At 42.8% G+C, this 60,948-nt stretch overlaps 1 protein-coding gene across 4 annotated transcripts; it reads right to left on the reverse strand.

The window, feature by feature from the left end:
• Positions 1-5,721: 5,721 nt before the first annotated feature.
• Positions 5,722-59,231, reverse strand: RPN2 (ribophorin II). Of its 4 annotated transcripts, none has more exons than XM_074318125.1 (18): positions 58,763-59,231; positions 55,153-55,346; positions 44,258-44,353; positions 43,535-43,710; positions 38,931-39,006; positions 37,777-37,911; positions 35,554-35,730; positions 34,038-34,156; positions 32,935-33,040; positions 22,334-22,425; positions 20,591-20,705; positions 17,839-18,033; positions 16,116-16,202; positions 14,021-14,116; positions 12,570-12,645; positions 10,369-10,498; positions 8,565-8,612; positions 5,722-6,037 (listed from the first exon to the last, which is right to left on the reverse strand). In XM_074318125.1, the coding sequence occupies exons 1-18, from the start codon at positions 59,214-59,216 to the stop codon at positions 6,025-6,027; spliced, it is 2,385 nt and encodes a 794-aa protein (XP_074174226.1). In that variant the 5' UTR covers positions 59,217-59,231; the 3' UTR covers positions 5,722-6,024. The 4 variants fall into 4 exon arrangements, with proteins under 4 accessions (XP_074174226.1, XP_019605772.2, XP_074174227.1 ...); XM_019750213.2 differs by having other exon boundaries at positions 58,815-59,081; XM_074318126.1 differs by lacking the exon at positions 8,565-8,612.
• Positions 59,232-60,948: the final 1,717 nt, after the last annotated feature.

A 60,948-nucleotide genomic window follows, 5' to 3' on the forward strand; every position in this document is an offset into this window, starting at 1 on the left:
CCAAAAGTGGATGTCCAGGGGGCACCTGTATTTACAAGTCTGGAGTCAAGAGAGGTCTGGGCAGCCAGTTTCGTTTGGCAACTGTCATCATTTAGATGGTTTTTTTAAATCAGGAAAGTGGGTTAGATCACCAAGGAAGAAGTACAGAAAGAGTAGAGACGAGGTCTAAGGACTGACCCGGAAGCACTCCTGCATTTAAAGTCTGGAGGAAAGGTGAAGAGCCAGCAAAGGAGACTGAGAAGGAGCAGGCAGTGAGCTAGTAGGAAAACCAGAAGAGAGAAATTCCAGAAGCCGACTAGAAAAGGTCTTTCAAGAAGAACGGAGTGATCTACTGTACCAAATGCTGCTGATGGGCCCAGTCGGTTGACAGCTGACCATGGAAGTGCCCGTAAAAGCCACTGATGACCTTGGCAAGAACAAATGGGGTGGAGTGATGGAAGCAAAAGCCTGACTCGAGTGGGTTCAAGAGCAAATGGTAGGAGACGAATCAGAGCTGGTGATTACAGACCTAGCTGTCTAATATGGTGGCCACCTGCCACAAGTGGCTACTAAACACTTGAAATGTGGCTAATACAAACTGAGATGTGCCGTAAGTGTAAAATAGACACTGAATTTCAATGACAATATGAAAAAACCATACAAAATAGCTCAAAAATTTTAATATTGATTATATGTGAAAGTAATAATTTGGACATATTGGGTTAAATAACATATTAACATTAATTTCACCTGTTTCTTTTTCACCTTTTTTATTGAAGTTACTAGAAAATTTAAAATCATCTACTGTGTTTCCCTGAAAATAAGACTGAGCCGGACAATCAGCTCTAATGCATGTTTTGAAGCAAAAATTAATATAAGACCCGGTCTTATTTTACTATAAGACCGGGTATAATATAATTAATATAATATAATATACCAGGTCTTATATTAATTTTTGCTCCAAAAGACACATTAGAGCTGATTGTCCGGCTAGATCTTATTTTTGGGGAAACAGGGTACGTGGCTTGCATTATATTTCTATTGGCCAGCGCTGGTAAAGATCATTCTTTTGAGAAGTTTTGCTGTAAAGGCCAAGAACTGAAGCCACTGACCAGAAGTCTCTATGTCAGTGATTACTCAATGTTTTCTATTCATGAACCATTTCACCTCGGCCAGATATTTCCCCAGATCACCAACCCTACGCATGACTCTTATTAGAATCTGGGGACTTTCTGGGTGGATCCAAATGTTCTATATTTTGATTTAGGAAATGGTTACGCTAGTGTAGTTAGATGTAAAAACTCATTGATCTCATAAGATCTGTACATTTTACTGTAAGTAAAGTAAGTAAATTAAGTCTAAAAAAAAGTGAAAAGTCTGGATGATGGCGAAGTCTGTTCTGATTAAAAATACAAGAAGAATCGTAGCCCTTTAGGGATGATGGGGACTCAAGACATAAGCAATGCCACCCCCATCATTTTCCAGCTGGGGACACGCAGTGCCTCCTCCCGGCACCAGAACAGAACCGCACAGCCAACTCGGTTCTTCACGGGTTTAGACCACCTGCTCTCCCTGGGAGCCCCCAGTTTATCCTCCAAGAAAGAATGTAAAGCGTGGGAAAGTCTCAGCAGGGGGCCGCTGGCGGCTCTGCTGAGGAGACAATACCAACAATGGGGAAACAAAAGCCCCCTCCAGAGGAGAAGGCTGGCTATTGAGGGCCGGCAGTCCACTTCAACCAAGAAAGGCGGGCAGCCGAGGACCTGCCAAGGAAGGAGAACAAAGGAGGAGACGGCTGAATGGGGCCAGCCCGGAGCCCCTCTTGCCCCCAGACCCACCTGCTCATCTCTTTCCTCCGCCTGTCCTGACAAAAGCAAACACTGAGGGCTCTCTCAACTTCCAATTAGTTTTTCAAATGAACTAATGGCCACCGGGACCCGTAGCTACTTGTGGTTCTCGAGGTGAATGCAATTATAAAGGCAGAAACCATGATGGCAACTATTCCGGTGCTTTATCTCCATTAACGATGACGCTAATGGCGTCTTAAAAGACTTAACCCCTCTCAGCAGAGGTTCTGGGAGCTTCCCATTCCCGTGGGGTTCCTACTTAAGACCAACTGCTATTTTTTTCCCCCTAAAGAAATGCTCTAATCAATGGGGCACTCATCGCTTTTAATGATAACAGCTGATGTTTGTATTAACTTAAAGTTCACAAAGAGGTTTCCCACGCATTACTTCCTTTGCTCCCTACCGCAGCCCTCTGGAGAAAGGGAGAGCAGGGCGCTGGCCTCACAGACAGGTGAGAGGTCAGGTGACTCAGCCAGGAGGGGGCAAAGCTGGGGACTGATTCCTGATTCCAGGGCATCCTCTTGTGTGGTTTCAAGACTCCAGGCCCCTCAGGAAATGCGAGCTGGGGAAATCAAGTGAATTTAAGAGGACAAATAGGGGCAGCAGGTTAGCTCAGTTGGTCAGAGCACGGTGCTCTCAACAAGGTTGCCAAATTCGATCCCTGCATGGGCCACTGTGAGCTATGCCCTCCACAACTAGATTGAAACAACTACTTGACTTGGAGCTGATGGGTCCTGGAAAAACACACTTAAAATACATAAAAGTTAAAAAAAAAAAAGAGAGAGAGAGAACAAACAGACACATGTGGACCTGGTACAAACTGTTTACTGGGCTCCTGCTAACAACACACAGAAAATAAGGACGATAATATCTACACTAATCAGAGCAACCAGTCAACGATAAGTGCCAGGCACTGTGGTTTGGGTGTGACCTCATTTAATCCTTATAATGGATTCAGGATACCTCAGAGGTATCATCCCTATTTTTACTGACGGGAAACTGAGGCCCAGAGAGGTAAAGAAAGGTGCCTAAGGACACACAGTGAAGCAGGGTATTCAGAGCAGGTCAATTGGACTTTAAACTGCTGTGCTTACCACTCCTTCAAGAAGGTCCTGCACTACTGTGGTGTCAAAGAAAAACCAGAGATACGCAACAGTTAAAGTGGTTAAAACCAATTTTATTCTGGACTATGGCAACAGAGGAAAAGAGACCTCAGTATAGAACTGGGCTTGATTCCAAAATACAGCATAGGCAAGCGGGAACTTATAGCCAAGAAGCAGGGTGGAAATCAGTGAATGGAAAATTACTATAATAAGGAACATCAGGAGTAAGGGGGATTCTGGCTAAACCGACCTAACAGGATTCTTGCTGAAAACAGGCCAGGGTGATCAGACATCACCTGAGGAATGGTAGAGGGTGAGGAACCGTATCAGATATCATGGTGATCAGATACCAAGGGTGGGGGTTCTGGTTAAACTGACTTTGCAGGGTTCTTGCTTTACAAGGAAGTGCACAGATGGGCCTAGAGGCTTCGTGCAGGAGCCTGACTCAAGTTTGATCAAGCAAAGAATCTTTGTCAGTAGTGAATAATTTGAGCAACGAATCCAGGGGATTTCGTAAGTTATGAGTCAGGCTTGCTGTTGGCTCCAGCCTTCCCAGACCCACTATTAGGCTCCACGCAAGCAAATTCTCCCCTGCAGACTTGCTCCGGAGCTAAGAGCTGAGAGCCCTTCAAGAAGCTCTACCCGGTGGGAGGGCCAGAGAGCACGTGAGGTGTTTCTACCTCTGCTATGTCCCAGCATAAAATTCAAGTTCCCTAAAATTTGTCATTGGTCCTAAAATAAAATCTATTCCCTTTGCCACAGCCCTATTTGTTCAGGTTTCCGAGGATACTCTCCTCCTTGCTAACTATAGCCTATTGCACTGGCCTACTTCCAGCTCAAATATGCCAAGCCTTGCCTCAGAGCCTTTGCCTATGTTGATACTCTGCGTGGAATGCTCTTCCCCAGCTCTGCGAAGGCTCGTTTTTGTCCTTCACGTGTCAGCTTAGCCTTCCCAACACCTGAGATAAAAATTGCTTCCTCTGAAGCCCTTCTCACATTTGTAATCTCTCTGCTCCCTTTCCCCTGTCCCCTCCAGGTTGTAAGTGGACCCAGGGCAGGAAATGTATCTGTCTTGGTCACTGTTGTAGCTCTAGACACAGCACAGAGCCTGGCACGTAGCAAATGTCTTGCCGTTGCTTTATTCTCCAGTTCCCTCTGGGTCTGCAGGCCAGCCCTGAACCAGCCTTGGTGGTCCCTAGCCTTGCCAGCCCTTTCTCCAGGAAGCTATTTCCTGGCCTCCTTTCCTCCAGGCACTGTACTTGTATCCTCAGGCACTAGTTCCCCGGCTCTACACCACTGCTCATCAGGCCTCATCCGGTCTGCCTTCCACAAGTGTACAGGTCTGGTTACAGGTGTGAAAGTCCCAGCAGGGTGGGCTCCCCATGCTCTCATCCCTTCCCCCCCCCTCTGAGCTGCTGAGGTCCCAGCATACCTAAGGGGAGACAAGAAGCCACCCAACAGCAATGGGGGACCAATATCACCCTTTCCTCTCAGGGTGGGATAAGCTAACAGTTGAAAAAACGCAAGGCTCCCGTCCTAGCTGTCCACAGGAGCCAGGCAGGTATCAACCGAGCGAAGTCGGCAGGTGAACAGCACGTGTGATACGTAGAACTGACACCTGTGAGGGGTGGGACTGTGGCACACGCGTGCAGGCCCCATCCAAAGGGAGCACCTGTAGTTCAGCTCCAGCTGATTGTTCCCATGCAGGAAGCAGGCCCCACGCTGCCAACTCTGATTTTTTCAAGAGAATCCAAAACCCCAAACCTAGAGTTTTGTATGAGCTTTCTCAAGTTGTAAATGTTAGCAACCAATTCAACTTAAAAAAACAACGACACTATAAATCAAATAAAATGTATCCATGGGCCACCAGTTTGCAACCTCTGGGAAAGGTGAGGCCCCTTTCCCATTTTAGAGGCACCTCTGCACCTGCCCACGTCCGCCCTCTTGCCTGCAGAATCCCACTCAGAAGTAGTAGAGTTCCAGAATCTCCTTTCCCTTTTCCTCCAAATCCCAATTTTCACTGCAGTGAAATCCAGCTAAATGGGAAAGGCATCTGAACCAAATTTCTATTACCCCAAATTCAATACTGTTAAGATTACCCGCATTTTAGGTTATCTAAATGTATGTTAGGTTTCGATTAATAGAATGACGGGCAACGAGCCAAAGAACATGAGTCTGGGCCAGTTAGGAAAGACGCCAAGCACTGAGAGAAGCCTTTGGATGCGTGAAACTCCTTCAGTCAGATGAGGTGGGTACTGTTATTATCTCTCTTTTACAGAAGAAAAAAAGGAGGCTCACAGGAGTGAAGCCACTCGCCCACAATCCCTCACCCTAGTAAGTGAGAACCACAGGTTGGCCTGCCACTGACGTCTGTGCACGGACCCACACTATTCGATATTACTCCTCTGAGGGATTAGATAACCTCCCTGTGACGGTGGTCCTGGGCACAACTACAAAAGGCGCATTCTTGAGATGTGTGTGATCCTGAGAGCCTGAGACGACCCACGTGGTCAGCCTTCTTTTAAGACAATCCCTTCCCTTACCTACCGCATACAGAGACCAAACTTTCCAGGCAAAAGCACAGGCTTCAGATACTAACTGGGCTCCTATGCAGACAGCTGGGGAAGAAGAGACACTGGCTTTTCTAGGCAATGCTCACGTCTGGTAAGAATGAGGTGGGAGGGACCAATGAGAAACACCTGGGCCATTGTGTCAACAGTACTTCCCAGCTAAGTCCGCATGTGTGCAGGGGTCCCATCAGTCCAAAAGTACTAGAATAAACTCTCAGTCAAGCCTTTGATCGCGTTATCCTCTTTATTCCCAAACAGATTCATTACAGACTTCAACTTGTCAAAGGCAACATCTGGGTAAGTTACGAATATTCCCAGCATCCTGCTAGGACACCATGCCAAAGAAACAGAGTATCTGGGTTCGCAGGTGTCGGCTCTGCGTTGGGGCGACAGAAAAACAAGCGAAAGTATAACCACAATTTCAACTTTCTTTTTAAATAAAGGGTTTTTTTTTCATTCCTCTCTTCAAACTGTGAATTGTTCTTGACATTCATTTCAGGTTTCAGAATTTCCTTCCTTTCTCTGGAACTAATGTGCTGTTCTGAAAGAAAATGGGGACAAATACAAAATTACTGAAGGTTTAAAATTCACTGTTACAGTTCCTAACTGGTGACAACAGAGAGACCAAGGTCCCATTAGTAAGGGAATAATTGTTTTTCTATTCTATTTATTTATGCCCCGTCTCATTTCAGAAAAGAAGCTGAGACAGCTAGTTCAAACTAAAGCTGACGACAACTTAAAGAAAAACAATGAAACAAACCTGACGATAACTAAGCAAGTAGTGTGTGAAAATCTGAGATCAGGTAATTCCAGGCACACCTCTCACAGTGCAAGGCCAAAAAGACAGTATAAATTTCGACTGGATGAACACAGGATGCTCATCTTCAATTTCCCAGACTCCAGGTCCGCCCACCTTACATAACTTGGAAGATAACATTGTGAGCGCTCAGTACAGAAACCTGCACCATATTCCTGCCATGAGGTTGTGTTCTCGCCAAAGGTCAGAATCAGTGTCTAAACCTAAGAATGATTCTCAAAAATGGGACCCAGCTCACAGAGAAATTTGAAGAGGGGATAAAAACACTCACTCTGTTTATTCCTTCTTTCCCCAAGGCTGCCTTTCCCTAGACTCCAAGAAGTAACGGGGAAACACGACAACGGAAATGACAGTCTAGACAGACACTATGCCACCAGGAGGGGGCCAGCAGCAGGTATATGATTCGGGTGGCTCTGGCAAGCAGAGGCAGGGTGGTGACACACACGCTGTCCTTCGTAGGCAGCTATATCCAGTGATGAGGGCTGATGTCATGACGCCATCTTCCAGAATGGCAGGCTCTAAACCAATTAATCAACAGTTCCAAGAAGCACGCACAGGCACAGAACTCATCCTGAGGGCCATAGTGAGTACCCCTAATTCCCTGCCAACATTCCCAGGTTCCCAGGTACTTTAACGTGTGTGGGTTCCAAAATGTTCACGCGGACAGGGCAGCACGAGTATGAAAGAACAGCTGGAAGGACAGTGGCCCACAAGCCTCTATCTTGGCTAACTTATGCCGGATCAAATTAACGCCTGTCCTCAGATCCAAAGCATCCAAATGATCAGGTGACCTTCCTCTCTTTCAAGTGGTATGATTTGGGGGTAGCAGGGTGGGGGTGGACTATCCAAAAATCAAGAAAACAAAATCAATCCAGAGTTACTTTCAAGAATTAAAGAGCTCAACATTTAGCAGAAAGGACTAGTTCCGAAAGCAAATCTCAGACAGGGCAAGCATAACTTAGGACAAAACTAAATGGAACCACCATGGTGGGGAGAAAGGGCACACGGGGGCACTTTGTGGACTATGGAAACAGTCTGTATCTTGACTCAGATGCTGCTGTCATGACTGTGTAAGTCTGTCAAAATTCACAGAACTGTACTAAAAAAGGGGGAATTTTACTGTATACAGGTTAAACCTGAAGAAAAACAGAACCAAAACAAACGTAGTTTCTTTCTGTGTTGAGGACTAGATGTTCCAGCCTCTGCTCACACATTAGTGAAAAGGCTCTACATTCTGTGCTGTTGTTGATTTCTCCTGTTTTCAGAGCATTTAAAATTAGACGGTACTGTTGTTCTGGCAGGGAAAGCCATCTCCACAGCAAGGGACAAGAGGGGACATGACTAGAAAATTCAAATGCCTCCCTCCTCTTTGTTGGTTTAGCACAGGGGTCAGCACCAAATCCAGCCCACCACCTGTGTTTGTAAATAAAGTTTTATTGGAACACAGCCATGCTCATGTGTTCCCATAGTCACATTAGCGTGGCAGAGTTGAGTAGCTGGAACAGAGACAATATGGCCGGCGAAGCCTAAAATACTATGTGGCTTTTTCCAGAGAATGTTTGCTGATCCCTGTTTAGAGGGGCCGCTCACTGACGCTGACTGGACACTCTCTCCTGCCCTCCCTTCACCTTGCTTCCGTCTCCGTCCTGGCACTAGGATTAATACCTGAATGGAGAATGGGTGACATTTCACATGATACTTTAGTCACACAGGGAGCAGCCCTGAACCCATACCCTGAGCTCCAGGACCTGGGTTCTGATGCTGGCTTTGCTCTGTGGCCAGAAGTCTCACCAAACCACACTGTTTGGCCCAATCAGAGCTTAGTGTTACAAATGTCCCAGAAACAGTGACAAGGTGTGCCAGGATTTGCCATGGGACCGTAATGTAATGAATGTGGATGCCCTTTTAAGTCCAAGGTTGGGTCTGACTTGTCCTCAACTCCGTTCTCCTATAAACAGAAAGGAGCTGCTGTCTAGAAAGTACCCATGGGACAGAGGGAGGATGGAGTCACCCATTCAAAGCCAGGCCAAGGTTGCTCTGCTGCAGTTACCCATCAGCTGGGCTAACTCAGGGGGCTTTGGCTTTTGCCCTGGTGCAGTCACATCTGGTCCAGGAAGTGGGAAAATGGCCTCACAATACAGCTTTGGCTTAGGGAGGGGTGGGGAGGAACTAGATAAAAACTGACATGCAGGAGGGGGGCAAGATGGAAAAGGCGCCCTGCTTCCGGGACCAGTCCGCCCTTCATCTTTACCGTAATGTCCTATATTTTGCCAATCTACTGCTCTGCTCTGCAGCGATCCTGCCAAAGGAAAGAGGGGTTGAGAATCAAGAAAAGACAGTGAGAAGAGAAATAAGCTGAGGAAAGAAATGGCAAACACACAACCAGAGCTTCCGTTAGGGTCACTGATTTTTCCCAGTGGCAGAGTTCGTTCTAGGACTCACGTTAGACATTCTAGGCGGCAATACTGCGCGGGCTTTAACTTTCTGTATGGGATGTGTGGGGGCGGGAAGAGGAGGTGGGAATCATGGTCTTTCCCCAGAAAATGTACACAATTTTCAGATTCCAGATTAGGAAGTCCTGCGAAGCAGATCTACTGTGTTTCCCCAAAAATAAGACCTAGCTGGACCATCAGCTCTAATGCATCTTTTGGAGCAAAGATTAATAGAAGACCCAGTCTTATTTTAATATAATATAAGACTGGGTCTAATATAATGTAATGTAATGTAATATAATACCAGGTTTTATATTAATGTTTGCTCCAAAAGACGCATCAGAGCTGATGGTCCATCCGGCTAGGTCTTATTTTAGGGGAAACACGATAAATCAGGTGGTTTCCACACCCGTTTTCCCTTGATTTTGTCTGTCTTGTGTGGGCAACTTCCAGAAAAAGAACTTAGCAGAGCACAGCCTTTTGGCTCCCTGGGGCCTAGACTGGCTGCTCTGAGGGAACAGGGTTCTGCTTAGAAAAAGCAGCTGAGTCCCTGGTGCTTTCTCAGATGCAATGCAGTTGCCAAGTTAAGGCTGCTGGAGGGGCAGGAAAAGGAACCAACTGCCACTGCCAGTGCTAAGAGAAGCTCTGGTGGCATCTGGATTACTACAGGGACATCCAGGAGCACGGTGGGGCCAGGTCTCCATGGTGAGGAAGACAGAAAGCTCACGATGGACACTTGAGCAGGGCTGAGACGTGTGGCTCTCCCACCCGCTAATGAATGGTCTCTGAGAAAGCCTCTCTCTGATCTGACCCACTTAATTGGCAGCCACGTTGGAGGCTACACTACTGAGTTACATTCTTCCAGCAAAAGTCCTGGAGCGGAGACAGCAGGGCACGTCTGAAAATGCTAACTTCCAAAGGTGAAAGCAGTTCTGACCTTTTCTTATTGACCTTTCTGTGACTGAAATCACCCAAGTTCTAATAAAGTCAAATCAATGAGAAACACCTATGTGACATTATATTTGCCTTTAATCCAGGCTCAAAAGTCAAGTCGCCATCACGTTGAGATGTGACCAATGTGTAAACCTGAGATTGTCTGGTTCTTGGCGACGTGGTGTGGGCTACTAAGCAGTACTCCCTGCTGGGGACCCCTATAAAACCTGTGGCAGTTTCTGGGGGGAAGAGCATGGACCTCACGCTCAGGAGGATAACTCTGGGTGCCAGTGGGGGTTACAGAGGAGTCACTGTCTGCGGCAGGGGAGGAGGGCAGAGGAGGATTCTCTGTGGCAGCAGAGCACATTTTTATACAGGCAGCACATTCACAACTATCATCTGCCACGTATTCTGGTTAATCCATTTTAATCTCCACAAAGCAATTATTTCCTCCTCTTGTTCTAATGCGTCGGGGCATAAAGGGCTGTGATTTTAATACATTTAAATTGGACCACCAAGGCCCTTTTCTGATTTAAAAGGCTTCTGTATTGGGCTGGATTACTGTGTCACATTTGCCCATGGTGGTATGAAACCATCTTGCCACATACCGTTGTTCAGAGAGTTGGGGGAGCAGAGCTGACAAAGTATTTCTATTCCCACTCTGGGACCATGGCCCACCCCCAGCCTTACCTTTTGATTGCCTGCTGGGCCAGCATCCGATTGCCAGCCAGAAACGTCACACTGCCCAAGATGGCCAGGTACTTTAGGGTCTGGAACATGTTGAGTTGAGTCCAGTAGATATACATGAGCCCCAGCATAGCTGCAAAAACAGGCATTATGACAGCCAATTAAATGAAACAGTGACAACGCACAGAGGCAGAGCACAGCTTGGAGCGGGAACTGCTAGATCCTAAAAAGGTCTGTGTGTCTAGACTAGCTTGTTTTTTTTTTTTTTTATATTGGGGAATATTGGGGAACAGTGTGTTTCTCCAGGGCCCACCAGCCCCAAGTCGTTGTCCTTCAGTCTAGTTGTGGAGGGCGCAGCTCAGCTCTAAGTCCAGTCGCTGTTTTCAATCTTAGTTGTCGGGGCGCAGCCCACCATCCTATGCAGGAATTGAACTGGCAACCTTGTGGAGAGCTCACGCTCTAACCAACTGAGCCATACAGACGCCCTTCCTGAAGCTCAGCGGTAGCTCGGTGTCTTCAATCTAGTTGTGGAGGGCGCAGCTCACTGGCCCATGAGGGAATCAAATTGGCAACCCTGTTGTTCAGAGCTCACGCTCTAACCAACTGAGCCATCTGGACGCCCTAGACTAACTTGTTTCATTCCTTTTGTCGGATACTAGAAAAGAGATAACTCAATATACTTGCCTCTTAGCCTTGGCTACCAAGAAATCCAGAGGTAAAAAACAGACCTCAGCTATTCCATTTTTCACGTTCTGGGCCCACAACTGTTTTCTTTAATGTAGTCGGGCTTTTTTTTTTTTTTTTTTTTAAGGAGGGCACAGCTCACAGTGGCCCATGCGGGAATTGAACCAGCCACGTTAGCGCTACCAGCACCACGCTCTAACCTATTGACCTAACCGGCCATCCCAGTAGTTTTGTTTTTAAACATTACTGTCATATATTTGGGACTCATTTTATTTTTCAAATTCTGAATGAAAGCACCTAGGATTAAATAAATAATTTCTTTTTTATTAAAAAAATGTTAAGAATAATTTGCCACTGTGACTCGGAAGGAAGCAAGGAGGACCGAGGAAGAAAGCTTAATGAAAAGGGCTCAGGCGTGGGTATTGAGAGCCTGGGGTTCTGGCCTTCGTCAGGGAGAGGCTTTCTGGAAAGGCTCTGCCCTTCCAGCCACTTACTTTCTCTGAGCCTAAATTCTCTCACCTGTCAAACATGGATCGTAATTCCTGCCCTGATCACCACCCCCATCAGGTTTGCGATGAGAATCAAATGAGAGAATGTGCACGAAAAGCACTCTGCCAAGAAAAGTCATGGCTCTAAACAAATTTATATTCAGGTTTTGTTCTCAGCCTGACCCAGGAGAGCTATCACTCAAATCCAGGAACTGGGCAGGAGAGAAAGGTCATCCCGTCAATTTTGCCCAGAAGGATGACGGATGAACTATAGCGGGGGTTCTTAACCATTTTTGAGGTCATGGACCACTGTGGGAATCGGATCCAAGTTACGGACTCTCTCTTTGCCCAGGAAAATACAGATACACACTTGCCTAGAATTTCAACGGATTCATCTGTGGGCCCCTCCAGGAGCCACACACTCTAGACACAAGAGGGTGACTTCTGAAAGAGTCAAAGAAATTAGAAAAGAATTTTGGAGTCTTAGTGAAATGTAAGGCACCACACGGACTGATCCAATAGTGTCGGAAGTCTCTGGAATGCTGACTTGTGAATGTACTGTCTTGTTACGTTTAGGTCCTAAACATAACAGGACAGCATGTCTGACTGTGGAATGGACGGTTCTCTATTACCGTCCAGACACAGCCGCCAGCGTATGTGAAGATCGATACAGTGGGGAAAGATAACCTTTGGAAGCTGCATTAATGCTCTTCATCCAGGAAGATGGTGCAATGTAAAGATACGATAAGTGAGTAATCTCTGGAAATGAACAGAGCTATTAAATGAGGGTAAATGGCCTGCCAACAGCAGCCTAGTACAATGAAACACAATATAATGACAGCTGTTCTAAGCTGATGGCCCAAACAGGTTTATCATCATATTAACTGTCCTACAAGGCCAGGAGGAAGAGGGAAATGTTATACTATTAAGTCATTACAGTTAATAGGTTGTGGGTCTACTTAACAGGGCTTTGGCGTGGGCAGGCTAAATGTCAGAGGAGGTTAAGTGGAATTAGCAGCCTGGGGCGCTTACCCGCATGTCCCAGGTGAAAGATAATCGTGCTAGGAGCAAAAGTGAAGTTGGAGACATTGGCACCAATCCGAATCCACTAAACGATGGGGAGAAATAAATTAAAAAGACATTAGAACTTGAAAGGGAGGCAACACATGGCATGTCAATGCTAATCCAACGAAGAGCCTTAAGGGCTTAGAAGTTCACACATACTTGAAGGACAGGGAATTTTTCCAAGTGACAACTACCCTATTTAAAGTCCTCGGGAAAAACTGTTCTCTTTTTTTCTTTAGAAAGGCATTCCTTCCAACATCGGCTCTCCAATGTGCTTGGGTAACTCAAACTTGAACATCATTTTTAATGACAACACACTTTTCTATTTTGAAACAGGTGAACCCATGAAGCTGAAAGGTCAGAAACTGCATTTATGATGAAGTAATGGGCACCCTTGCAAGTTTCTCTAAGTATTGGTAAAATAAACCTCCCGGCAGCTGGTTGGATAAATGCTCTTGCTGTGGGTTCCACGCCTTTGGAAATTCTGGTCACTCAGATATGATAACAGATGCCCATACCCTAGGGTCTGGTTTCTGAAAGCTCGTGGCATGCTTTTCAGATTTAGATTCACCCATAATTCCTTTATTAAAATGAATGAATGAATTAGGAACACAGGCAACTTTCCAAAAGTAAGATCTAATGAATTTCCATCCAGTTCTCAAAATCCTCTCGAGTTTGAGGATATGCATCTGTTTATAATTTTTGAAAAGAGACAAAGAAAAAAATGAGTTGGTAAAAAAGTATTTCAAATTGTACTTCAAAGTATAAAAGGTAAAAATTTCCTTCCTCTGTACTCCATAAAAAGTCCTCCTCCGAGGTGACCGACACTAGAGGAGGACGCCTTTTTAAGGTTTTTACACAAAGGTGATCATACTAAACATACTATCCTTCCCCTGACCTTCTTCACTCAATAAGACACCGTGGTAATCTTGTCATTTCAGCACATAAATCTATCCATTCCTTTAATAAGCTGCATATTATTCCATAGCATGGATGTACCATAACTTATGTACCACTTGCTTTAGAGGACTTGAGGTGGTTCACGGTTTTGTGCTCCGAACAGGGCTGAAGTGCAGGGCCTCCGTACCCATGTCGCTGGCAGCAGCAGGTCTTGTGTTTTTCACACTTGACCTCCTCTGAACACCCCCGCAGAGCGTCCCAGTACATACACTTGCATCATTTTTAATGGCTATTAGGTACTTTCTCATGCCCCTTGTTAACGGAGCGGTGATTCAGCTGCTCCCTCTTAGTGGGGAATTCTAGTTGTCCCACAAGTTTGTGACCACTGGTTCAGGTCACAGCTGCTGGACCCCTTTGGAGCTGTGCTGAGGCCAGAGCACAAAGCCTCCTTTGGAATGGCTACATCTGCTGAGTCTGGCGCCAGCCACACGCTGCCCATGCTAATTACAGCTACTCACCAGAGCAAAGAGCAGGAGCAGGGGCGAGAGGATCAGGGCGGTGAATGTATTGGACACCACGGTGGGGGGCCTCTTCTCAGGCTCCCGGAACAGGTGCTGCCAAAAGAAGTCACCAAGAATATTTAAGAACGTGCCCTTCCCAGCGGGGACTGCCATGTATACCCGGGACCAAAATGCCAATGACAGTCAAGACGAAATGACTCCCAGAGGCTAAAACCCCCTGGCAATGAATGGCCCTGTGGCCTTTTGCCTCTTCTCATGCTGGTTTCTGATCCCCAAGGTCTCCTTCCAAAGACACTACACCAGTCCCAGCTCACCACCTGGCCAGCCCTCTTTGTCCTGGAGAATGCAACCCATCAAGTGGCATTTGCCTAGTATCAAAGAGGGTGCCCAGGTATACGGATGGCTTGGGTGACACATCCAAGGTAGGTCTCTGGATTTCATAATGCCTCTGGGTTTCCAGGGTGGCACTATTGCAGGTTGCTACCCGCACTTAAGTTAGCTAACTGGTGCTAACCTCACCCTCTTTTAAAATTTAACAGTCTCACAGTATGGACAGTTCTACCCATAACTCACTGCACCCCACCTCCCACCGCCTCCAGGACAGAAGGAAGCCCTAAGTAAACTTTCTCCCTTACTTGCTCTGCCTGATTTCCAGAACTGAACCAGAAAGCTGGGCAAGCATTTTGTTGCTATTTCTTTGTTTTTTTTCTGCTGAACAATTCTACATGATGATATTTGGGAAGCTCATCTAGATGGTGTCACCTAGCAGAGCAGTGATGGACTGAGAGTCCAGAGACCTCTATTTGGGCCCAAACTGATATATATTGGCTGTGCGTCCAGGGGCAAGTTGCTTTAGCAACTCTGCCTCAGTTTCTTGCTGGAAAACTGGGGGTGGGACGGAGATGACAGCCCTAATAGGCTTGTGAGGATATTTTAAGGACCAAATGAAACACGGTACTTGACTACACTTTGTAAGCTGTAACACATGCAAATTTAACATTTTTCACTTTCCTCCAATGTATAAACTTGTGGCTGTCTCTCCTGCTCGCAATGTCCAGCCAACCCAGCTCCATGACGAGGCAGCCCCACGTGTGACTTCTTTTCCTCAAATTTTCACCTCAGCTCCTCTTTGCTGTCACTGCCATTAAATGATTTCTAACATCGTGGCAACTGCTGCCACTGATACCACCCTACGAATCAGCCAACACCCTTCAGCATCATGGTTTATCGCCTCTCCTATATAACCATTTTACATTCTTAATGTTCTATCAACGTTAGGAGGAGTTACAAGACACAATCCTACTGCTCCACCCTCTGGGCCCTCGTCCTTTTTTCAGTGGTGAAATTGGAGTAAGGAGTCTGCTTGGAACACTTCACCACATTAATGCATCCGTAGGGGTCCACGTGATGACAGTGTGATCATCTCTCTCGATCGCACAATAGTCCACTGAGTGGATCCTCCTGTTTGCTTAACCAGGGCTCAAACTGTTTGACAATGATTGTGCTTATTTTGTAAAGTGCTTTAGAAACTTTTCAAAGCCTTTCTTTCCTTATCCATGATCTATTTTAAGCCTCACCACAGTCCTGTGGGCTTGGATAGACAGGGATGGCTAATATTTGTGTGCAGGGAAGGTGAATCCTAGGAGAGAGAAAGGACTTGCCTCGGGGAGGAAAGCCCAGGTCTCCCACTTGAGTTTTCCACCTGTCGGCCCCATCAGCCCTGACTTATGCAGGAGCAGAGAGGAAGAATGCCCAACCCAGCTTTGCTGTAGCTGTCAAGCAGTGATCTCAGCGCTGAATCCCCTGGATGTTTAGGAAAAACAGACTCAGGCTCTGATACAATCTCCAATTATCTGCTTTCTGGGAGCTGGCCACTGGGCTCTTTGGGGCTGTTTTTTCAGCTGTAGGTAGGATAGGACTGATATTTGCTTTGCCTAATTCACAGGGTGGTAAGGACCAAACTCTACAACATCATTTAAACAAGTTACAGCAGGAACCAGAGCCACCGGCCAGGGGTCTGCTGCCCTCTCTCACTGCTGCCCCATTTCACAGTTCTGCTCTGGGTTTAGTGGAGAAACCCTTTGAAATATACCTGAATTTCCTGTTTGGGGGTGAAAAGGTTCTTGGACAGGACAGTTGATGGAACATCTTCTTCAGGAAACTTGATGACCACATCAGCCTGAAAAAATAAGGACAGTTTTTTCTTTTTGTTTTTTTAAGGAGGGCGCAGCTCACAGTGGCCCATGTGGGGATCAAACCTGCAACGATGGTGTTATTAGCATCACACTCTAACCAACTACCCACATAGGGACAGTTTTTAAAGGCACAGGGGCAGAGAAGGGGGTGAGACTCATCAGCAGGATAGCACTCCCTAACTCACATCCAGGACTATCACTGAAAAAAGCTCCAAGCAGTCCAATCACTTCTGATCCATTAGTTGACAAATTCAGGCAGTAAAAATTTCAAGAACAAAATAAGTATTTGTTGAAAATGATTTTTAGAGCAAGAGTTCCAATTCTCTACTGGTCTGGTAAGCCCCACAGAGCTGCTTAATACAAAAACCTCAGCGGGAACTCAGGCTGTTACAGCCGCAATCAGAAAATGCTCGGTGTCCCTGGGAAGTGTGATTTAGTCAACAGAAAAAAGGAACTGAAAATGTGCTCTCATACAAAAAGCAGCCCTAAGTTCAGGAGAAGAAAAGGAGCTTTGAATACAACACAAGAAATGCAGCTGCTCCTTTGTCTCGCAAAGGGGGCCAACCACCATTCAAGGCCTGCAATTTGGCCTCTGCTACCTTTCCAACCTCATCGCCTACTGCTCCTGACCAGCTTCAGGTGCTCCAGCAAAATGGATCCACTCACATCGCACGGAAAGCACCTCGAGCTTTTCTGTAGGCTGTTCCCCAAGTGATCATCCCACAGCTCCACACACTATTCTGAAAAACCCTTGCAATTCTTCAGCCCCTAGCTCAAATGCCATGTCTTTTACGAAGTTTTCTCTCATCACACCAATCAAAAGTGAGCTACATACTGTTTCCCTGATAATAAGACCTAGCTGGGCAATCAGCTCTAATGCGTCTTTTTGAGCAGAAATTAATGTAAAACCCAGTCGTATAGTATAGCATAGTATATAAGACCTGGTATTATATCAATTATATTATATTAATTATATTATATTATTATTATATAAGACCCGGTCTTATATTAGATTATAAGACCGGGTCTTATATTAATTTTTGCTCCAAAAGACGCAATAGAGCTGATTGTACGGCTCTTATTTTCGGGGAAACACGGTAGGAGAAAAGTACTATGGAAACTAACATGCTATGAAATTGCTGGTTATTAGTTTATTAACATTTTGCATATTCTACAACTCACTGTCCCACACCATCCAGAAATGTTACTGGAATTCAAATCTTACCCTCACCCCAGTCCCACACCATATCTCAAAGACCAGGGCTTTTATCTCTCACACCTACGTACCCCCCCCGCCCCCATAGTGCTTTGGTGTAACATCATAACCTCCTTCCACTGTACCGTTACACAAATTTGCTAGAACACACGAGGGCAAATGTATACTTCATTCATTTACTTGATCACTATTTATTCAGCACCTAGTATGTGCCAAGCCATGTGCATGCCCCTGAGACCACTAATGCGACAGCACACAGGCCCTCGCCTCCGTGCGTACTTACTGCCCTGTGGGTGGCACAGGCAAGGCTAGGCTAAAGAGCCCCAGCCCCTGCAAAGGAGCTGACTGTGTCTGACTGTGGCACAGCCACACTGGCCTGGGTCAAGGAACATTTAGGCACATACCACATTCCAAAGAATCGGGTTCTTCAAAGTGGCATCTCCAATGATCAAGTAAAGAGTGTAGGTGCCGGACGCAGAGTCAAATTCGATCTTTCTCTCGGAAGTATCCAGTTCAAACTTGTACACATTCTTGCTGTCTGGCTCAGCAACAAACACCACTTCTTGGCCAGTCTTCTGGTTATGGAGTCGGACAAATGTCTGGAGGGACCAATAACACAACCTTTCAGCTGATAATTTCAAAACTCCCTCTGGGCCCAATATTGAATCAATGAGGCAGCAGACTATTGGCTCTTCTGGCACAGTGGGAGATCTGGGATGTGCCCGACCTGCCCGAGAGAGCAGGAGTGGCCATTCCACTCTGGTTGCTAGCTCAGAAAACAGAGAGAATCTTTTGCTACCATAAGAAATTTAACATAGGGATCCAGCCAATTCTCAACTACTTGGAGGCTGAATGCCCAGTTTGTGGATGATTTAAGCCCTTGCTGTTGCTGCAATTTCTTCTTCCTGCCAGCCTTTTGGCCACTTCGCTGCCCAATTAACTTCTTCACTAGAGGGTGAAAAGAAGGGAAATGAGGTGGAACTGTAAAAGGTCCATTTTCAATTTCCTAGTGCCTCCAGCTAAAGATTTAGTAGAGGAGGCTTGGGATTGATAGCAGAGCAGCGTTCTAATCGAGCAGAGAAGCCTGGTGTCACTGAGAGAGCCCAGGCTCTGGAGACAGTTTTGGTTTCACTACTTATTAGCTGAGCAGAGCAGGTTATTTAACCTCCTTGTGCTTTGATTTCTTGATCTTTAAGATAAAAAGATTAACGTCTACATATGGTGCCTCTGTGTGAAGATTCCCGATAATGTATGCAAAGCATTTAGTGCAGGACCGGGAATATGTTAGCTAGTCAACAAACAGTAGCTGATATTATTATTAATATGAAACCAATCTAATTATCTTATCCGCTCAATGGTATAAGCAACTAAGGTTTCTGAAATTGGTAGTTACTAAACAGTCATAGGGATGTAAAGTACAGCATGCGGAATATAGTCAATAATATTGTAATAACTATGTATGGTGTCAGGTGGGTCTAGATTTATCAGGGCGATCATTTCGTAAGTTATATAAATGTCTAATCACTATGTTATACACGTGAAGCTAATATAATATTGTATGCCAACTGTAATTGAAAAATAAAAAATAATTTTAAAAAATCCTAAGGTTTCTGTGCACATTAGAACCACAGCAAAACATAATATCCACTCAGAGCTTCTCTTTCAAAATAAAGAATTCACCAAGGCAGGTAGACTGGTTCCATTTTACAGATCAGAAGGCATGTGGATTAAATGAGTCACATGGTCACACAGCTAGTACTGAATCCACAGAAAAAATACAAATCTCATTTGTTACTCTACACCTGGGCAACCAAGAACCACGATCCAAGTATTTAGGGACAAGGGCCCAGAGATGAGAAGCGTCCCGACCACAGCAGGCAAGGCCACGAATCAGATTTGGAGCCTGGGTGCGTGATCTTCGTTTGGTCACAGCCAAGCATAGGCAGCAGCCTGTCTCATCTGCAAAATGCCATCTCTACCTGGGAGGTCTCTAAGCCATGGATTCCAAAATAGAATCCTGGAGAACACAAGTAGCCACTGAAAGTGACATTTCCTCTCTAACTCTCCCTGCCCTAACCCTAATCTCACCAGTTTAGTCTCATAATTTCTTTTCTTTGTAGTCTTTCTTCCTTTGGGCTGTTTGGTTGGCGAATGGCCTTCTAAGTATGAGCTGGGACACGCTAAGAGGCTGAGGGGCTTTAGTGTGGTTAGCCTTGGACCTGACCAAGTGCACTGACCCAGCTCCCTGGAACTTGGGGGTGGAGGAGAAACAGCAATGGAGAAGTGGTGGGAAGGTGGCCCTGGGGCAGCTGCTCTGGGGCCTGGGCACAAGTGCAGCACCTGAAGCAACAAGAAGCAGGAAGCAAAAGGTTTCCAAGCAAATCACTCACCTTAGTGGTCTGCTCTGAAGCTGCCCCTTGCCATGGTCACAAGTCTGTTAGTTCTTTCTAAAGCATCACTACAAAACACTTAAACCGAGGCCAAGAGGGCCTACATTCTTTCCTGCCTTTAAGCATTCACAGTATTCATCTGAATTTCCCTTTACAGTATAACCGGGCTGGGGCAGGGCGGAGAGCAGTTTTTCTCCATCAAGGGGGATGACAGAGGTGGAGGAGGTGCCTGAGATGACAAGGGACCACACCAGGTTCGGGTGTGAAAATCTTTTAAATAATAATTATCAATACTTTATATATGGGAGGGGGGAATGAAGCCTACTGATACCATAATACGAAGTAGGCACAAGGTAAAAAGGGTTATTTTTCAGATTCCCACATACAGAAAATCTGCTTTGGCCAGAAGGAAAACATGCTTTGGGGCCCGCTGCCTAGGTTTTCCTTTTTTCGAAATTATTGTAATATACATATATATCATTTTTCACAAGGAAAAAAGGCCTCAATTAAGTGCTAATCTCCCTTAAATATATCTTCTCAATACCAGCTAATCTTTAAAAAAAACAAAACCATGTATTCCAGATTTAGGGTTATAACCACTGTGAGAGAGAGCAGAGTGTCCTGTGTGAGGGGGAAAATCAGGGTTCAGAGTGAAGATCTGAAAGCAAGAATTCACAATGTTCTGTAGTCAGTGTTAGACACACATAACAACTCTCGTGTACATTAATGTTTCACGCCAAGAGAACTGTCTGGGCTTTGTGCTGACCTGGTGAGGGGTGAGTTCGGCACCAGTGTTCACATCTACCAGCTGGAAGAACAAAGCAAAGTTCTGGTGGCTGTCTGCGATGAATGTGCCCTTGGCCTTGGCTGGGTAGGTCACCCTGAAAGAGACATTTATACAGTGAATCTGCAGAGAGGATCTGCAAATATCTAAGCATGGAGTGAAGAATACAAACTTCATCTCACTGCCTAATCCTCCCTCTCCCGTAGTAACACTTTCTGTTCTGGACAGACGTGGAGAATTAATTGTCTGTGGCCTGAGAGCAAACTGGACTGATGAAGCCAGGACTGAGAAAAACACAGAATACATTTTTATCAGGGTCTGGGGAAAATCTTAGTACAGATACTCCAGGCTCTCACTTCAAGGACTTAAGGATATCAACTCGACCAAGCCAGGCACCAGTGGGGTTCACGTGTCCCACTGCAGACACAGGGGGATGGGAGAGCTGGGCTGGCAAAACCACAAGGAGAAATAACCAAAGGATTGATGTCCGCAGCATATGTGAGCAAGGTTGGGAGACAAGAGGGTAGGAGATGCAAAGGAAACAAGGGGACTTACAGTGTTTTTTTTTTTCTTTTTTAATACTGTATTTTTTTCCTGGACTCTTTCAATGTATTTTTCTGCCTGAAATTGGGTTTTAAAAAGTCATTTTCTCAAAAGGCAGACTTGATGAGAGAACTGTTCTTTTCACAGCTATTTCCTGGGATTTTAGGTTAAGATGGCCCAGGGGTAAACAAACTAAATGGTTCTAGAGCTCATACTTGGATATATTTTATACTTAGGCTTTATATTTACTTATGAGTAACACCAACACTTCATCTATACAGAACAGTAAACTTCGCAAAGCACTCTCACAGACATTATTTCAGTGGATTCCCAACAGTGCGCTCATCTCCAGTCACTATGAAAATATCCAAGCCAGAGGCAGAAGGGCCAGCCTTTTCACAGGACTTAAAAGGAGTGAATGTTTCACTTCTAGGCTCTGGATAACATCCCCTGTCTTCAAATAGACCAAAGAGGGTTCATTTACTTTCTCTGGTATCTACAGCAACCCCAGTTGAGTAAAGTTGGGGTATGACGATATCCAGAAGTATAGGTAGGCCCCCCAAAATAAGAATTTGGGAGCCGGCTGACAAGTGGGCTTCATACAGTGTTCTGGCACAACTCTTATCAGTTGCTAATGGCTACTTAGAAGGTCGTGTTAAAAAAAAAAATCTGAGTTCAGCAGGAAAACTGCTATGACTGATCAGGGATGCCTTCCACGGACTTGAGAAAGGGACACGTGGCCTAATGCTAGGCCTGCCATCTCCGTTCTAAGGACCTATGAGGCGTCCAACTCTTTTCAGACCCACTGTGGGCCAAAGAGAATTGCCATGAGGCCGCTCAAAGCAAATTCCGGGCTGTGAAGACAGAGAGATTACACCAGAATATAAATTACTACACTGCTTCCTCATTGAGAAAGTTTTGATAAGGTGCTTGGTGACACAGCTGACTGACCTGCAGGCAGTATTTATCTCACCTGGTAACACAGTTTGCTCAAGGACTGACCACTGGTATAGACAACCCCCGAATCTGCCTGGATGCCAAGCAGCACCCCCGCTGCCATGCCAGGGGAACTACAGCCTCTTTAATTCCGAGTGCAAGCTGGATCACTGCTGACACAGAAATGACATCGGTAGGGGCTCAGCTCAAGGCTGGCGCCCCCGGCGCAGGAAGCATCCCACCTACCGGGTGGTTTTGGGCGCAATGCTCTGATCCTTGTCCACAGTGGAGAGATCGACATTTGTGATGCCAACTTCAGTGGAGATCTTAACTCTGAGCTACAAACACACAAGAAAACTGTCAAGTCAAGTGGTGGGTATGCCGGGAATACACACATCCAAATTTTTCTCTTAAAGGTTGATGAAAACATCCTAGGCCAGGAAGGAGTCTTCAATGATTTTAGTAAAACTGACCCAGCCCGGTCAGTTTTGTCATCTCTCCCCTCCTGAAAACTAAAAGCAACACTGTATTTCTTATTCCTTCTTCAGCTTTGGTTGGATAGTACATACTTAAAAAGAAAAAAGAAAAAAAAAAGTGGATCTTTTCATGTGTCCTTTAAAATAAATAAGGGGAAAAACATCCATACGCAGTAACCTTCAAATAATTTAAATCCACAAGTACTAAATTCTAATGACAGCTAATGTTTTTTTTATTGAGTGTTTACTATGTGAAAGACAGACTTTATAAAGACTATCTCATTTAATTCCCACAAGAACTCTGTAAGGCAGTGCTATTTAGGATGAGGAAATGAAAGATTACAGAGAGGAAGCCAGTGGCTCAAGTTTAGATCGTTAGTAAGTGCCGGAGCCAGGACTCAAGCTCAGACATTCTGACTCAGAGTCCACGTCTTTAGGCAGCTTGCTCTCCAGCTGCCCAGCAGCACCTACTCTGTGCCAAGCTGACTAAGTCTGCTCACGAAGACCTAAGAAGCTATGGCAGTCATCTGTACTGTTCACCAAGTACTTCTGGTTCTCCGTCTGAGTATGTGCTAGAACTGTACTTCCCTGCCCACCTGGAGTCAGGTGTGGCCAATGAAATGAGAGCAGACATGAAGGGTATCACTTCCAAGTGGAAGGAAGCTTTTAAGAGTCAGAGTGTGATTCTTTTTCCTTGGACACGGACACAGTCAATGGGCAGAGTGAGAGGCATGGATCCTGAGTAAGGACAGACAACCTGAAACACAGCTTCCAGGTGACACACTTAAGATACCCAGTGAGGGCAGAAAAGAAACTCGTTTTAAGCCACTGAGATTTGGAGTTTTTATAAGTATAAACCAGTCCAAACTTGACTTACAGTGTTTGAATTCCATACATTCCTTATAAACATTTTCACAAAGAGAAGCTAGTCACTGCCAGTAAGTACATTTTAAAAAAATTAGACTAAAATAAGTGTAAAATCCCAAAAGAGCAGAAAACATGCTAAAAGTCTATTAAATGGGAAATTTTTTTACTTAAAATCTAAATTTGAATGTGCAGATTATGCAAACCCAAGGCACTTTTAATGTGCAAACATCTGTGAGACTTCCAAATATTTGATAAGCTTGAAGGTAATACTTAAGGAAATCCTTGCTAAATCCACTGGTTTATAGTCTAAGTCAGGATCGAGGAATAGAGATAGAGGGCTGGGCAAATAACTGAAGGACAGCTTTGGCATTTTTCTAAAATGTACTATCAAGGTATGACAGCCTCAAATCAAGGGCAAAGAAGAAAAATTAAAAAGGGGTAAAGATAGCTATCAAGTAATTTCTTTTCACAGCCTTCTCCTCTGTCTCCAAAATAATTATTTTGTGACAACAGCCTCAATTATCAGGTTGAATAGGGGTGTTCTGCTTTGCTTAAAAACAAAACAACTTGAATGTACAAGATTTATAATCAGAAGCTGTAAGGATACGATTCTCTCTTATTTTTGAATACACAGCCACCTATTGGCAAAATTATATTTAGTATCATTGCTTGTCATTGAGTTTAGGCAACTGGCTGAATTATGGTGGTGGGGGAGGGGGAAAGTCAGCCTTCAAGTTGAATAAACTCCCAAGGACAGAGCTGAGAGCCTCTCCATTGGCTCTTTGGGCTCCCTGCTGAGCAAACAGCTTCACAGCTCATACAGGGCTTAGAACCAGAGCAAGCTTTGCTACATATAAAGCTCAACCCAGAGAGGCACTGACACCACTTCAATTTGAAGAAAAACTCGAATAGCAGGTTCAAGCAAAGAAATAGCTAAAGAGCTTTGGTCAGGCTACTGACTTTTGGCAAGACACCCCACTGAGACCACTTTCCCTACACCCACTGGGGCACCTACGTACAGGGAATATACAGAGATGGCAAGATGTACTTCCTGTCCTAAAGGGAAGCACATAAGCAAAGTTAAATGATAAGAAACCAGGCTGCTGCTTTAAAGGAGGGATGTACAATGTGCTACAGAAGCACAGGAGGGCTGTGACCCAACTTGACCTGCGGGGATCCCTTGGTTGGGGAGTGGGACATGTGTAGCCGGAAGGCGTAGGCAGTCCTCCCGTTTGGGGAGGGGTAGCAGGTTAGCAATATTCCATGCTATAAAAAACATTTGTCTTCACAGTTCGTTCATTCTTCTGCAATCTTCATCAACATTAACCAGATAATTTTAATTTCCCTCTTTACTTCTGTAACTCATTCTCTTAAGGATTCATTTAATTTGTAAATGTGATCTGGAAATCATGGCCCCATCTAAATATCCATAAACAGGAGGCTAGTTAAATAAATAATGGTACATGTGCACCATGAATTACTATGGAGCAATTAAAAAGAACAAAGTAGGTGTCTGCAGACAGATATGAAGATATTCCCTCCTACTTTTGAATACACAGCCATGAATATTTAACATCACTGCTTGTCAAGTGTGTGTGTGTGTGTGTGTGTGTCTGTGTGTGTGTCCTCAAGAAGTCCACCAAGTTGAATAGACCCCCAAGGGGAAATCTAGAAGCCTCTTCTTTGTGACAAAAGCAAAGGAAGCAAAGAATACAATTGCTATAGACAGATCCCCTTTGTCTAAATAAGGCTATGCATACATTCATTGATATTATGCATCCTTCTTTTTTCTTAAAGTGCACACAGTTAATTGTTAGTGATGGATTCCCTCTGAGGAAAGGAACTGAATTGAAGGATGCAGAGAGAAGGCTCTTATATTTCATTACATATCTTTTTGTATCTTGCATTTCTTTTTTAACTATAATTTTACTCCTATTTTTTTTTCAAAATAGGGATTATCTGAGCAATGAGATTGTGTGCCATATACTTCCTTCTTTATAAATACTTTTGTATTAAAAAGTACCACTCAATAAATGATTTTAAAAATAATTGCTTTCCCTCTCAGCAGATGGATATATACAAACAGACGTTTAAAGACTTGTGTAAGGCTCCTCATTGTATCCTGATTATAGCGATAAGGAAGCCATCAACTTTCAGGTTTTTACTTAGAATCTTGACTATAAACTTGCAACAATAACGTGGTCACAATAATAAGGCCTGCTAATCAAGATTCAATTGTGCATTTGTTCTAAAAACACCATAAGCATTCCCAGACAATACAGACACATGGAAGGACAAAAGAGCAAACTGCAGTGAACTCACGCCCCTTTGGGTTTGCTCTCAGCCCTAATTTTAAAGGGCCCCCTAAGCTGGGAAACACTATAGGGCTGTTCTTAAATAGGGAACAGTTTAAAACAAGTCCTTCTGCTCCTAAAATTTTACTACGAATGAGCCTCTCTAAACATTTAAAAGAAAAGCATTTTTATGCTACTCTTTTAAAGCAAATTGAGAAATATAAAAATCATTGTAATTTTTTTCAAAACCCTGCTGTAAAGAGTTCGAAATAGGATCCCGTTGGTTAGCGGCATCTTCCTTTAAAAAAACACTGCAAGATTAGTTTTTATAGTAGAGAAGGGACTTGTTTAGCCACTTTAAATGCAGCTAAGCCTGTTTTACAGTGAAGCGTGCTATTCCTTTTTTGGCCTGTGCTGCATGCCACGTACACCTCAAAAAATGTTTTAACACCAGGAAATGCAGTCTTTTGGCTGAGTAATAACCCCCCTGTTTAGCTCATTACTGCCAAAAATGATGGTACATTAAGGGCAATTAATGCTAAAGACAGCTTCTAAAACCCATGCTTCCCCTGACAGTAAGTCCAATGTCAATGAGGGCTATTACAGGCCTTCCACAGCAGACCACTGTGAATGCACGCTGACCAAGGTCAAACATCTCTCAGGAGAGTAAACAGGGCCTGCTGACCCGCTCTGAAGTGCTAAGTGTGACTAGGACTGAAATTACAAAGTGAAGTTGCATATGTGACAGAGGTCAGGGGACGCATGCACTGTGTAAGGCTCCTCAATGTATCCCGATTCTACCATTTGTGTAAACACACACACATAAAGCTCTAACGTAATGGAGAGAGGAGATTTTATAATGTTTACTCCATCACTGGGAAGAAAAAGGACGGCAATGGCCTCAATGGGGGCTTATTATCATTGCACGAATAACAACTATTAAGTACAAAATAGCAGAAACGGCTGATTTTTCCAACAACCACAGAAACACTTGGACAAACACCAGGTTTGATGTTTGCACAGAAAGCCAAGTTGTTACAGTAATCAAGACAGGGTATAAGGATAAAAACACAGACAAATGAAACAGAATTGCAAGTCTAGAAATTAACCCTTACATTTATGGGCAACTGATTTTTGGCAAGGACGCCAAGACAATCCAACAGGGAAAGAACAGTCTTTTCAACAACTGGTGCTGGGACAACCAGTTGTCCACATGCAAAAGAAGGATGTCAGACCCCTACCTCACACTGTATACAAAAACTCAAAATGGGTCAGAAACCTAAGTCTAAGAGCTAAAACTATAAATTCCTTACAAGAAAACATAGGAGGAAATCTTCATACCCTTGGATTATGTAGTGGTTACTTAGATATAACAAAGCATAAGCAATGAAAGAAAAATAAAGAAACTGAACTTCATCAAAATTAAAACCCTTCGTGCTTCAAAAGAAAACAAGGGACAAAAAGAACCTACAGACTAGGAGAAAATATTTGCAAATCATGTATCTCATATGGAACTTGTACCCAGATTATATAAAGAATTCTTATAACTCAAGAACATAAAAAAACAAAACATGTAATTAGAAAAATTGGGAAAAAATAAAAAGACCAAAAAAAATTTAATGGGAAAAAGATCTAAATAGACATTCCCTCAAAGAAGATATACAAATGACCAGTTAGCACGTGAAAAGATGCTCAGTGTCATTAGCCATCAGGGGAATGCAAACAAAAATCACAGTGAGATACCACTTCATACTCAGGATGGCCAGAATGAAAAAGAAAGATAATAATGAGTGCTGGTAAGGATGTAGAGAAATTGGAACCTTCACACATTGCTAGAGGGCATATAAAATGATGCACCTTCTTTGAAAAACAGTTTGTCAGTTCTTCAAAAAGTTAAACATAGAGTTATCATATGACCCAGCAATTCCATACCTGAAAAAATTGAAAACAGATGTTTAAACAAAAACGTGTACATGAATGTTCACAGCAGTATTATTTATAATAGCCAAATAGTAGAAATGCCCCAATGCCCATCAACTGATGAATGAATAAAATGTGATGTATCCATACAATGGAATATTATTCAGCCATAAAAAGGAACAAAGTACTGACACATGCTATAACCTAAACCTTAAAAATAAATAAAAAAGGCCAGACACAAAAGGCTACATGTTGTATGATTCCATTTATATGAAATGTTCCAAACATTTCATATGGGCAAATGAAATGATCCCAGGCAAATCATGGAGACAAAAAGTAGATTAGCAGTTGCCAGAAATGGGAGAAGAACATATCCATATAGAATTAGGAGTATCTATTAGTAGACCCGAGGTTGCTTTTTGGGGTGATAAACGTGCTCTGGAATAAAATAATAGTGATGGCTGCACAACTCTGTAAATATACTAAAACTGTTTATTTTTAATGGGTAAATATTATGGTATGTGAATTATATACTCAATAAAGCTATTTTTAAAAAGTCAATCTACTTTGTATAAGGTAAAAGGCTCAACTGTGGATGATGAATTACCACAGTTATAAGGGAATGTGAGAAAACATCTTTAGCCCCTTCCATCCTTTTTTTCTTCTTAGTGGTCTGAGATGGAAACTAAGCACTGAAAAATAAATTTGGTCTCCACCTACAGAGAGTTCCCAACCAAATGAAAGAGCAATATATAAGCAAACAATGGTAATATAATGCAATAAAAACAATTATAGACAGGTGTAAAATACTATGGCAAAAAAATAAACTTTAAGTAGACTGAAGCCCGAAATATAAGGCAAAAAAAACCCTTAAAAACTGTTTGAAGAAGATATTGGAGACTATCTCTTTGACCCTGGAGCAGCATAGGATGTTTAAAAGAAGACACAAAAAGCACAAATAATCTAGGAAAAAAGACTTGGAAATTAGGCCTCATTGAAATTAACTTTTATGCATCAAAAGATACCATGAGGCAACATTGGGGGAAGACACTTGATGCTTATAACTAAGGATTAGTACCCAGAATATGTATAGGTCCTAAAATATCAATAATAAAAAGACCAATAAAAGAAAAACACAAAAGATATATGACAATTCACAGAAGAGGAAATTTAAATGGCCAATAAACACAAGAAAAGATGCTCAATCTCACTAGTAACCACGGGAAAACATTAAAACAAGATACCATTTCATATCCATCAGATTATTAAAAACTAATAATACCAAATATTGGTGAAATTATGAAGAAAAGAGCAATTTGGCAATACCTAATAGAGCTGGAAGATGAGCACACCCTAGGATCCCACACCTTCACTCTAGATAAACAAAACATGCATAAGGAAATGTACTAAAATGTTCACAGCAGCATTGTTTATAATCGTGAAAATCAACAATAGGAAAATAAATTAATAAAAATGGATTTATTCGTAAAAGATAATTGCCTTTATAATTATCCATATGTATGCATATAGCTCTAGTTCTACATGTATAAATATGGCTAATTGCCAAAAAATTAATTTGAATGAAAACAAGCAAATTGCAAAAGGATACATACAGTATGATGTAATATATACATAAAAATCCATACTATATGTGTAGCAGAAATATAAAAACTGGCATTGGAACAATAAACCCCAAATCTGGAGAAAGAAAGAAAAAGTGTTCAAGAAATACAGAAAGCTTAAATTCAATCCATATTTCTTACCCCTCAAAAAGCAAATACAGCAAAACATTAGGGTTTGAAGGAGATGAGTGACCAGTAGGTTTATGAGGCTTCATTATATTATTCTCTGTTCTTTTCTGTATATTTGAAATAGTCCATACTAAAAAAATACAGTTCTATGGAAGCACAGATGTAGGGGCAACACTTGAACTGACCTTATGGATGAGTACTTCGACATATGAGCAACGGAGAGGAAGAGCATTTGGTGGAGGAAACAAGAGGAGAAGTCTAAAGGCATGCACATGTAAAGAATATTTGGGGGCTGGGGACTGGCCTGGTGGCTCAGGTGGTTGGAACACTGTGCTCTTTAACACCGAAGTCGCCAGTTCAATTCCTACATGGGCCAGTGAGCTGCGCCCCCTACAGCTAAGATTGTGAACAACAGCTTTCCCAGGACCTGGGCTACCGTGTGCTGCCATGAGTGGCCAGCAGTCATTATGACCAGCAGCCATCATGAGCAGCTAGCAGCCAGCTGCCGTGAGCTGCTGTGAGGAGCCAACTGGCGACCGACTGCCTCAGCCGGTGGGAGCGCAAGGCTCATACCAGCATGGGCCAGGGAGCTGTGTCCTACACACTAGACTGAGAAACAATGGCTTGAACCTGAGTGGGGAGCAGGGGTGGAGGCGGAAGAAAGGGGGGGGAATAAAAAAAGCGTATTTAAGGACCAGCATTCAGTCAAGAGCAGTTAGAGCTGAGGAGATGGGGATGCACCCACAATGAAGCATGTGATTGTGCCTTGGGGAGGACCTTAGGGAACCAAAGAAATGTTTAAGCAGAGCAATAATGTGATTTTACCCTTCTAGTGGCACTTATAGAAAATGAAAATGAAAGGGGCAGAGATTGAAGACAGTGAAACTAGCTAGAAGCTACCTTATTAATCTAAAGAACATAGGGCCCTACCTGAGCAGGGACACTGAGACTGAAGAACGAAGGGCTCATGCGAAAGACATTCAAAGGACTTGGGGACTGACCAGAAGTCAGACGTGGAAAGGAAGAGGTTAAGAATGACTGTGACACATGGTTACGGCACTTAAACTGGGGATGTTGTTACCAAGATTGTAAACGTAGAAGGAAGAAGAGGTTTCTGGCGGAAAAAAAAAGTTTGCCTTTTAAATGCGTTCAGTTGCAAATAAGGATCCCTCAGGAAGGAAACTAAAATCAAAAGAATCTAGATTTTAAAGGTACACACAATAGTTCCTACCCACATTTTGTGTTAGGGAATGTACTAGGATCAGATGTCTCAGGCCCAAAAAGGTCAGCCATAAGGTAGAGAAAAGGCAGAAACTAGAGTGGCAGAATATTACCTTCCTTTCTGCCCAACTTTAAATATACGTGTGTAATCTACCTATGTTAAGTAATGTCCCACTTTTGAAAAGGTCAAACTTTCCAGCTGCCTTGTCCTTTCATTAAAAACAGTGAGTGTCCCAGAAGCCAACTTGAGGAGCTCTCCAAAGGCTAAATCTGGGATAAGATGAGCAACAAAGTAAATGATAGTAATGCATCATAACCTACAGAATAAAATGAATACCTGTGAGTCTAAAGTGTTATAAATAATTGAATAAATGGAGGGGGGAGAAAGGGACAGCTTTTTCTTACAGTAGAATTCCAATTAATGAATGTAGAAGGAATGAAAGAAAGAGAAAATCATCTTTTGACAGATACCATATTAATAACTGTTGCAAGCAAGAGCATCAGGATACTTGCAGAGTCTCAAAAGTATTCCTCCACCAGATACTTAATTACAAAGCAGAGAAACAGCAACTTGCCAGTGGAGAAACCCAGCAGACACCGCCTTAACCAAGTGATCAAGGTTAACATCACCAGCACTGAGACATATCAACACCATATACTTCCCAACAGGATGCACTGACAAGGGCCGAGCGTCACTTTTGGAGCATTTTTGCAAAAAATGCATGACATGAGGAAACTTCAGACAAACCCAAAGTTGAGGGGGAACATGCTACAAAGGACTGGCCAATATCCTTCAAAAGTGTTGAGGTCACGAAAGAGAAACTATCCTCAACTGGAGGAGGCTAAAGGGACATGCCAGCTAAAGGACTATGGGATCCTAGGTTGAATCCTGGACCAGAAAACGGACATTAGTAGGATAACTAGTGGAATTTGAATTAAAGTCTAGTATGGGCTAGTTAGTAATACTGTATCAGTGTTAATTTCCTGGTATTGATAAATAGATTTATTATAGAAGATGTTAACAATAGGGGAAGCTAGGTAAAATGTATATGGGATTTCTTCAGACTATTGTTGCAACTTAATATAGAAATTATTTCAAAATGAAAACATTTGATTAAAAAAAAAGAAGTGAGTAGAAAATGACATTTGATAGTGAAGAAAAGAGTTCTCAAAAACAGCACATATTTAATTATTCAGGAAAGGTACAGCACTACTCCAAGTTCTCCTGACCCAACAGAGTGCATGACGACGTTGTCAAGTAGACAGATGGAGCAAAGACACAGGGGCAGAAACACTGAGAAACGACAGCTGAAAGGAGAAAGTAATGCTGTAAAAAGCCCGGCTACTGGAGCTGCACATGGCTCTGCAGCGTTTAGGCTACTAGCTCTCTGTTCACCAGGGAACACTAAACGTATAGTGCAGGGATCCACCCAAGCACAGGCTGGATGACCTTGGACAAGTGACTCTACCCATCTGAGCCTCATCTATGCGATGAAGTGACTCCACCCATCTCTTGGGGTTGCTGTAAGAACAAAATAATGTACGCAGAAGCACACAGACCTGTGCTTCCATGTCATAGGCATTCGCGAAAAGGTTCACACTCATCATCCTAATTCAGAATAAGAAAAGGCTGAACTATACCCCATAGTTTAAGAAAGTAGGAAAAGGTGTAATTCACCTTAAACGTCTATCCAAAAAGGTTAAAATGAAAGCCACAGTGCCTGAAAGGGTAAACTTCAATTAGCTGAGAAAACCACGCATGTGAAATACCTCATTCCCACAAAGTATCAGATAAAGGAGGCATAGCCTTCCATGCTTAAAACCACTTGCATCTTCAACACCACTAGAGTCAGTTAAACATCTGAAACACAGTTCATGACGAAAGATTACCAATTTTCTTTTGTTCTTTACCCAGAGAGCCTAACTACAGCACTGTCATTTGATGCTTTTCCTTGCCTACTTAGCATCAAGCACCTTTCTAAACCTATCAAGGCCCACCAGAGAAAACATTTTAAGAATATGTATGCCTCAGTGGAATTGTGGGTGATTTTTATCTTTTCTACTTCTTAAATTTTATGTAGAATAGTAATGCTAACTTACAATGGAAAATGAGTAATTTATAAAATAAAACTCGCTATGATCAAGTTCTTGGCTAAGTCTGTGAAACAGCATTTTGAACCTATCCCTCTTCCAACATATTCACATTAACTCGGTTATAAAGTGAAGTCAAAACACCAGACAATTAATGCCATGTGCCTATGTGGTCATTGCCTTGGCTAGAGTAACATGGCAACAGGAATGACAAGAAAAGCACTTACCTCTACGTTATTTGCAATGTAACGGTTGTCACCCTCAACTTTGACAGAGAAGTCGTAATAACCACTGGAAAACTTTGCATTCATGAAGTTTAGTTCAAAAATATCCCTGTGAATAATGAGCAGGGTTAGCAAGCACTCATATGGGAAAGTCATGTCTATAACAAACGGGCTGCAACGGGAGACACTCCTTAAAACAGGCCAGGCCGACACCTCTTCACTTTTGATTATAATGTGGGAAAAACTTCAAAATCATCTAAAATGACTTCTTTCAAGACTACAAAGTCTTCTTTTCCCTTTGTTTCCCCTCTCAGCCCCCAAAATCCCACCTCCTTGGGGTAGCCGCCCACAATTAAATGTGAATCAGGTGAGTCTATAGTATGATCTCGATTACGTTAAGAAAAAGAAGAAGTGAATTCTTAACTCGAACTACATCATAAAATCCCCAATGTCTTTTACCATTCCACTGATCATTCCTAAAAATGATTTTGCTTTCTAATTTCACATATTGCCTATATCTTTGACTGTCTAAGAAATACATTTTCTAAAACTCGAAGTTCCTGATCTTGTTAACTTACTAATTTAACATTTAACAATGTTTCACATAAAATTGACCTCTAATTTTTAAAGAATTTACAAAACAATAATTTACAGCCATTAAAAATAAGACTGTAGAAGAATACTTAATCCTATGGGGAAAATGTTCACGACACATTGTTATAACTAAAGCATAATTTTAATTCAACTTAAAAAATATAGCAAAACGTTAACAGCAGTTATCTCTTTGAGTGGTAGAATTACAGGTGCTTTGTATTTTCTTTTTTGTGCTTTTCAGTATTTTTCCTACAATAAACACGTATTATTCATACATCAGAAAAAAACCCCAATAAATATTAAATTTAAAACTGGCTACTTATATAACAATGACAAGACAGCAACAGCAATAAGATTTTGATACCAGTAAGTCAAGTTTACCTAACCACAGTGTAGGTAAATTTGGTTCTGTGATCTTGGTAATACCCACATTAAGCTGGGTTATACTGGCTGCAAGCTAACTTTCCAAAAGAAGTATAATACATTGGCGCCTGATCAGAATTAGGACTTACCCTACAAGGGTGAAAGGGGTCTTCTGGAGAACCGTGGCTCTGGAAGCAACAGATTTCGCATGTTCTAGTTTGACAGTGGCCTGAGTCAGAGGCTGGGACAGAACATTAGTGACCTGCAACTGGAAATAGATTTAAAAATTATCTGTAGCCACAAAGGCTGCGGGAGTACAGAATTTTGTTCTGGGGTGCTTTATCCATAGGGAGTGAGCTCTGCAGGAGAAGCAACACCTCATTTTAGGACATCTTCACTAACCTTTGGCTTATTGCCTATCAGAGATCAAAAATAGGAAAACAGTTAGACTGGGAATGGGATCGATGATAGAATGTTCCAGGTGGAGAGGATCTTCCAGATGATCTTGTCCAATGACCCTACTTTTCAGACAAGGAAACAAGAGCCCAGGGGAAGAGAATGACTGGCCCCAGACCACAGTTATGTTCCCTTCTTTCTAATCCCTGTGCTATCCATTCTACTGAAGTATCTTAAAAAAAGAAAAATGTTAGCAAGAGAAATACTTCAAGAAGATATGGGTAATGGGAAAGCTGAAGAAATGTGGATAACATTAATAACTGTCATTTGTTGAAAGTCAACTATTTACCAGATACCAGGCTAGGCCCTTTACATATATCTTCCCATCAATCGTCTGAGATAGACACTCCAGCCTACCTAGCTTCAAAGCCAACAATTTTTTCTACTTTGCTCTCTCAGCACCCCGATTCAAGGTGAATTATGTTAATTAGGTTTTTGCTCACCCCAGTCTTTGCTGAGGAGATGTAGGTTGTAAGCAGGGGGAAGAGAGGCAATTTTGAAGTACAGGGCACCTCCTCAGGAGAATATCTGCAAGGGCCACCAAAGTAGAACTGATGGGACAGACGGAACTGTTCTAAGTGGAACCCCTAAGGTTTAGACATAAAATGTTTAATTTCTTATGAAGGTCTTAATTTATCAGTGGTTTCCAAATAACAGCATCAAAAGCCTCATTTGAGATGAAATCTCTCAAATTGCGCGTTTGCTCTGTTCAAAAAGTTAACACAAAAGACAAGTCTATGCTTACTGCTGAGTGAGAGGGAGAGCTATGCTATGAAGAGGCAGAAAGATTCCGACCTGGTATTTATTTTAACAACCATAAGCACCAAAATCACTTGGGAATTTAAAAAGCTGTCTTAATACATATTTAGAAAGTTTTGGTACTGAAACATGCATTTTAGAAGCAAGATTTCTCTATACATCTGGAGTTACGAACCCAGAAATGCAATTTTCTTGCACTTCATTTGTTGAAAGCCTATTTAAAATTCTCTGGGGGAAAAAAAAGAGCTGTTTTTGAGATTGTGAAGGGTTCTGTGACTAGTTCACCCAGTGGTCATGTCCCCATTTCTAGGCTACAGGAAATGAGCCTTGTTCTATACTCATGGGCATGTCCTCATGGGTGACAAATGGCTGTAGAGCAGTCTGTGATTTCTGAAAGCCCTACACTGAAAACGACAACCTGGGTGGCACATTGGGGCACAGAGGTCATACCCGCAGGATGGCTTGTTCATGAGTGTCGGAAGGTGAGCCCTCGGACACAACCACAACTGGCACGTGGTAGCGATTCTGGGAGAGCGCAGCGGCAGCAGAGGCCACGCTGAAGGCTTCTGAGAGCGAGTCCAAGTTCTTCTTGCTGAAGATTGCATTCGTGAGCTGGATGACCTGGTCCTGAAAGACAGGCAAACACAGCTGGAGATCGTCCCCGCCTACCTGGCTCAAGTCATTCCTTCTGTTTCTAGGTGCTCAAACGGAAGGTCTTATAGCCATTAATCCAAGTTAATAGAGGAGGAAAAAAGGAAACATTTTGCATTTAAGCTTAAAACTCGGATTTGGTTGTTTTTTCTTCCATCTTCCAGTACACACTGAAATGCATGCATTTATTTGTCAACCATTTATTTATTGAATGCTAACTATACAAACGCAAGGTACTTCTAGATAACTGAGATATGAAAGTATATTATAAAATACATATACCAGGAACCATTTGTTCAATATACATGCCAGGCACTGATACGTAGGCGCTTTACGTGTATTAATACAAATCTTGATAAAAACCCTGAGAAGACTGGTATTATCCATGTTTTTCAAATGAAGAAACTAAGGCTAAAGAACATGAAGTAACTTCTACTAGTTATAATGGCGGGGAGGAGGGGAGACAAGACCAAAATTCACACATAAGTCTGTCTCCAAAGTCCTTCCACAATAAAATGGGCTCTTTCCAGATTCCCTTCCCCCTCCCAGTTAAGCTACCTTCCCTCCAGCCCACGTCTAAGCAAGTCTGTATTTACAGGACAAAACCTTAGAGCCAAAATGTACATTAGAAAGAAACTAAAGTAACTCTCCATTAAGAACTAATGGGTTGCTTAAAGGAAAAAACAGAAAGCAATTTTTAAAAAAAAGTAGAACCGAAAAGGCACTATTAAAATTCTGGAGGTTGTTTGCTTAGGAGGAAACATTTTCCACTCCAATCAGCTTTGTTTTTTAAAATCTACCATCTAACAAAAAAGCTCCCTTGTTCCCGACAGTGTTATTCACAGTCGACATGAAATAATTTTCTTTAATTGTACCAATTACATTTTTCCATCACTAGGCTGTTGACACCAGAATGGTTATGTCAAAAGCAGTGACAGCAAAATTACTCCTGCCAAATACCTGTTTAGTACAAGTTTGGGAATAAAGTAAGAAAAAGTTTAAGTTGTATATGAAGAATATGGCCAATTTATCCACTGTACTGTGTATGAAAGAGTCCCTAAATGACTTGTATCCTGAGACCCACATTCCTGCACTTTAATCCAAAACGGAAGTTAAAAGAGTGTCTCTGTAGACCTCCTACACTTAGGCTGAAGGAAAAGACTAAATTAGCATGCCAATACGTGAAAAAATTATTAGATCATATCCTCTGTAGAAAATATGAAATTCATTCAAATTATCCAAGACAGATAATTATTTACTGTTTACTTGAAGAAACTCGGCACAGAACTCAATGCAGAAAAGAAATGAAAGTTCTAATTGGAACCCAAGTCTCTCCTCTTAAAATCAAAACAATAGGGGTTTGTACTTTAAGTCCTTTAGATTAAGGGTTGGTAACCTTCTCACAAACAAGGGGTATAAAGAGGGTCCTACTCAAGACTTCCCACACACATTCCAACTAAAGGTTCTTTCAGGTTAACAAGCTCCTCTTGAAAAAGAAAAAGAAAAACAAATTAACTCTTGGTGGATGGCTGGTAGACACACACGCCTCTCGGTGAACTATGTCAATCAGTAAAGATGAGCTAAGATTTAGCCATTGCTGAGTTTGAGTGGGGAGGGAAGAGGACAGGCAAGTTTGTAGGAGAGGGCACTTCTCGAGAGAGAGAGACGATAGGCATGGGCCACCAACGTGGGACGCATTCATGAGACGAGCAGTGAGGAGTATCAGAAAAGGGAGGAGACATAAGGGTACTGCACTTGGCCTTCTTGCCACTACCTCGTGACATGTTCGTACCCCGTTTAAAGCAAGTGTAACAATTTGTTTACATGTCTATCCCCCTGGCAACCAGTCCCTTGAGGACAAGCATTCCATTTTTCTATCTCTCATTCTCAACGCCTAACCCGAAGCACTGAGTGACTATACCCAAGACTAACTGAGTAGCCTTCTCTGATAAAAGCTGTCCTCAGCAGATAAAGCCAAACAACCCCTTTGGGATTCACGCCTGAGAATTATAAGACAGGCACCTCCTTAATGGATGGCTCAGTCCCCACGTGGTCCATGAGCTTGTAGGTGGCAGCCACAAATAACGCTGTTGTTTCCAGTCCTTCTTCAAACTGGAGGTATACACCTCCCAGTTCATCCAGGCGAGCAACAAGGTCCTGTTACAAACAAAATGGAAGCATGTTGGAGGTCAGGTGAGAACAGAAAGGAGATGCACAAACCACTGTCACCCAAGTGCAGATGGTTTTGAGAAATCTCACTCTCAATCTGGAGAGCACCTCACTTAGCATTTCTCAAAAAAAGGTTCTTAGGCAGAGAGTAGAGTGTATCGTACAGGCATTTGAAGAGAACAGTACCTTCTGCAGCGCTGCAAGCGCTCCTTCCCTGACCCCCTGTACTCAAGCCCAAGCCCAGGAGTCATGGCACTGAAGGCAGCAGCTGCTCTGGGCAGAAGGCCAGTGGGCCAGGCTGCAGAGCGCCCAGGAGGCGGCGTGGCACAGATGGATTCCACAGCCATCCATATGGATACAACCTAGAGCAGAGCATTTCTCTTTCTTACCCAATGACCTAAGGATGGAGAGAGTCATCCTGCTCTCCTGGGCAACAGGGTGAGGCAGCTAATGTGTCCGTGGGGCACCCAGTGATGGCACTGTTAGGACTTCCTGTCATCACTGGCTATGCCGTTCATGAGAGGAGACTCTGATGGGCAGGAGGTCCAGGGCAAAGGAGAGAATGGAGTAATAATAAACCCCAGTGACCACCTGCTGAGCACCTATTATGTACTAGGCAGTTAGAACCTCACTTGTTCCTACAATCACCATGAAAGGAAATTTGAGTCTTAGAAGTTAAATCATTTGCCTGAGATTATTAAGTAGTAAGTGGCAGAAAAAAATGTTTAAATTTCAAGTTTTTTGGGCTCTGAAATCTGTAGACTATGAGACTGTACCTACCAAAGCCTGGAAAAATAGTTTGTTGCCTGACTGATGGTGTAACTACACTGGCCTAAGACGTACTCCTAACAGGACACACTGCTATGATACAAACAACCTAAGTGTGCCATGGATATGAAAAGAAATGGAATTGGCTTTAACAAATGATGCCTGTCTGGGGGCAAGGCTCTTCTAAAGGGTTTCAAAGACAGGAGCTGGGAAATTCCTTTGGCAAAATAAATTCCCACCTCAATCTCCTCCACAATGCTCCTCAGGTCAGCATGCTGGGACAGGTGGGATGCTGTCTGCAGAGCCTGGATCGTGCTGGAAGGTAAAAAGTAGACCCTAATGAATGACAAGCCTCCTTTCATCTACTCGCCCCCGCCTGTATTGGGACACCTTCACAAATATCCCACTCTTTTTCCAAGTATAAAACAGTCTCAACCTTTAAGGAGCTTATTTACAACCTCGTCGGGAAAGATGCGACAAAGACCATTACATTACGCAGGTCATCACGGTTAGAGAGATGGCAACCTGGGCAACAGGACTCTTAGGAAGTTCTGTGGGCACAGAATAGGGAGGGAGCACAGGTTCACCCACCTCAGAAAATGGGTTTTGTTCCTAAAGGCATCACATATAGAATACTGAGACTAAATTAGGTTTGAAAGAGATAAAACTCATAGGGAGAACAGGATTTCATTTGACTAACGTCTATTTGAAGTTGACTTGACTGCCTATTCATTTTCTTACTCCAAGACCAAAGAAATATTGTAGAATCTACATAAGTAGATTGCTGGGTAGACTTTGAAGCAACTTTCTGAAATCAGATTAATGCAATAGGTCAGTAATCACGAGTTAAATGGCCAAGGCTGGTGCTACCATCACCCTGCTGGGAGAACTGAGTCATCTTCCTTCAGACATTAAATAAGATGAAAGGAATAAAAGATTTGGTTCCCAAACCAGAGCCTAGTCTCTCTTTTTCTTTTCCTACTATTTATTTCTGATTATAAAAGTACATATTTGGGGCCGGACTGGTGCTCCATGCTCCTAACTCCGAAGGCTGCCCGTTCGATTCCCACATGGGCCAGTAGGCTCTCAACCACAAGGTTGCCAGTTCAATTCCTCGAGTCCCCGCAAGGGATGGTGGGCAGCGCCCCCTGCAACTAAAATTGAACACAGCACCTTGAGCTGAGCTGCCGCTGAGCTCCCGAATGGCTCAGTTGGTTGGAGCACGTCCTCTCAACCACAACGTTGCAGGTTCGACTCCCACAAGGGATGGTGGGCAGCGCCCCCTGCAACTAGCAATGGCAACTGGACCTGGAGCTGAGCTGCGCCCTCCACAACTAAGACTGAAAGGACAACAACTTGAAGCTGAACGGCACCCTCCACAACTAAGATCGAAAGGACAACAACTTGACTTGGAAAAAAGGCCTGGAAGTATACACTGTTCCCCAATAAAGAACTGTTCCCCTTCCCCAATAAAACCTTAAAAAAAAAAAAAAAGTACATATTTGTCAAAAATTCAAACATTCTAAACAAGCAAGTTAAAATTCCTATAACACCTATCCCTAAAAGACAACTATTCTCCAATTTATTTTTAACTTAATCATATATTGTATACATCTTTCCATTCTTATTAACAATGACATAGTACCGCACTGCTTAGATGTACCAGAATTTACTCAGTCTTCAACTGATAGACATTAAATGTTTACTAGGTCCTACAACGCTGTAACTGATTTTATATATATATATATATATATATATATATATATATATACTTTTTACAGATATGTATTTTTTAATTTATTGAAATTAAATCCCCAGAACAAATTAGCTATTTGAAAGTGAACAATTCAGTGGCCTTTAGTATATTTCACAATGTGCAATTATTTCTATCTAATTCCAAAATATTCCCATCAGTCCAAAATAAAACCCTATACCCATTAAAGCAGTTTCTTCCCAATTCTCCCTTCCCCCAGTCCCTGGCAAGCACCAAGCTACATTCTGTGTCTACAGATTTACCTGTTCTGGGTATTTCATATAAATGGACTCATACAATATGTGACTGTTTGTGTCTAGCTTCTTTCACTTAGCATGGTTTCAAGGCTCATCCAGATTGAAGCAGTTATTAGTACTTCATTATTTTTCGTGGCTAATTCATATATTTTTACCCACTTATAAGTGTATTTCTGTAAGATAAACTATTTAAGGTAGAATGTGGTAGGTATGTGCATGTAAGATTTTTTATTAGATTCTACTCTCTTAATGCAAGTAACTTGGAAAATGTAAACAATGCTTTTCTGGGTGGAATGGAGAAAGCTGAGGACCCCTGGTGGTAGAACCAGCGGCTACTCAACCCCAGAACAGTTTCCTAATTCCCAAGAGAATTAGTGCCTTTATGTCAAACCACCATTTAGTAAGTCAGTGTTGGGGAATGTAGAGTGAGGATCTGTCTGCTTTTATTGAGATCATAACAATTTGGATTCCCTCCATGGAAAACTAATTCCATTAAGATGACAAGTTGGAAAACAGAGGCGTCACAATCCACGGACAGAGAAGCCCCAGAGTATTCAATGACTCCTATGGGATGCTTGTTGTTATAATGCACTTGAGAAAATGAAACCTGCATTTCCAAACAAGATAAAATCCCACATCTGTCCATGATAAATGCTGAGCCCAGATAAGGCTGCTAGGATACCCTAGAAAGAACTTTTCAATTAAGATATCGTTTTTCTCTTTTTTTAGAACAAGTATGTGTCATGTTGGTAACAACCTCAGAAGTTTATAGAATGAAATTAATCCCCTTAGCGTTTGAAAAGTTTTGCCACCGGCTTTAATTCCTTATTCCCCAGCCAGCAATTTATTTCCCTCTGGAGTACTATATTCAAACACTGAGAAAGCAGATCCTTTCTTGCTAAAATACAGCAGATGATTCAAAGAAATTGGATTATGAAGAGACTACAATGGCACTTTTTCAGATGCTTCATTCAAACCTACAAATAATTTTTTCCCGTTCTAGACAAGTTTATGAACATTCATTTCCTAGAATCTGCCCACTTAAATGTACAAGGTCCACTTAGAAGAGTCCTAATTTGTATCACATTTCCTTACAGTAGTCCTGTGAGACAGATATCATTCTCTGTTTTACATATGAAAACACTGAAGGTGAGGGAGGTTAAACAGCCTGCTCATGGTCAAAGGTATTAAGTAGAAGAGTCTGGATTTGAACACAGTGCTATCTGATCCCAAGGGTGTTCTCTTTCTACCTGTAAACTTTCTATAAGAGAGCAGAAACACAAAAGTATAGTTTCAGCCTTTATTAACTCTTTGTTGGACACCTACCACGTGCCACGTTCTATGAGCTCTGCAAATAAAGACGTTTACAATCTAACATAGAAATAACTACAATACAACCAAGGAGGCAACCAGCTCTCTAAGAAATGGACCTAAGAAGGAAGTATGCTAGAAGAGAAGGAACTCCATTTGTGGCATGCCCACTAAAAGCCAGGCTCTGCACTGGGCTCTTCACATGTATTATCTCACCTAATCCTGACATCTGTCCTAGGATGCAAGGATTATTGGTCTCATTTTAAATGAGGCTCAGAGAGGTTGGTAACTTGCCCAAAGTCACAAAGCAAGGAAGGAACTGAACTGGTGTTCAAACCCAAGCCTGACTCCAACATGGAGGTACTTTCTTTGTACTTTTTCCTGTTCTGGAGTTTTGAGGAGGGAGATTTCCCTTTTTGCTCGGAGGGAAATGGAAAGATTTTTCTATAGAAGGTGGCATCAGAGTGAGGCATTGACAATGATATCACGACATGAGATGGTGATTGAGGTGGCATTCCACAAGGGATTCTGAGAAGAGATCAAAATAGCATAACCTGAAACCAAAGGACCACGAAGGCCAAGCCCTGGGGAAAGTATGTACAAAACCTTAGCCCTGGGAAAAGAATCAGCCTCCAAGTCACTGACTACTGGCCTTGTGAACGAGTAGGTGTGAGAGTGACAAAGAGAACGTCACCACTGACTGTGAACGCTGGCCTTAACAAAGCTTCAAATTTAGCAACATTTTGGTTCTTGCAAAAAAAACCCCCAAAAACCCAAAAAACCATGGGAAACAACTGAACTATTCTGCAATAGGGAATTTGTGTCACCGACCGCTTGCTAAACAATTAACAGGAGTCCAGGTGCTCTACTCTCTTTCAAGGGTTGCAATTAGGGGGACACATAGAAAATAAAAAGTACATATACAGTTTTAAATAAGGAGTTTTTAAAAAAACTACGCCTATTGTACTATCGCTTTTAAGTTTAGTGAATGTCCTTAGGTCTGTTACAACATTGAAACTTGTAAGAAACAGGGAAGTTGCTCTGAGTTCCTTTCCTGTCTGGTGCTTGTGCTTCAGCTAAGCCTTTTGCAGAGCAGTAGAATCTCGGTCTGAGAATACTCTCCCCTCTGAGCACCCACCCCCCTCTCCCCGCAGGTGCCGTCTCTCACAACTTGAAGGAATCCATAAGCCCTCCTTCAGTGCAAAGCGTCCAGTCTCCCTCAGACATCTCCTACCCTTGCTTCTGCCTCTGACCTCAAATGGTAATTATGTCTCCACGTGACAGTGTGTTTATGCTCCGACTCAGTATTTTCCTTCTGCCTGGGCAGCTCGGGGAAGACTGTGTCTAGGTGAGCGGCCGGAGGACAGGGACCCTCCCTGCCTGAGTGCACTATTACGTAGAGCAGCGCCTAGCAGAGCACTGGCACATAGTAGGTGCCCTGAAAATACTTGCTGACCCATGGATGAACCCTCTCAGGATAGTACCAGACACAAACGAAGCCTGAGAAGTACTGATGACTCACGCTAGCACAGTCTCTTCCTTGCTGAGGCGAGAGGTAAGGGCGCTGAGTGCTTCTTGGGAAGCCAAGGGAAGGCCAAGGCCGCTCAGGGCTGCCACGGCGTGGTAGATCTGCGTAACAGACGAGTCTTCACTGACAGCTGCCAGAAGCAGATCTTTGGTCTCATTTGAAATAGAGATCTAAGAAAGGATCGGCAGACACAGAGTTTTAGAACAGGTGCTGGCAATTTGTGGCAGGCATCCCAAGGATGGCATGCAAAGCAAGTTGCCAGAGTCACACTACCTGCCTGGCATCTGATCGCTCCCCCTTGACTTCTCAGACACCAGAATTAAATGTTTTCAAAACCATAACACAACACTTGAAAAGATTCTGGCAAGTCACTTGTCTACTTACATGGTTCTCCGACGTTCAAAAATGAATTTCCAGAAATCTGGTATGGGGTATTCTTTCTTTACTTTGAACATTTTTAAATGTTAGAGAGAGATGGAAATTAAAATCAAGAATTCCCAGAAGAGAGGCAACTATAGGAAAAAGTTATTTAAATTCATGGAAAGTGAAAATTCAGGGAAAAAAATAAACTATACTTCCTTAAAAAAGAAAATCACAAAAATGGAATTCCCACCATCACTAATGGATTTTTACTGTTAAAAAAAAAATCTGACATGACCCTCCCTTTTTAAAACTATACAGTTTAATGTAAATATATACGTAGGAAGCTGGACTCACCTCACACCCTGAGAGGGCCTGGCTGGATTGGGCAGCGTAGAAAAGGGAATCCACGTTGCTGGGATCAAGGTTTGATTTAATGAAGGTGCATGCTTTCTAAATGAGGGAAAAAAGTCAATGATAAGTGGTGACATGTACAGTGATACGGAAAAGTATCCATGTGTTTTGGACGACAAGTAAAATTCTAAGCAATCTATGATCTATGATGGCTTAAAGTATGAGCTGCACAAGATTTCATTTTTTAAGCAATTCTTTTCCATAGGACACAAAATTGCTGATTTCAAAGAAGGAGCAACAAACCTGAGGACTCTAGTCCCTCTGAATCCTAGAAAGGAAGGAAAGCAACCACTGCCACTGATCACCTGCTCTGGCTATGGCCTGTGCAGGGTGCTTATGAAGCTCTTCCATTTAATGGACATAAGGTAGACAGTATCATCCCCATTTAACAGAAAAAGAAACTCAGGCTTGGAGTTGGTAAATAACCCGATGAAGGTGACAAAGCTAATTAAGTTGCAGAGTGGTTCCTGTGATTCCAACTGTACTGGAATCTCCGCTTCGATGTCTGCAAAGCTAAGCCAGGTTGAACACATCTAAAATAAGCTTGAAACCTTCTACTTTTTCACCTGGACTGTCTAGCGCATGTACGGGCATCACCAAGCACTCAATTACCTAAAGCAGAAACCTGGGACTCCTTCTTGACCCTCCAAGCCTATCGAGTCTATTTCCCTTTCATTTCTCAAACCCAATCCCCACCTTCTGTTTCTCTCATTGCCTTATTTCAGGTCTTTGCCATTTCTCACCTAGACTGTCAAAATGATCTCCTAACTGGTCCCGAGCCATGCTGCTTCAAGAGTGGTCTTTACAAAATACAAATGTGACCATCTTACTTTGCTTTTAAAACCGTTGGGTGGTTCCTTATCTTCAACACGATCCAAAGTTTCGGATCCAGCATAACATGCCCTCATGCCTGATCCTCACGCTGTGCCAGCTTCGTCACAGCCCCACCTCCAAACTCTTACCCTGCAGCCCACTGCAGCTCCCCAGATATACCATGCTCTCGCCCTTTATGATTTTTGACCCTGCTACTCCCCCTGCCAGGAGCGCTTATCTCTCATGCTTCTTGTCTGCCAAACCCAGACTTATCTCCATCTCTGCTCAGACCTCACTTCTCTCAGTGATTCCAGAAAGCCTTCGGTGACATTCATCCCAGGACAGGCCAGTCGCCCTCCCTCCCGAGTGCTCCCCCAAAACACTTACCAGACTGTACTAACTACCTCCCACAGTGACTAGTTACCTGAGAGCAGAAACTTGATGAACCCCCATCACAGTGCCTGGCACAGAGTAGGCACAGAATAAAACCCACGCTACTTCTACTACGACAAACTCTAAGCAATATTATTTAATAGTTAGTTCTGTTGCTAAATATTTTCATTGAGGCAACATAAAATTCCGCTATTCAAAATGAAATGGTAATAAAAATAGGTAAAAGTAGAGGCTCCTGGGGAGCAGGCCAGGCAGTAAGGCAAGGTGGGCCATGCAATGGACTGCTGCTTTTCACTAGTAGCTGTTCTGTATTACCTGATGTTTTGTATGTGCATGTGCTACTTCAACCAAAAAACTTAGAATGCACAAATTAGGGCTGGGAAGAAAATCTATTCAACAAGTCCTCGCCGTAGAATGTGGGTAAGCTATGCTTTGTCGCCATCTGGTGTTTAACAGTGGAACGACAGCACATGAGGCCCCAAACAATGATTACTGTCACCACGTACCACTTTTCAAGCACTGAAAATGTGTCAAGCGCTGTTCCAAGTTCTTTATGTGCATTTCTCACTCAGTAAGGGGACCTATGCATTAGGTCCTCTAATTATCTTAAGTTTAAAGAAAATCAAACAGGCCTTAGAGAAGCAAAGTAACTTGTCCATGGTCACTCAGCTCTTCACGGAGGAGCTGAAATTAAACCCAGGCAGCCTGGCTCCAGAGTCTTAAGCTAGACAACCTCCACCTTTCAAAGACCCATTAAAACTGATCTGCTCTGCAGTAAAACCAGCATCATGCCTACTCTAATTCTACACACAGAAAAAGCAACGTAAACAGCACCAGCGGTCAGTGGCTTCAAAGCTCAGAATGTCGACAGGAAGGTTTTAAAGCAGCAGAAGTGGGAGACCTTCCTGGCCTCAGGAAGCCCACCCACTGCTGAGGTTTCAGTTGGCTACTTTCAGGGCACTTGTAATTCCAACTCCAGCTGCCCTCCCATGTTCCAGACTCATTTTCCCAATTAAAGGCTGAAAATCACCCCCTAAATGCCCATTCCTTATCTGCACCCCTCCAACTTTCTGTGCCGTGTTAATACTATTATCTAAACATCCTCCTGAACAAAAAAATAGTGCTTTCCTCTACCCACCCTTCCCTGCAACTCCCTGAACTGAATTGGGAACCAAATCCTATAGAAAAGACAGTAAACTCACTCTCAGCTGCCTTTCCTCTCCCTATTTCCTCCATTAACAGCTCCCCACTACTCGTTTCCTCTCAGACCATGCTTTGTAATCTTGCCAGACCTGTTATTGTGTCATGTTACCGAGGATCATGGCGGAAGCCCCCCCACACACCACATCCTTGGTAACTGGGCTCCCTATAACTGTAACTGGGCAGTATTTTTCTTTGAGGCTCCTAGATCCCTAGATAAGAGTCACTTTTATCGAGAACTATAGTTTTAGGATCCCGGGTGCACTTCTTACCACACACCTCTGCTCTAGCTGTCCTGGACAATCAACTCATTGCCCCCAAAATACAACAAGCACTTTTGCGGCCCAGGGTTAGTACAGGTTGTTCTCTCCATCTGGAGACCCATTCATATAATTAATTCCACTTCTCTCTCCCACTTGGCAACCCCTAAAATGTATTATCTCAAGACTTATTTTAAAAATAAAACTTCCCCTGACGCATCTCTCCCTCCAGCTGCTACCTTTTCTCTTCTCATACAGCTCAACTTCTCTAGGGAGCTGCCTAACGCCTAGGTCTTCATTTCCTCACATCCACTCGCTCCAACATGGTTCTGCCCCATCACGCCACCAGTGACCTCCAAACTGTAAAAGCCAAAGGACATTTCCCAATGCTCATTCCCTCAACACCTGACAGATGATTACTGCCTCATTCCCTTCACTTCCGAGAATCCCCCACACTCTCCCGGCTCTCTGCCTACTTCTCTGGTAGCTCCTCAGTTTCACCCTCTTCTGCCCGGCCATTCAACACCAGAGTTTTTTAATCCTTAGGCCCATTTCTCATGTATCCTCTCTCTCCATAGGCAATCTCATTCAGGCCCATCCATACTGTGTATCCCCGAAAATAAGACCTAGCCGGTCTTATATTATAGTAAAATAAGACCAGGTCTTGTACTAATTTTTGCTCCGAAAGACGCATTACAGCTGATTGTCCGGCTAGGTCTTATTTTCGGGGCAACACGGCAGCTTCGTCCAGAAACTCTATCCAGGTAATTCTCAGATTTGTACCCCCAGCCCAGACTTCTCTCAATCGCCACTTACATAACTCAAAGGCATTTCAAGCTCAACATGTTGAAGACCAAATTCATGATCTTTCCCACACAATCCTAATTCTCTTCCTCTGTTCCTTCACATCTTATGCCCAACCATCCATCCATGCAACAAGTCAGAATTCAGGGTGCTATCCTCTGTACCCCTTCTGCATTCAATCTTGCTCTGTACCCCCCGCCATAGTCTGTCTTCCACAAAGCAGGAGAGAAATCTTTTCAAAATAAAAATCGGATCCTGATCTTTGCTGCTTAAAATCGACTGCTTTTTAAGAGAAAGAGCAAAATCTTTCCGATGGACCGAGGCTTGGCCCCAGCCTTCCTGTGTAGCTTTACTCCTCTCTCCCCGCCTCTGTTCGACACACAGAACTCCTTGCAGTCTCTCAAATGTCACCTACTTCCTGCCTGCACAGGTCCTTTGCACATGCTACTCCTTCTGCCTCACGTCCCTTCCTCCTCTGTCTCTCGGGTAACTCCTACTTTCCCTTTAGAATTCAGATCAATCATACCTTCCCTCATTCAACAAACAGCGACTGAGTGCCTACCACATGCCAGCCGCTATTCTAGGCACTGGAGATACACAATCGATGCAGTGAACAAAGTTTCTGCCGTCAAGGAGCTGTAATTTAGGGGAACGTAGAGTAAAATTGAAGCTCAGAACTTCCTCGGGAAAGCATTCCCTGACCAGGTCGAAGTCCCCCATTTTCCACTATAGAACTCCTCTATTTGTAACACCGGTTATCTCACCTCCATAAAACTTACCATGGTTACAGATATTCATGTATATATTTGATTACATGACTAATGCCTGTCCCCACTACTAGAGTACACATTCCAAGAGGACAGAGGCTCTCTCTTCTGTTCAACAATGAATCCAGCGCCTAGCACCATGCCTAGTACACAGCAGAAATTTACTAAGCAAATTGTGCAGCAGCCAGGACAGATGGCAACTCCCCTGGACAAGGTTGGGGCTTACCTAAGTTTTCTCGGCAGGCAGGATGAGGGAGCCGCTCCCACTGCTGGACTCCCATGGTACTTTCCATATATCATGTGTATCTCTTTGTACTCAGCACCTGGTTTCACTATATTGGTACTTGTCTCTCACTAGATAATGAGCTCTGTTGTCTTCTCTACACTTAGCACAATGCCAGCACATAACAGATGCTCCATAAATGATTACAGCCTGAGAATGTCTGATTCTCTGCTATCCCAGCAGCCAGCTGAAGGACAGGCCCTTAACAAGCACAGAGTACTTGTTGAATTGGAAACAAATATACTCACCTTTATATGCAGTCACCATGTGACAGACACTGAGCTAAGAACTTTATCTTATTATCTCATTTAATCTTCACAACCCTCTAAGGGATCACCAGTTTACAGATAGGGAAAGTGCTTGATTGACAAACAACCCGTGAACACTGTCTACTGCTTCCTGATTTCAGTCAGGAACAAGTAAGACCATCACAACTTTTACCATAGTATGTATCCCATTTACCTATTTTCATTCAAATGAATACAAAACCCCCATTATTCTTGTCTTATAAAAAGCTAAGTGATATCTATAAAATCACCATTCTCATGTGCTTATGTTTTCTAAATATACATATATAGCAACTAAGAAAATGAAAAATGTTCACTTTTCATAACTCTTCACTCTTTAGGCTTCTAGCTGGATTTGACCCTTAAGGCCAGTTTGTCAAACCCTCTAAAATCAACTTAAAATCAACTGTCTTTCCTCACTCTGCTACTCCCAGAGCTGCTTTCTATTCTCATTTGCTTATTAAACCCCATTCCTCCCAGTTTTGCTGCTAAAATCTCTGTGACAAAAATAACCAAAATCTCATCTAAGGACCTATCTGTGAGAGCAGCCAACTCAGGGCATCTAACAGGGCTGAGGAAGTTCTTTCTGCTCGGCTGAAAGTAACAGTTAAGCTGGACACACACCACTCCATGGCAGTGGCAGTAAGGGAGACTTTCCCTCAATGGACGGACTTCGTGTGCTCATCCAGGAGGGAAATGCAACAGCTCTGAAACCTCCATGCAACTCCCTTCCTTCTATTACTTACAATGCACACACTGCAGAATCCCCATGGCACATTTCACAGGTGATTAGAAGAATGAAGTGTGTGATTCACCCATTTAGTTTCTGATTAAGAGGCACATTTAGAGAGCTTTCATTTCTATTAAGCTCAAGTTTACGATTCATTCATTCAATAAATATTTGTTGCGATCAAATATATGGTGATGGAAGGAGAACTGACTCTGGGTGGTGAATACACAATGGGATTTATAGATGATGTATTACAGAATTGTACACCTGAAATCTATGTAATTTTACTAACAATTGTCACCCCAATAAATTAAAAAAAACATATGTGTTGAACATCCTCTGTTCGTCAGGCATTAAACAATGGGGATGACAGTTTGTTAAAAAAAAAAAAAAACAGTGATGTACATTAACTGCTACTCTATATAACAGTATTACTAGTAAGAGCTAATGATTATATACTGACCACATGCCATCACCATGCTAACTACCCGACATACACCACCTACATATACCAGCTGAGTACTGTTATTATCTCCCTCTTACAGATGAGAAAACAAAGGTTCAGAAAGCGGCACAGGTCACAGTCGCGCAGCTGTGAAGTCAGTATCTTGAAGCCAAGCCACTTGATTTTAGAGTCTGGATTATAAACATGAAGCCACAGCTGGCCTAATCATGTAATTATCCCAAATCACACTGGACTGCAGCTGTCTGGATGGCTCCAATCTTCTATCTTCAGCCCTGACTAATGTACCTTCAAACTCATCACGTCAGCAGAGAACACCTTTAGGGGTATGTGTTCAAACTAAATCCACATGAAACTCCAAGTCCTGAGACAGATACAAAGGTATGACTCTGGTTAAAGTGAGGATACCTCATTCCTCCATCATCTCCTTCAACTGAATCCTACGGTTCCACAGAAGTTTGAAAAGCACCAGTAGAATTCTCATCCAGCATTCAAACCCACCAAAATTTAACAGTAACCTAATATTCCAATTTCATCTCCTATACCTTCCAATGCAAAACCTCTACTAGTCAAGACTACTCTGCTACTCTCCCAATCTGTTCTCTCTCTGCCCCGGGCAGTCTACAGAAACTGTAGGCCTTCTATACAGTATAGTGTAGTATCTACACCAGACAGTGTCTGAATTCACCTGAATAAGTTATAAATAGAAGCAAACAAGTTTCAATATTAATAATGATGAGATAGCTACCATTTGAAGGGCCTTTTGTGGGCCAATCACCTAGTAGGCATGATACAATTTCACTTTATCTTTATAATAATCCAGTGAGGAAGTCATCATAACTCCTCTTTTATAGAGAGATGACACCAGAATTAAATACTTGGGCTAACTAACTCTGATGCCTGTGGTCTTTCTTTTGAGCTAAACTAATTTTATTCGGAGGTACATTCACCTAGAGGGTTTACAACAATATGATTATGAGTAAAAGTCTGTTTCCTTAATACAGTCAGGCACAGGAAGGAAACGGGCAGGAGTAAGAGATAGCTGTCAGGAAGAAATATGAGTAAGTGTGGATCCCATAGATCAGGGATTAGCAAACTTTCTGTAAAGGGCCAGAGAGTAAGTATTTTAGGCTTGCTGGGCACACGGTGTCTTTAGTAACTATTCAACTCTACTGTTAAAAATGTAAAAGCAGCCATAGACGATATGTAAATGAATGGGCATGACTATGTTCCAGTAAAACATTATTCACAAAAACAGGCTTCAAGTTGGATTTGACCCTGGGGGCCAGTCTGTTAACCTCTCTGCCACACGCTATTCTGATGATGGTTGGCAGACATTGGGCTATTTACCTAACCTCTCTGAGCTTCCATCTCATCCTCTATTACAACATAATATCTCTGACCACATAGAATTAAGACAATGAACTCAAGATAACATATCCAGTGAGCCGGCACATATGAGGCATTCAATAAATAATAGCACTGGTTGAGTCTAGTCTGGGACAGGAAATATAAAAGATAAACCTAGGATAGAAGAAACTGTCAAAGACTACTGGATCACATAAAAACAAATAAAACACACACAGACATTTTGGCCCACTGGCAAAAATTAGACATTTTAAGCATCAAAAATAATAACAGCTGCAATGGATTGAAAGACATCAATTGGGACTGCCAGCTCTGGCCATGACAAAATTAAAGGTATTGAACTTACCCTCCTGCCATAAATAACTATAAAACTGAACAAAATATATAAAGTTGAGACACTGGATAACAAGGCTATGAACCGTGAAAGAAAGTAAAAAGTATGACAATGACAGCACAAATAAGGGGAGTTTAAGTATAAAAATACATTGTTATAAGGTTCTTTCATTACAAATAACAATGCAAAATAATAATTCAAAGTATACTGATAAGTTAAAATGTATATTACAATACAGCAACCACTAAAAAAAAATAAGTAAAGCTAAAAAGCCAGTATGAAGAGACAAAATGAAATATTAAAAAAATAATCTAAGGAGAAAGAAAATAATATAAATAGAAGACAAATAACAAGACGGCAGGCTTAACCCCAACAATACAATTAAATTAAATATAAATAGATTAAACTCCCCAATTAAAAAAATAGAGACTGTCAGACTGGATTGAAAAACAAATCCCTACTATATACTGTTTACAAGAAATAGATTAGTCTGACACCTGAATTCACTGGCCCAACTTTATCATAACTTAAAAGTGAAACTGGATATTATGTATCCACTGATAGGAAGTATACAGTACCACCTATGAAATATTTCTGTCAGAAAACTGAATATAATTAAGCTTCAAAAGCTAACTATCAGTTTACAGGAATACAAGAGATAGGGAAATATGTCAAAAACAGCATGAGGATACAATCAATCAAAGGCAGATGGTGGAAAATTCTCTGGGACAAGTGACCTGTTTTTTTCCACAATAAAAGGTATTGATGGGGGGAGGGTGTTCATAGATGAAGAGTCTTGAGAAAGCAATAAATGCAATGTATGAGCCTTGTTTAGACCCTGATTCAAATGAACTAACAAACAAACTTTTTTGAGGTAACTCTAGATAGCTGAATGCAGACCAGGAATTAAACTACATTAAAGATTATTGTTGGGGTGGCCAGATGGCTCAGTTGGTTAGAGCACAAGCTTTCAACAACAAGGTTGCTGGTTCAATTCCCACATGGGATGGTGGGCTGCACCCCCTGCAACTAAAGGTTGAAAATGGCAACTGAACTTGGAGCTGAGCTGCGCCCTTCACAATTAGACTGAAGGACAATGACTTGGAGCTGATGGGCCCTGGAGAAACACACTGTTCCCCAATATTCCCCAATACAAATTAAAAACAAAATATTATTGTTACTATTACTAGGTGAAACAAAAGAATTGTCATTATGTTAAAGAAGTTCCCATTAGAGATACAAGTAAAATGGTATGCTTGGTATTTGCTTTAAAACACTCCTGCATAAAAACATAAGCAGAGGTAAACGCAATAAAAACAGCAAAATGTGATGTTCAAGCTGGCACATGGTACAAGGAGGGTCATGATAAGTTCTCGCCACTTTTGTGAATGTTTGAAAACTTCCATAATGAAAAGTTGAAATAAAAGAGTTGCTGTTCTTTTAACTTCCACTAGACTGTAAGCTTTCTGAAGGCAGTGATTATGACTGGTTCACCACTGTATGCCCAGGGCCTAGCGCGGGTGTTCTGTAAACAACTGCTCCATGAACAAGGAGTTCATACTAAAGTGGGATTACTTGTCAATCCAGTGGCTCAGGACACTCACTACTCTGCTCAGAAAAGGAACCTTGAAGGAAGTAAACCAGAGCCAGAGAGGATCACAGGGCAACCCTGAGCCAAAGGGCTCAGGAGATACCAGCCACTAAAATACATTCCTTCTCTGAAGGATTCTACTTCTCTGACCTGTCAACCCAGGTACGGCCAGGTGACTTGCTTTAAGCAATGAAATGAGAAGGTAGAAAGAACTGCAACGCATCTCTTCTGAGCAGAAGTTTTAAGAGCCATGCTTTCATTGGCCCACTGCACAAGCTCCAGACAGAGACTATTTCATCAGGCTCAATCCCAGACTGAAGAAACATGAACAAAGCCCCAGCTGACCCATGGTGGCCACACAGTATGAGCAGAAAATAAACTTATGTCATCAGCCCCTGAGATTTGGGGTCATTCCTATGTCAATACAAGAAAGGGAAGGCAGAATTCTAAAAATGCCATCACTGATTATTCATTTAAACTCCAATCTAGGAACTGCTATGAAAGGATTCTGCAGATGTAATTAAAGCCCCAAGTCAGCTAACCTTAAAATTCAGAGATTATCCAGGCAGTCCTGACCTAACCAGGTAAGTTGTCCAATAGCAAAATGTTTCTACAGCTGGTAGCAGAAGAGTTTGAGAAATGTGAAGAGTAAGAAGGACTCATCATACCATTACTGATTTAAATGGGGAGGCGGTCACATAAGAAGAAACGTGGGTGGCACTGAGAAGCAGGGAGCAGCCCTTAGCTGAGAGCCAGCAAGAGAAGAGGGACCTCAGACCTACAACCATAATGCAGTGGATTCTGCCAATACCCTAAAGGAACTTGAAGCAGATTCTTCCCCAGAGGCTACAGATAAAAGCCCAGCCTGTCCAACACCTTCAATTTGACCTTGAGACACTAAACAGAGAGGCCGGCCAAGCATGCATGGACTTCTGACCTACAGAACTATCAGTTAATGAGGACTGTTTTAAATTGTTAAGTGTATGGTAATTTGTTGGGCAGCCATAGAAAATCAATACACAAGGCTGATACATGAGAAACCCGGCCCTAATTTCTTACCCTAGCTATCCATGCTACTGTAATGAATAAAATGTAAATTTACTTAAGACGGTTCCTAAATCAGGAAAGCTCTTCATCATGATGCATTTTCTTCATCAAAGGTCCAAGAAGCATATCAAAACTGCCTGATACAGGGATAGTGACTGTTGAATAAATCTGAATGCCCCCCCATCTTGAATCCCTTTTTTAGTAGCCAGACACACTCGGCACTTAGCAAGTATGTGTGGTAGTGTACAGTCTCACTCAGAGCTGCAGTACACGTTTCTGGAGGATCTATGTCTTGCTCTTCTTTATAGTCTGCTAAAACCCCTGGCATGGGCCTCAACATACATTAGACATTAAATAAATAAAAATTGTCAGATTGATAGAAGTTATTTCTTATATCGTATTAACCTTGGTTATCCTCAAATGAGCAAGAGCTAGTTATGACGTACACAAAAGGAACACAGTGAAGGGAGGAGGCCAGCAAGACAAAAGCGGCCTTACCTTTACATCTGACACCTGGGCACCAAGGCTGCTGAGTCCCACGATGGAGTAGAAAGCAGATTCCAAACTGGTGAAAGGGCGGTCCAGCGAGGCTTTCAGTCTCTCCACGTCATGCTTGGTGAGGTAGTGAGTGGGCGTCAGAGCCTGGGCGCTGGCTATGATTGTCAGAGCCAACAGGAAGACAGTGCTTGAACCTTGGGGGGAAATAACTATTAAACACACGCCACACTATTCGGGCGTGTCTATGTAGATAGTTGCACGGTCTCAGAACCAAATCACGTAAGGCAGGGGAGGGAACCATAAATGCTAACCTAGAGAAGGCTTAGGGATGTGGTGGGCGCTGCCTTCTCCTATCTGAAGGGTCGTCCTCCCAGCAGCCTCTAAAGCACAGGACTCGTCACACCGTTCCTGTTCCGAGCACATTACTAACTCCTGTGCCTCTCAGAGCAGATCCAAGCCAGAATCTTCATCATGGCCTTGCCCGCCTCTGAACCAGATCTCTTCTGTTTCTCTTCCCTCATCAGCGGCTCTCTGGCCTCCCGTCTATTGCTCTAAGGAGCCATGTCCTTTCTACCCAGCACTTTCATGCTTCCCCCTACTTAAACTTTGCTTAATTTTTATTTTCAGATTCCAGTTCAAGTATCTCTTCCTTAAGAAGCCCCCAACAGCCCTTCCTTAAGCGAGGTCCTCAGTACTATAAAGCAGTGAAGAATGTGGCCTCTGGGGCCAAGTTAAAATCCTAGCTCTGCCATTTATTAGCAATGTGATTGTGGCAGTTACAATGTGGCCAGCCTGTGCCTCAGTTTCCTCAAGTGTAAAACAGGATAATAGTACCTACCTCAGGGTTATTAAGAACATTATACGAGTTAATATACAAAGATCTTAAAATATGACTGGCATTCAACAAGGGCTATCTAATCTTAGCTGCTACTTCTATTATCATTGTTATTTTTGTTGTTGCTATGTCCATTCATAGCAAACACTATACTTCTAGACAGTATTTTTCACAACTATAATAGTGGAATGTCTGACGCCTCTGCTAAACTACAAGCTCCATGAGAATCGAGACTGTTTCTCTGGTTCATCCTAGTATTTCCAAGTTTTGCACACTGCCTGGCACGAAGTAGTACTAAATTATAAATTAGTATTTGTTGAATAAATGGAAGTAAAATTAATCCTCATCTATTATGCTCAGGGGACAGAAAGAAGTTACAGGAGTGGTAGGTTCCACTTCTCATTAAACATACACACACGCGCGCACACACACACACACACACACACACACACACTTTAGAATGGGTTGTGTGACGAATTGTCTGCTATTTAACAGTAATCACTGGGCTAACGTTAATGGTCCTAAATCCTATGCATATAGTGTAAAACTTAGTTTGAACTACAACACTTTTAAGAAAGGCATTATTATATCCATTTTACAAATAAAACTGAGAACCAGAGTAGTTCGCGCAGAGCCAGTCTTGGACTCAAACCAGGTCTAACAATAGTGTTCAGATTCCACTATTTTTCAGAGAATGTTGTAGAAGGGATGCCTACCATGGGGCATGAACATTAGTTGTATTTAAGTCCTTGTGTGTGTTAAATAATCTAAAAAATGTGAAAGCTCTTGTAAAAAAAAAAGAAAAAAACTAGAAAGAGACCTATAATATGGAACATTTCACTCATCAAATATTTATTGAATGCCTACTATGCACCAAACATTGACTGTTAAAGATACAGCAGGAAACAGAACAAACTCCCCCCAACCCCATGGAGCTTACCTTCTAGTGGGAAAAGAAAAATATCACACAAAATAATGAAGAGGCATTATTTATCATGTTAGAAGGTGAAACGTGCTAGAGAGAAAAATAAAATATAGACGGAATATCTGAGAGGAGCTGCAATTTTAAATACAGTAAGCCTAACTAAGAAACAAAGATACTGTGGTAGCCCTGAAGGAAAAGGAACAAATCATGAAGATATTTGGAGGGAAACAAACCCAAGAAGAAAAGCAAGTGCCAAAACCCTGAATCAGGATTGTTTCTTTACATTAGCAAGGAAAACAATATGGCTAGAGAGGAGTAAGCAAAAGGTGAGATGCAGGAACAAGGTGACAGAGGTAGCAGAGGCCAAATGCAAGGACCTTGCAAGTCATTGTAGGAATTTTGGCTTTTACTGAGCAAGATGGGAGCCACTAGAAAGTTTTGAGCAGATGAGTGATTTGATTTACATTTTAACGGGATCACTGTGTTGGCTACACAGGAGCAAGGACCAAAAGAGGGACACCAGTTAGGAGACTATTGCCATAATCCAAGTAAAAAGATGATGGTCCGAGCCAGGGGGCAGGAGTAAAGGTGGTCAGAATCTGACTAGAATTCATAGTTAAGAGCCAGAATTCCTAATGGATAGAAAGATGTGAGAATGAGAAGTCAAGATACTAATGCTGAATCCCCAGTGCCTTGTGTACAGGCATGTAACTCAATATATTAAGATCTAGTGAAAGACTGGCATTTTCCCAGCTAGACTGCAAATTTCCCTAACACAGCATCTGTGTCAGAATCTTAATCTTCCCACCGCACATTAATGATAACAATAACTTTTTTGGCTAAAATTAGCACACTTCACATGTGTCAGGTATGCCCAGACTATGCTAAGTATTTTGCATGCATTGAGTCATTAAATCCTCAACATGCAAGTGAGTGCGGTTCATAGACCAAGAAATTGAGACTCAGAAGTAGTTGCCTGTCCTAAAAGACACATAACTGGCCGAGAATCAAACTACGGGCAGTTTGAATCCAAAGTTTGTTTTCAACAGCTCTTATTACCCTCAACTTAACTAATGGAGCAGTGAGCCACTAACTTATTGTTACCGCGGGCAAGTTACTTCCTTTCTTGGGATTCCTTCTGCCCTCCAGTCTGTGAAGCGGAAATAACATAGTACACGTTTTCCAATTGCATCTCGCACAGCGTCGACACGTTAACTAGCAATGCAGTTAACTTTCTGGGGGCTTACTTAGTGTCATGCACTGTTCTAAGTCATGCACGGAGATGATTTCATTTACTACTCACAGCAATTTACGAGGCAGACAATGTGACTAACCCCTTTTACAGGAGAGAAATTGAGGTGCAGGGTGGTTAAGTAACTTGCGCTGGGGTCACATAACGGATACGTGGCAGACTGCAAATTTGTAACTTCAGAACTGATGCTCTAAGCTCCCAGAGAGGTGACTTTTTTTTTTTTTTTTTTTTTTTGCCCGTTCACTAAAAAGAAAACTATGGTCCAAAGAAGGACGCCTTGGACAAAAGCTCACTCTTAGCCCGCCTGGTCCGGGAGCCCGCGAGAGTCAAATGAATGAGTGAAGCCAGATCTAGGGTTAACCGCAGCCGCCGGACCCCGGCTGGGCCTCTGGGGGACCCGTAGCTCGGCGCCGCACCCACCCCCACCCCCACCCTTCCTCCAGACCCCGACAGTCCCATCCCGATCGCCCGCCCTCTCTCAGACCCTCGACCCCAGGAAAGCCCGAGCTCATGCCCCTGCCCCACAGGGGACGGGGATCCCGCCCGGCCGGCTCCCGAGTGGCGAGCACTGGTTTCTCGCGAGCGACGGCCCACTTGCCGAGGCGTGCCGGCCGCGGGGCCCCTTGGTCGAGCCATGCGCAACGCCTCACCCGGCAGCGCCATTCCTCCGAGCAGGTCCTACCAGGGCCCGAGCCGCAGGCTGACTTCCGCTCGGGAAACTGGCCCCAGGAGCACGCTGGTGGGGACGCCGGAGAGTCGCGGCTGACTCCACGTGCTGAAATGGGCTCTAAGCACAGGTTAGTCTGCGCCGTCCCGTTGGACCCGGCCGCTCCCAGTAGCCGCGACCGGAATTCCAGTGCTTGCGCCCAAAGGGCCCCCCAGGCCTCGCGTGCAGGCCCGCTTCCCCCCCGGCGCTCAGGCCCAGTTGGAACCGACCGCCTCGCAACGGTCCTATTCCGGGCGCCACCGCGACGCGATTGGGTGAGGCTTCGTCGGGGGCCCGAGACGAGGCCACCTCTGATTGGCCGGTTGCGTTGATTGGCCGATCGCATTGTCACTCAGTCGTCTCTCTGTGGCCCGGTCAATTTTAAAGCCATGGGAAGGGTCCCGTGGGGAGGGGCGAGCAGTAGTCCAGGGCGATTTTGTTCTGTTGTGTAGAATATTATGGCAGTTTCCTCCAGCGATTGTTTCGGTTGTTAATAACTAACCTATAAGTGATGTGTTATCTGGTTTGCAAAGCGTTTGTCTGGACTCAGTGACTTCTCATAGTAACTCTTTGAGGAGCGTATTAGCCAAAGTTTATAGGATTACCAAGTAACAGGCTCAAAAGTGAAAAGTGACTCTTTAAGAACTAAATAATAACTAACTCCACTTATTGAGCGACAGGATACCCCTATAGTGTACTAAGCGCTCTAGGTACAATACACTATTTCATTTACTCCTTAATCTCCATTCTGTGAGGTGTGTGCTGTTATTCCCATTTTATTGAGAAGGAAATGAGATTCAAACACAGGCAGTTTGACTCCATAATCTGTGCTTTTACGTAAGTGTTATGAACATATGAAGTATGCACATTATGGTAACTTATTACCGTATATTATTATCCCAGATAGAGTCAGTTCTTGCCTGGTGCTGCGCTGTTCAGTATGGTAGATACTAACTATGGGTGGATATTTCAATTTAAATTAACCAAAAATAAAAATTCAGTTCCTCAGTTGTACTAGCCATATTTTAAGTGCTCAATAGCCACGTGTGGCTAGTGGATATCATATCAGACAGTGCAGAATTATAGAACATTTCCACTATCACAGAAACTGCTATTGCACAGTGCTGATCTAGAGTATCTAAAGAAGTCTTCCAACTCAAAAAGACAACCAGTAGTACGCTAGAGCCGTCTCATACTGGTTTGCAAGAGTCAGTTCTTGAATTTATCAGGAATTTTGCAAATTGGTTGTTAATGCAGCTATTTAGAAAAATTAAATCATAATTAAATAAAGTCTATTGAAAACAAAACTCATCATTTTCTTATATTTTACTGCATTTTACCATTGTCTCTGTTTCTGTGGTTGCTTATCTCTATTGTATATGTATAGTGCAAATATTATATGACGGTGTACTACTACACATTTCCTCCCAAAGTGACATTGAAAGCTCGATTTTGGCCACAATGGGAATATTTACATCATAGAATCGGCAAATGCTACAAACCAGGGCTTGATTTTATAAACAATATAAGCAGAGCCACTTTAAAATGGAGCTGGAGCTGCCATGCCAGAGGACATGCCTTGAATGTCCTATGTCTCAAACCTTTGGAAGGTTAAAATAGGGCAAAATAACCTTTGGACTGGGCCTAGGGCAACACTGTGCCCCAAAGAGCTATTTGCAAAGATAACAAGAAAGCAGCTATTATGACTACTGGATTGCTGACTACTGACTAAAAATTAAAAGTATTGTTTAGAATTAATGTCACTATATTTTATCTTCACCAATAGAAATGCCTTCCTTCTATTGGAGTAGTTGTTCCCCTTCCCTTTCCCATACTCATTGCCTTTGTCTCCTACTGTGTTTCCCCAAAAATAAGACCTAGCCGGACCATCAGCTCTAATGCGTCTTTTGGAGCAAAAATTAATATAAGACCCAGTCTTATATTATATAGACCTGGTCTTATGGTAAAATAAGACTGGGTCTTATATTAATTTTTGCTCCAAAAGACGCATTAGAGTTGATGGTCCGGCTAGGTCTTATTTTCAGGGAAACACAGTAATCAGTATATTATTTGAGCTT

This window comes from Rhinolophus sinicus, linkage group LG13 (assembly GCF_036562045.2).
Source record: "Rhinolophus sinicus isolate RSC01 linkage group LG13, ASM3656204v1, whole genome shotgun sequence".
NCBI lineage: Eukaryota > Metazoa > Chordata > Mammalia > Chiroptera > Rhinolophidae > Rhinolophus > Rhinolophus sinicus.

Bases quoted from the DNA above. Each gene is read 5' to 3' on its own strand.
- RPN2 (XM_074318125.1), bottom strand. From the start codon at position 59,216: ATGCGATCGGCCAATCAACGCAACCGGCCAATCAGAGGTGGCCTCGTC. The intron at 33,041-34,037 runs GTAAGTCCTAAT...CATTATTCACAG, and splicing joins ACCCCTTTCACCCTTGTAGG to GGATATTTTTGAACTAAACT. The intron at 14,117-16,115 runs GTATATTTCAAA...TTCTTTTGGCAG, and splicing joins CCCCCAAACAGGAAATTCAG to CACCTGTTCCGGGAGCCTGA.